This window comes from Hippopotamus amphibius, chromosome 16 (genome assembly GCF_030028045.1).
Source record: "Hippopotamus amphibius kiboko isolate mHipAmp2 chromosome 16, mHipAmp2.hap2, whole genome shotgun sequence".
NCBI classification, from domain to species: Eukaryota; Metazoa; Chordata; class Mammalia; order Artiodactyla; family Hippopotamidae; genus Hippopotamus; species Hippopotamus amphibius.
The window spans coordinates 12,805,650-12,863,237 of NC_080201.1; the positions used below are offsets into that span (position 1 = coordinate 12,805,650).

The window sequence follows — 57,588 nt, forward strand, 5'->3', positions numbered from 1 at the left end:
GGAACTAAGATTCCGCATGCCACATGGCGTGGCCAAAAAAAAATTTTTTTTTTCTTTTTTGTCAAGAGCTTTTAGTTATTGTCTGTTAAAGGATTTGCCTTACAGGAGATAGTTGGCCTTTATTGGAAGTAATTTCATATTTTAAATTTTGTAGTCTTTAAGAGGTTCCTCCATGTTGTATAAGCTTCAGGTCCCATGAAACCTGCATCTGCTCCTGCCCACAAGACTACTTCCTGGGAGCTCATGTGGTATTAGGAGAATGGTGGTGACATTGAGAATAAATTCCTAGTACATATCAATAGCATTCTGTCCACATATCAATTCCTCTAGCATTCCAAAAAGCTGATGCAGAGTGACTTCAGACCAACTTTGTTCTGGTTGTTAATACCTGGTAGAAGAGATCTTTCTTTCCCCCAAACCTGCTTTGAACTTCTGCAGCATTTTGTGGTTTTTTAGATTTGCTGAACTTCAGACAGGGACAACTCTTCATTTTGGTCCAGCTATCTCATTTTGCCATGCAAAAAAAATAAGGCCTAAAAATGGTCAGCACCACATGTAAAATATTAGCGATGACTGAGGGAGGAGAGGCAGAACCCAGGCATCCTGAAGTCCTATCCAGTCACACTATTTGGGGTACTACCATGACCATCATAGCATTTACCTTACTCTATTTTTTATTTATGTACTATACACCATTTCTCCAACTTTTCCTGAGGTCTTCAGATCTCAGCTCTAATACGAGCACCTCAGAGAGTCCTTTCTTGAACCTTTAATTGAAAGAAATTCTCCTAAGGACTTTCCATTGATGTCCCTCTGTTTTACTGCTTTTATAATATTTTCTATATGAAATTACCTTATTTATTCTTATTTATTGGTTTATGATCTACCCCACTTAGTAGAATGTAAGTTCCGTTAGGTCAAGAGTCCTCTCTGTCTTATATACCATACCCATACCGTATAGAACAGAGCCAGGATTCCACTAGCTGTTGAAAAAAATATTTGCTGACTTGGAATGGACTAGAAAATGAATGAATGACGGTACTCCTAATGGTAGAGGAAAATTAATCACTTTCCCCAGAACCTGGGGATAAGGTTTACCACAAGTGTGGACTTTCTTTGGCATCCTTAAACCTTGACAGTTTTTTCAAATTTTTCATTCAGGTGCATAGAAATAGTTACAATTATGTACTTTAAGGGAACACATTAGTTATACCTTTTGGTGGAGGCAAAAAATTAAAAAAAGACATCCATCTAAACAACTCTTTTATGAAGTGGTGCTAGGTGCAGTTTTTTCATTCTTTTTACAAATGAGCCAACAGGGGGTTGGTGTTTAAGTAAACACCCATAAAGTTGTAAACAGAAATTTCACCCCTAAAATGGAACACAGCTTCTCCTCTAACTATATAAAACTTTTGGAAGTTGGAGACAAGACTATAAATTTCTGGCTTGTGTGTTTATTCCCCTTCTCTCCTAATTAGTAAACATGGCCATTAGGTGGATCATGGATGAATATACTCTCAGGACCATTTAGAAACATTCTGTATATTTTTCACTAAGCAGCCCTTTGTGTTGTCCAAATTTTTTTGCCATGTGATATATTACCTACTAATTTTTTTTCTTCTCAAAAGTCATATTTACATAATGTTTTACAATATATGGACATGCTTATTCTACAGTAAGTTTTTAAGCACTAAATTTAATCTGATGTCATATGTACAAAATATGTATAGAAAAATATTTAACATATGTATATATGTGCATAGAAAAAACTGGAAGAAAATACACCGAAACGCTAGCAGCAGTTGTCTGGGTGGTGGGATGCTGGCGGGCGGCTCCTTTATATGGGAGCCGCATGGTAGGGACCCTGCCACATCCTGCCCTGGATTTCTCTGCGCAATCCGAGTTTTCTACCGTGAGCATGCATTTTATAAGCAAAAATTCTTTTTAAAAATCATTGAAGATATAGCAATTCCCTGGTGCTCCAGTGGTTAGGACTCAGCATTTTTACTGCCCAGGGCCCGGGTTCAATCCCTGGTTGGGAAACTAAGATTCTGCAAGCTGCTGCGTGGTGCAGCCAAAAAAAAAAAAAAAAAAAAAATCACTGAAGATAGAAATCTCTCATCTTCACCTCTGTCTTGATTACAGTGGTTATATGTGCTGACATTGGTTATGACTCCTCAAACCACACACTTAAAGTCTGTGCGTTTATTATGTCAGTTATGCCTCAATTTTAAAAGGTACCAGGACAAAACCAGTCTCTGTGGAGCAAGGCTCCTTCACATCCACTCACTTCTCCTGGGACAGAAACTCGGTTCTTCAGAGCCTTCCCCGGCCACGCCTGTTTCCCCTGTCTCCCGACTTCCAGGAAGCATCCTTGTTCTGAACAGGATTAACTCAGGAAACTGCTCTCAACACAGTATTTTCAAGTTGAAGAAAGGAAAGGAAATCAGCAGAAAAAATCGAGGTAGTATGGGATAAGTTAGCACACAAAGGAGGCGAAGCAAGGCCCTGGCACAGGGTCATGTCACCACGGCCGAAGTGGGGGCCTTGTGGCCACAGGCCAGCACAGGGCTCCAGGCACAAGGTCACAATACCTTGGGGAGAAGCAGGCCAGCCTTCTCTGTCCTCCCCGACAGGTGACTGGGGTGCAGAGATTCTGCCCCAGAGCTCTCCTGAGTTGGAAGTTCACTGGGCCCCTGGGTGGGCCTGGGGACGACCATACTGGCTGAAGTCAGGTTTTCCTTAAACAAGGTTCATGGAATGAAAGAAGAGAACAGAAAAAACCAAGGCGCTTTGGGCCACCTGCTAACAGCCAAGAGCTGAGCCTCCCAGATAACTCTGGCCCTCCTCAGGCCTCCGTGTTCATCGCCAGGGTGATAGTGGTGGTGGCGGTGGGGGGGGAGGCGCTGGAGGGACCTGGGGAAGGATAAGGCCAGCCCGGAGCCCACCCGCACTTGCTGTGTCCAGCCGCCGCGGTCAGATAACCCCTAGGCTCCTCTGCCCTGCGCTGCTGCTCTGGGTTCCCCCACTGACGCCTGGGGTGCCCTGAGCCAGGCATCTCCAGTGAGACTCAGCGGGAGCTGTGCCAGGAATCAGCCCCGCTCTGCTGCCACAGGACTTCCTTGGCCTTCCCTGTGACTCCCTGTCCCACCCAGCCTCAGCCAGGGCACCAGGGGCTGATGCCCCCACTGCCCTCCTGCCCTCCAAGCTAGGAAACTGGGCTCTGGCTGGGCCCCCCGCTGTGGTGTCCATAACAACTCCTGCCCGGATCCTGCCCCCCCATGCCAGGACCAGCCCAAGGGCCGCTTCCTGCTCACTGGCCAATGGGTTCTATGGGGTGCCTGCCAGGGAGCCCCCCAACCCTTCAACACTCCATCCCCAGCCCATGGGGGCTGAAAGGAGTTTGTTAGCAAAGGGGCAACTGTAGGTCTAGCAGGGAAGCAAATGGGCCTTGGGCTAGGAGGGCTAACCCCACAGAGGACAGAGCTGGGACTGGGGAAACATGAGGGGAAGTAAGGAAGCCAGGTCCCCTGTCAGGTGCCTGGGCTCTTTCCAGGCAGCAGCTGCTGGGGTACCAAGGCACCAAGAGGTCCTGTCACCTCCCCAGGCCTAAGCCCCAGAAGCCCAGCAACCTGCTGGTCTGCACTTTCCACCTCCTCCAAAGGAATGTGCCTCCTCCAGCAATGCATCCCCGGTATGAGGACCCAGGAGCTCCTGTTGCCCCAAGTTTTAAGCTAGAAGAGATACTAGTACCCGCAGCCCCCAAGTGTCAAGTTCAGAGAGGTTATTTAACTGGGCCAGGACACACAGCAGGAGGGGAAGATCCCTCACTCCCACCTGGGATCTAAGATCAGCATTGGGCTGTACACCCCTCTATTCCCCCCTCCCCACCAGTGTTGTGTGCCCACCCATGCCACACTTCCCAGGAACAGGGGTCACATTCTTTTCAGGGCAGGTAGGGAGCTTGGAGCTATTCCAAAATCCCTTTGAAAACAGTTGGGGACACTGAAGACCAAGGCAGGGAGGGGATTGTCCAAGATCACCCTGAGAGCAGGTGGCAGATGCAGACCAGAACCAGGGATCTGGCAAGACTTCCCGCTGCCCAGGTTACCTATTAATTTTTTAATGTAAAAATTTTTCAAAGAATCACTCAGTATTTGATGATGTGCCTATGTATTCATTGACAAGGAATGCAATTCAAGATATATTTTAAGATTAAAACAGTTCCATCTATGGAACTTCCCTGATGGTGCAGTGGTTAAGACTCTGTGCTCCCAATGCAGGGGGCCAGAGTTCCATCCCTGGTCAGGGAACTTTATCCCACATGCATGCTGCAACTAAGGAGCCTGCCTGCCATAACTAAGACCCAGCACAACCAAACAAATTATTTAAATACCCTAATTCCATCTGTATCTAAATATACATATTGAGATAAATTGAGAATTTAAACAAAGTTAATAATGACTTCTCTGGAGACAATTTTTCTTTTTTGCTTCTATGTATTGTCTAATTTTTCTGCATTGGACGTGCCATTATTTATATAACAGTGAGAATCACTCAAAATGTTTTTCTTTTTACTCCATAATATATGTATTTGTTTACAAAATAAAATTCCTTTCTCCTCATATTAACCTTGCTATAGCTCAGGAGAAGCTCCCCTAGAGGCAGGAAAAGGAAAAAAAAAGTATATATGCTAATATTGGCTTTGGTGGCAGACTTGGAGGAGGAAAATATTGAAAAGTCAATTGTTTGTGGGTGGGATGGGGGGATGGGAGACAGGTCCAAGAGGGAGGGGATATATGTATACATATAGTTGATTCACTTTTCTGTACAGCAGAAACTAACACATTTTAAAGCAACTATACCCCAATAAAAAATAAATAAAATTTTTAAAAAGCCAATTATTTGGATTATCCATGGCTTTCAATTATGTATGCTCTCCTCTGATACCAGTTCCACTCAAAACTGGCAGCTGAGTAAATGAAATTTTGGCAGTGTGAGATTTCGTTTTTCAGGGAAATGTTTGAAAAATGTTGGCTGTCAAGTGATGTGCCGACAGCTTAGTAGAAGGCAGTTTTTGCAGTGGTTTGGGATTGAAGAGATCGTATAGGTAAATTCTTTTGTATGAGCTCTTCAGCCCCACTGGAGGATATAAATGAACGGGATTGTCCTACTTCTCTTTACAGGCTCCAGGATTCTGCGGGCAGAAATTATTGGATTAGCTACCGGCCTTTGGATAAAGACATTTCCTTCACCAAAGACTGAGGGAGAAACAGCATGAGACACAGTTTTAATATTTTCATCATTTAGAAGTGGACCAAGCAATCTTCCTCTCATGACTTCCTCCCGCCACAAAGTTCAAATAAAGAGCGGTAAAACCCTTCTTCAGCCTTTCTCTTTGGGGGCTGGGCGCGAGTTGACGGACGTAGATTTCTACCAATTGTACGAGGCCTCCTCAGCGCGTGGTCACGCCTAGCCCGTTTACGAAGGATCAACCAATAAGAGCGCCGCTGTTTCGGCCAGCGGTGACCAAAGAATGAAGAAGAGAGGGTATTGGCTACCGACTGGGATTGCTGTCCAATAGGAGCAGGCCAAGCCTGCGCTCGGGCGGGCCGCTTGAGCCATTCTGCAGGTGGCTGTTGGCTGCGGTGCGGCGCGAGTTTTTCGGAGGAGAAGGTCGCTGCTGCGGTGGCCTCGCGAGTTTGGCCGCGTCCATCCGGCTTCAGGTGAGGTGGACGCTTGCCTCTGCCCAAGCCTTGGGCCTCTGGCTCCGGGAGGACTTTCCAGGCTGGGTCCCTGGGCAGGGGGCCCCGGGACGCCCCACGAGGTGGGCTGCGGGCGGGCCTGGAACCCGGCGGTCTGAGGAGGTTCGGCCGCTCCGGGCGGCCCCAGCGGTCGGGGCTGAGGCGCCCGAATCTTTGCTCTTTCAGGGTTGCTGGTGAGGGTGGGGGCGGGGAAGGCCGGAACTCCGGGGATCCGGAAGGAGCCGAGGTCACCGCGGGGCCGGAGTCAGAAGTCCAGGGCAGCTCTCCAGGGAGTCGAGCGTCAGTCAGACTCTTCGTCTGCGAACAGCTGCAGTCCCACTGAGCGCCCGCTACTTGCATCACTTTCAAGTGGAATGAAAGACCTATCGTTCTACCCAACTTTACGTCACAGCAAGACTGTGACGTAAACACATTTATTATCCCCATTTTACAGGCCAACCAGTCGAGCAGGGAAGCTCGGGAACCGTCCTAAGGTCCCACAGGTAGGACGTGACAGAGCAGGGGTTTGAACGCAGGACGCCCCCCCCCCCCCCCGACGGCACCTCTTAGTCTTTTCATTGGGAGCCATCATCCCCGCCTGCAGCGGCCATTGGGTGACATCTGAGTGACAAAGCTTGGGAAGACGGCGGAGGTCTAGGAGCGGGCTGCTCATGGCCTGGGGGGACCAGTCGACGCGCCGCTGCTCAGCCCCAGGCCTGGAGCCATGTGTGTCTCCCCACGTTGATTGGGAAGCTTTTTTGCTCCAGGACGGCGCTGTTTAGAGAACTTTCTGGCAGGATGAACATATTCTGTATCTCTCCTGTCTCTCTCTGTCTGTATTGGGTGCTGATACGTTGTTAGCTGTTGAGGGTTTTTTGGTTGGTTTTGTGTTTCGTGTTTTTAGGTGTATGGTGAGTAATTCAGTAGGTATTTAGCATCTGCTATGTACTTCTCGCTGTGTAGGATACACTGATGAATCAGGCTTGGATTCAGCTCTGGGCCTTTCACGTCTCATCAGAACTGGTTGTTATCTCATCAGAACTGGCATATGATGGGGAGAAATTTCACTTTTTAATTTTTAACTATCCTGAGAAGTGCATAGAATAAGTTTTAAAAGACCCATGCACCCACCGCCCAGATCTAACAAATCTTGGCTTTGACTTTTTGATAAAATTCTTCTTCGTCGCCTTTTTTAAAATTTTTTCTTAAAAAAAATTCTATAGTCAAAGCCTCATGTGTATCCTTGCACCCTCCTTCTCCTGAATTTGGTATTTTTCATGCCTGGGCTTGTTTTATACTGCCTTATATCTATAAATCCATACAGTAGCGTGGTTTTGCATATTTTTAAGTGTCCTAAAAATGGAGTTAATAGTGGAAGTTCGTGTGTAACCTGCTTTTTTCTATTCAATATAATTTTTGAGGAAATTTACCGTGTTGGGGTTCTTAGTTGGGAGAGAATTTATGGTTCCATCTTGACCAGAGGTTTTGCCTCACTTTCTTCTCCATTTTGAGTTCTCTCATTCTTGTACTTTAGTTAATCGAGTTTTCTGGCTTGACCTTTTAATATTATTATTATTTTTTTAACTTTTTATTTTTTTATTTTTTACAATAAACTGCATATATTTAGGGTGTACAATTTGGTATCCCAATCTCCCAATTCATTCCCCCCCCCAACCCTCCCCGCTTTCCCCACTTGGTGTCCATATGTTTGTTCTCTACATCTGTGTCTCTATTTCTGTCTTGCAAACCGGTTGATTTGTACCATTTTTCTATAGTCCACATATATGTGTTAATATACAATATTTGTTTTTCTCTTTCTGACTCACTTCACTCTGTATGACAGTCTCTAGGTCCATCCATATCTCTACAAATGTTCCAGTTTCATTGCTTTTTACAGCTGAGTAATATTCCATTGTATATAAGTACCACATCTTCTTTATCCATTCATTTGTTGATGGACATTTAGGTTGCTTCCATGTCCTGGCTATTGTAAATAGTGCTGCAATGAACATGGGAGTGCATGTGTCTTTTTGAATTATGGTGTTCTCTGGGTATATGCCCAGTAGTGGGACTGCTGGGTCATATGGTAGTTCTATTTTTAGTTTTGCAAGGAACCTCCATACTGTTCTCCATAGTGGCTGTATCAACTTACATTCCCACCAACAGTGCAGGAGAGTTCCCTTTTCTCCACACCCTCTCCAGCATTTACTGTTTGTAGATTTTCTGATGATGCCCGTTCTAACCAGTGTGAGGTGATACCTTATTGTAGTTTTGATTTGCATTTCTCTAAAAATGAGTGATGTTGAGCATCTTTTCATGTGCCTCTTGGCCATCCATATGTCTTCTTTGGAGAAATGTCTATTTAGGTCTTCTGCCCATTTTTTTTTTTTTTTTTTTTCCCCTGCCCATTTGTGGATTGGGTTGTTTGTTTTTTTGATATTGAGCTGGATAAACTGTTTATATATATTTTGGAGATTAGTCCTCTGTTGATTCGTTTGCAAATATTTTTTCCCATTCTGAGGGTTGTCTTTTCGTCTTGCTTATAGTTTCCTTTGCTGTGCAGAAGCTTTGAAGTTTCATGAGGTCCCACTTATTTATTTTTGTTTTTATTACCATTATTCTAGGGGTGGATCAGAAAAGATCCTGCTGTTATTTATGTCGAAGAGTGTTCTTCCTATGTTTTCCTCTAGGAGTTTTATAGTGTCTGGCCTTACATTTAGGTCTTTAATCCATTTGGAGTTTATTTTTGTGTATGGTGTTAGGAAGTGTTCTAATTTCATTCTTTTCCATGTAGCTGTCCAGTTTTCCCAGCACCACTTATTGAAGAGGCTGCCTTTTCTCCACTGTATATCCTTTCCTCCTTTGTCATAGATTAGTTGACTGTAGTTTATCTCTGGGCTTTCTATCCTGTTCCATTGATCTATATTTCTGTTTTTGTGCCAGTACCATACTGTCTTGATCACTGTAGCCTTGTAGTATAGCCTGAAGTCGGGAAGCCTGACTCCACCAACTCTGTCTTTCCTTCTCAAGATTGCTTTGGTTATTCGGGGTCTTTTGCATTTCCATACAAATTGTAAAATTTCTTGTTCTAGTTCTGTGCAAAATGCCATTGGTAATTTGATCGGGATTCCACTGAATCTGTAAATTGCTTTCAGTAATGTAGTAATTTTCACAATGTTGATTCTTCCAATCCAAGAACATGGTATGTCCCTCCATCTGTTTGTGTCGTCTTTGATTTCTTTCATGAGTGTCTTAGAGTTTTCTGAGTACAGGTCTTTGACCTCCTTGGTTAGGTTTATTCCTAGGTATTTTATTCTTTTTGTTGCAATGGTGAATGGGATTGTTTCCTTAATTTTTCTTTCTGATCTTTCATTGTTGGTGTATAGAAATGCAAGATTTCTGTGTGTTATTTTTGTATCCTGCAACTTTACCAGATTCATTGATTAGCTCGAGTAGTTTTCTGGTGGCATCTTTCGGATTTTCTATGTATAGTATCATGTCATCTGTGAACAGTGACAGTTTTACTTCTTCTTTTCCAATTTGGATTCCTTTGATTTCTTTTTCTTCTCTGATTGCTGTGGCAAGGACTTCCAAAACTATGTTGAATAGTAGTGGCGAGAGTGGACATCCTTGTCTTGTTCCTAATCTTAGAGGAAATGCTTCCAGTTTTTCACCATTGAGAATGATGTTTGCTGTGGGTTTGTCATATATGGCCTTTCTTATGTTGAGGTAGGTTCCCTCTATGCCCACCTTCTGGAGAGTTTTTATCATAAATGGGTGTGGAATTTTGTCAAAAGCTTTTTCTGCATCTATTGAGATGATCATGTGGTTTTTATCCTTCAGTTTGTTAGTATGATGTATCACATTGATTGATTTGCATGTATTGAAGAATCCTTGCATCCCAGGGATGAACCCCACTTGATCATGGTGTATGATCCTTTTAATGTGTTGTTGGATTCTGTTGGCTAGTATTTTGTTGAGGATTTTTGCATCTAAATTCATCAATGATATTGGTCTGTAGTTTTCTTTTTTTGTAGTATCTTTGCCTGGTTTTGGTATCAGGGTGATGGTGGCCTCATAAAAGGAGTTTGGGAGTGTTCCTTTGCAATGTTTTGGAAGAGTTTGAGAAGGATGGGTGTTAGCTCTTCTCGAAATGTTTGATAAAATTCACCTGTGAATCCATCTGGTCCTGGACTTTTGTTTGTTGGGAGATTTTTAATCACAGTTTCAATTTCATTACTTGTGATTGGTCTGTTCATATTTTCTGTCTTCCTGATTCAGTCTTGGAGGGTTATACCTTTCTAAGAATCTGTCCATTTCATCCAGGTTGTCCATTTTATTGGCATATAGTGGCTTGTAGTAATCTCTTATGGTGCTTTTTATTTCTGTGGTGTCTGTTGTAACTTCTGTTTCATTTCTAATTTTATTGATTTGAGTCCACTCCCTCTTTTTCTTGATGAGTGGTTGCTAGAGGTTTATCAATTTATCTTCTCAAAGAACCAGCTTTTAGTTTTATTGATTTTTGCTATTGTTTTCTTTGTTTCATTTATTTCTGCTCTGATCTTTATGATTTCTCTCTGTCTACTAATTTTGGGTTTTGTTTCCTCTTCTTTCTCTAGTTTCTTTAGGTGTAAGGTTAGATTGTTTACTTGGGATGTTTCTTGTTTCTTGAGGTAGGATTGTATCGCTATAAACGTCCCTCTTAGAACTGCCTTTGCTGCATCCCATAGGTTTTGGATCATTGTGTTTTCATTGTCATTTGTCTCTAGGTATTTTTCGATTTCCTCTTTGATTTCTTCAGTGATCTGTTGGGTATTTAGTAGTGTATTGTTTAGCCTCCATGTGTTTGTGTTTCTTACAGTTTTTTTCCTGTAATTGATTTCTAATCTCATAGCATTGTGGTCAGAAAAGATGCTTGATACAATTTCAATTTTCTTGAATTTACCAAGGCTTGATTTATGACCAAAATGTGATCTATCCTGGGGAATGTTCCACGTACACTTGAGAAGAATGTGTAATCTGCTGTTTTTGGATGTAATGTCCTATAGATATCTATTCATTCAAGCTGATTTATTGCGTCATTTAAAGCTTGTGTTTCCTTATTAATTTTCTGTCTGGATGATCTGTCCATTGGTGGTAAGTGGAGTGTTAAAGTCCCCCACTATGATTGTGTTACTGTCGATTTCCTCTTTCATAGTTGTTAGCATTTGTCTTATGTATTGAGGTGCTCCTATATTGAGTGCATATATATTTATAACTGTTATCTCCTCTTCTTGGATGGATCCCTTGATCTTTATGTAATGTCCTTTCTTGTCTCTTGTAACATGTTTTATTTTAAAGTCTATTTGATCTGATATGAGTATTGCTACTCCAGCTTTCTTTTGATTTCCATTTGCATGGAATATCTTTTTCCATCCCCTCACTTTCAGTCTGTATGTGTCCCTAGGTCTGAAGTGAGTCTCTTGTAGACAGCGTATATGTGGGTCTTGTTTTTGTATCCATTCAGCCAGTCTGTGTCTTTTGGTTGGTGCCTTTAGTCCGTTTACATTCAAGGTAATTCTCGAGATGTATGTTCCTGTTACGATTTTCTTAATTGTTTTGTTGTTGTTTTTGTAGGTCCTTTTCTTCGCTTCTGTTTCCTGCTTAGAGACGTTCCTTTAGCATTTGTTGTAGGGCTGGTTTGGTGGTGCTGAATTCTCTCAGCTGTTGCTTGTCTGTAAAGCTTTTGATTTCTCCATGGAATCTGAATGAGATCCTTGCTGGGTAGAGTATTCTTGGTTGTAGGTTCTTCCCTGTCATCACTTGAAATATATCATGCCACTCCCTTCTGGCTTGCAGAGTTTCTGCTGAGAAATCAGCTGTTAACCTGATGGGAGTTCCCTTGTATGTTATTTGTCGTTTTTCCCTTGTTGCTTTTAATAACTTTTCTCTGTCTTTAACTTTTGTCCATTTGACTACCATATGTCTTGGCGTGTTTCTCCTTGGGTTTCTCCTGCCTGGGACTCTCTGTGCTTCCTGGACGTGGGTAGCTGTTTCCTTTCCCATGTTAGGGAAGTTTTCAACTATAATCTCTTCCAGTATTTTCTTGGGTCCTTTGTCTCTCTCTTCTCCTTCTGGGACCCCTATAATGCGAATGTTGTTGCGTTTAACATTGCCCCAGAGGTCTCTTAGGCTGTCTTCAGTTCTTTTCATTCTTTTTTCCTTGTTCTTTTCTGCATCAGTGATGATCACCATTCTGTCTTCCAGGTCACTTATTCATCCTTCTGCCTCAGTTAATCTGCTATTGGTTCCTTCTAGTGTATTTTTCATTTCCGTTATTGTGTTGCATATCTCTGTTTGTTTGCTTTTTAATTCTCCTAGGTCTTTGGTAAACTTTTTGATCTTTGCATCCAGTCTTTTTTCAAAGTCCTGGATCATCTTCACCATCATCATTCTGAATTCTTTTTCTGGGAGGGTGCCTATCTCCTCTTCATTTAGTTGTTTTTCTGGTGTTTTATCCTGTCCCTTCATCTGGTACAAAGTCTTTTACCTTTTCATTTTCTGTGTCTTTCTGTGGCTGTGATTTTCAGTTCCACAAGACAAAATACTGCTGATACTGCTTGATTCTGCTGTCTGCCCTCTTGTGGAGGAAGCTATCTAGGAGGTTGGTGGGTGCTTCCTGATGGGAGGGACTGATGGTGGGTAGGGCTGGGTGGGTGGAGCTCAATAAGATTTTAATCCAATTTGGTGGGCATAGCTCAGTGACACTTTAATCTGCTTGTCTGATGATGGGTGGGGCTGTGTTCCCACCCTGGTGGTCGTTTGGCCTGAGGCTGCTTAGCACTGGAGCTTACAGGCTCTTTGGTGGGGCTAATGGTGGACTTTGGGAGGGCTCACACCAATGAGCACTTCTCAGAATCCCTGCTGCCAGTGCCCCTGTCTTCTCGGTGAGCCACAGCTGCCCCCCACCTCCACAGGCAACCCCCCAACACCAGCAGGTAGGTCTGGTTCAGTCTCCTATGGGGTCACTGTTCCTTCTCCCTGGGTCCTGGTGAGCACATTTTTTTGTGTGCCCTCCAAGAGTGGAGTCTCTGTTTCCCCTAGTCCTGTGGAGCTCCTGCAATCAAATCCCGCGGCTTTCAACGTCTGATTCTCTGGGGATTCCTCCTCCCGTTGCAGGACCCCCCAGGTTAGGAAGCCTGACGTGGGGCTCAGAACCCTCAGGACTTCTGCAGTATAACTGTTCTCCAGCTTGTGAGTCACCCACCCAGCCTTTATGGAATTTGATTTTAATGCGATTCCCCCCTCCTACCATCTCATTGTGGCTTCTCCTTTGTCTCTGCGTGTGGGGTGGGGTTTTTTGGAGAGTTCCAGTGTCTTTCTGTCGATGGTTTCAGCGGTTAGTTGTAATTCTGGTGCTCTTGCAAGAGGGAGTGAGCGCATGTCCTCCTACTCCGCCATCTTCTATGTTATTTTTTAACTGTCTTTTGTTTTCTGAAAGAGTTCCTCAGGTTTATGTTCCAGTCCGTCTATTAAAGTATTTATTTTGGTTGTAAATTTTCATTTCTAAGAGCTCTTGTTTTCTGATCTGATCTTTTTTCCCCTTGGCATTCTTTTAAGTTTGGATTTGTTTGTTTATTTACCTACTTATTTCTCTTCTCCAAGTTTCTTTGTCTGCTTTGGTCTCCTTCTCTCATGTTGGAGACTTTTCTTGAATGTCAGTTGTTCTTTGGCTGTTTGTTCCTTTTGAGGAGAGACAACCTCCCCCACCCCCCCCACCCCAAGAAAACTGATTGGAAGCTCTGTATGAATGACTTAACCAATGGACTTTTACTGTTAAATATATGGACAGAGACCCAGCTATTTTCTTGAGATTTCACAGCTGTCAGTATTTCCTCTTGAGCTGGTTTTGGAACGATCCTCTAATCTCCTGCCTTGAGGCATAAAGAATATATATAAATCAGAATATTGCATTCTGGATTTGTGTGGCTAGGGAGAAGGGTTGGAAGTGTCTCACACTTGTGAAAGTTTATAGACTTTCACTTAGCTCCTTGTTTTCACTGCTGGTCTTAAGTCTGTCTGGTTTAAACCTCCAATTTTCTGCAGTGTAGGGGGAGGTGTTTTTTAATGTTACTTGAGGGACAGATTAACTACTTTCACAGGCTTTCAGCCAACCCCCCTTTCCATCTCCATCTTTGAACGCTATCTTCTGTGGTATGTTGTTTCTACTCTCCCCTCAGCGGGAATTAGCTTGCTTCTCAATAGCGTGTAGTCCTACCAGTTATCGATCTGAAAAACTGATTTGTGTGTCTCATACTCTCTTTGCCTTGTGCTTGTGATTTATCGTTTTTTTTAATGCCCTTTCTTCCAGGGGCTGGGGGTTCATGTTCATGGATTTTCAGGAATAACCAGGAGAGAAAGGAACATATACTTCATTCATCGTGTTTATTGGAATTCCATCCATTTACTTTGTCTACTCCAATCTGGCCTCTACCCCATCACTTTGGGGAAACAGCTCTTTTCTAGGTTATCTGTCATCTCTGTGTTGCTAAGTCTGTGGCCATTCTTCCCCTCAGTAGCACTTGAGACACCTAACCGTTCCCTTCTTGCAACATTCTTCCAGGACACCACACTCTCCCAGGTTTTCTCCTACCTTGTAGTCTTGGTTTCTGGGTTCTCTTCCTGTAACTGTTGTCCTTTTAATGTTAATGTCTCTGATATTAGTCCTTGGCCTGCTTTTCTTCTGTCTCGATTCCTTCTTAGTTAATCTATCCCATGATTTTAAGTGGCATAACTTTGCTGAGGATTCTTGAAGCTGTCTACTCTTTTCCATCCCCACTGCTACCATTCTTGCCTCTGTGATCACTAGTTTACACTCCCACTGTAGCCTATAAACTGGTTACCTTGCCTGCACTTTTGCTCCCCTACAGTCCATTCCTAACACAGAAGAAACTCCTTACCAAGGCCCTTTAGTGAGAATGTCCTACCTCATCAACCTCATCCTGTACTGTCTGCTCTTTCTTACTGTACTCATTACACTGGGCTTCCTAGTTTCTCAGATGCACCAAACTCATGCTCAGCAGGCAGCTGTGTGTTGATTTCCTTCTGAAACTCTTTCTTGGCTCTTCATATGGCCAACTTCTTTTAATCCTTCATGTCTCGGTTTCATATTCACTTTTGAGAGGCTTTGCCTTACTATTGTGTCTTGCTTCCCACTCCCAAAACCAAATAGCACAATTTATAATTTTCACATTGCTTTGTTTATTCTCCCATTTGCTAGAATGTAAACTGTTATGCAGGGTCTTAGCCACTTATCTGTGTTTGCCTCTGTGGAGTGTCTGACTACATGACAGGTGCATAAGTATTTCTTTTTTTTTTATATCTCTTTATTGGAGTATAATTGCTTTACACTGTTGTGCCACTTTTTGCTGTACAACAAAGTGAATCAGCTGTATTTATACATATATCCCCATATCCCCTCCCTCCCACATCTCCCTCCCACCCTCCCTATCCCAGCCCTCTAAGTCATCACCCATCATCAAGTTGATCTCCCTGTATAAGTATTTCTGGAAGAATAAATGTAATGGATTAGAGACAGGAAACAAATAATGAAAGGGATATAACCCATGTTTAATGAATATTTGTTGAATGGACTAACAAATGGAATTAGGGACAGAAAATAAAAATAATGAAAAGATTGAAGTAAATAAAGGTTGCTCAGCCCTTTTGGAGAAAATAGATAAATTTCTATTTTGAGTTAGTAGTTGAGTTAATTTTGCAAGTGTAGAGGTTTTCTTTCTGTGTTTATTCTTTGCAGCTTGATGCCATGAAAGATGAATATTGCCTACTAAATTTAATATAGCATTGTATGCATTTGTTGTAGTAAATGTCCATATCCAGGTCATGACAGAACTGCAAGAGGTCTGGGAGGTTACCTTCAATAGTTCAGTTCTCTTATTTTATGGATTTGTTTTAAAGGATAGCGCTATGGTCACATGATTCATGTTTTCAGAGGGCAAACTGGAAAACTGGCTATAAGTCCTCGTTATGGAAAAAAAAAGTCAAACTAAAATCATCTCTTTAAGTTTCTCAGTTTTGTCAAGGATTGTCTTAAACAGAAATATTAAAGGATGTTTTTTAGATACTATTAGATAAAACATGTCATATATATTTTACTAATACGTTTTTAAATTGTGTTTTTTTGCCATCTTCATGTCTTTTTTAAAAATATTTATTATTTTTTGGGGGATACACCAAGTTCAGTCATCTGTTTTTATACACATATCCCCGTATTCTCTCCCTCCCTCGACTCCCCCCCACCCTCCCTCGAGTCCCCCCAATATTTATTTATTTATTTGCTTGCATTGGGTCTTAGTTGCGGCGCGCCGGCTCCTTAGTTGCGGCATGCGAACTCTTAGTTGCAGCATGCCTGTGGGATCTAGTTCCTTGACCAGGGATCAAACCCAGGCCCCCTGCATTGGGAGTGTGGAGTCTTAACCATTGTGCCACCAGGGAAGTCCCATATTTTACTAATACGTTTTACAAATATTACTTCCTTAGTGATGGCTCATGAAGCAGTGGAATATGATCTTCAGATGCAGTTAGATCATCATGCTGCACAACAGCCTGCTCCTGCTGAAGTGGTCAGCAGCCAAGGGGGACCACCCCTTTTTGAGCCTGCACCTGCTGAAGTGGTCAGCAGCCAAGGGGGACCACCCCTGCTCCAGCCCCTTCCTGATGAAGTGGTCAGCAGCCAAGGGGGACTGCCCCTGCTTCAGCCTGCTCCACAGGTGTCTATTGATCTGACAGAGGAAGGGGAGCTCTCAGGAGAAGAGACCGTGGAGAATATCAATCCAGGAATTTCAGAGGAGCGTAGGCAGGAATCTGCTGCTAACCACACTGCCCGAGTGTCTTCACTGGATTCAATGAACAGCTTCATCAGTGGGCTTCAGAGACTTCATGGCATGCTGGAATTCCTGAGACCACCTTTAGACCGCAGTGTGGGGCCAGTGAGAGCAAGGAGGAGGAGTTCTGCTTCACGGAGGGCAAGAGCTGGAGGGTCTCAGAGGACAAACACTGCCAGGTAAATATATGCATAAATAGTGGGATTAGTGGCAGATTGGGAATTATGAACTCTAGGCTCTGATCATAGCCCCAGTGCTGCCAAGAATTGGCATTGTGGCTTGGCAAGTCAGGTGACCTTTCTGGACCCCCATTACCTTATAAATCAGATAAAAATAAACGTGCTTGCCTTATTTACATCACAAAGTAATGGAGGTATAAGTTACAATGATATGTTTTGAAAACTCGGTGGTAGTTTGTTGGCAATGGTTTCTGTAGAGGCTGGCTTTTTAAAAAATCATTTGTCTCTTGTACATCAAAAAAATATTTAACTTGCAAGTCCACTCCTCTTGCCCAAGATTCATTGTTCATTGGCACTCCGCTTAGTAGTGCGGTAGATTTTGGAAGATGGGCAGGCTGGATTTAGGGAAGCCTCGTGAAAAGTAGAGTGTGAATTAATTTAGAGCTTATCTGACTAAGTGGGAAACATTCTAGCCCTCCTTACCTGGTACTGTGTTGTAGAGTTAAAAATAGTTTTCTTCCATAGGTTTTGGTTTGAATTTGGCCTCTTGAGAAGGGATTAGCTGTCAAGTCTTGATGGAGTTATTATGAAGAATAACAATTGTCTATGCCTTATCTGTTTTTTAACTTCTTCCAGCTTTATTTGAAATATTTTGTTTGACATGTGGCCTTCTGAATGTCTTCATAATATTGAAAGAGATTGAATTCAACCTTTTCATTTTAAATGTGAAGGAACTTGGACCCTGGGAGAGTGATTTGTTCAGTGTCTCATAGTGACAGCACAGAAGACATTAGAGCTGGTGTTGGAACCTGGATCTGACTGTTGTCTACAAAAGCAGATAGAGGAAGCTTCAGTCAGATTCGTTTTCTAACACTATGAAAATAATGAGATGACACTAAAAAATGGTAGCTGGGCCATATATTACCTTTGTTTTACAAATGAGGAAGAGGATGGGGTGATTTGTGGTTTGACTGGGATAACTCTGGAATTGGGATTGTGCCTTCTAATTGTCGATTTCAGTATCCTTTTCCATGGATCCTGCTGATTACTGTATCAGGGCCTGCTGTTACTGTGGCTTCAGTCTCTGTAATGCCTGGTCACTGCTGGATGTGATCCATCAAGGGTGAGAGGTGCCTAGTTCTGTGTCTGCAAGCGTTGCAAGTGCATGCTGCTCTGTTATTTTATGGTGCCATTTACTTGGATTTTGAAAACAAGGTAGGACTTCATACCTTTGTGTCATAGGTGAAGGTACCTCGTAGCGCAATTTAGGGACCCTGTTGAAATAGGGGGCTGAGAGTTGAGAGTGGTGTCCCCAGGAACTGTGAAGAGGCCTCTTACAGTAGTCCTCAGGCTTGGTTGTTCATACACTCATTGAGGGGAGGGGTGGAGATTGCTCTTGGTTGGGGACATTTTTGTTAACCAATTCACAGGAGAGTGACACTTATAAACCAGATGCCAATTTACAGGGAAAAATAGAAACACCACAGAGACCAAATTCTCTTGTTGGAGTGGTCAGCATGATTCTCCTAGAGGATACTGACACAGAAGCCAAACTCTAATCAGAAAATTGCTTAATGTGTGTAGAATCTGTGCTTAGGGACTGAGCTACAAAATTTAGATGTTAAATGATGTCAGTTAAGCTATTTGACTGACAGTCATATGTCTGTCTCCACAAAGAGAATAAACCTTAAAGGCAAGGGACTGTACAGTTCAGTGGAGAGAACATGGATTCTGGAGCCAGATAAATGTGGCATTAAAATTTTTTTCCTTTAAATACTGTGTTGTAAACAAATTCCACACTAAATTCACATAGAAGTCTGAGCTTTCCCGGGACGGATTGCGTATACCTTCTGAATGTCTCATTATGTTGTTTGGCATTTACTCACCTGACAGACTATCCCCAGACCAGGTGTTGTGAGCCTGGACCAAGCTGAGCAGCTTTTGCCTCAGACTCCACCAAGAAGCCAAAATTAGGGAAACCTGCGCCGTGGGATATTTTTCCTAACTACTCAGTCAAGGTCACAAACTCCTTTCCTATTTCTTTCTTTGAGGCTGCTTGATTCTGGCTGCCAGTGTCATCACTCATTCATCATATATTTGTAACATTCCACTATGTGAGAGACTGAACTTTTGCCTAGGAAATACATTGGTGAACAGGACAGATCAGGGTATCTGCTCTCATGGAGCTTATGGAATCTAGGACTACAGAGGGTAAGCAAGGGGCAAGAACTTACTATACTGTTATTTAATTCAGAGATGATAAGTGCAGGAAAAGAGAATTTCTTGGGTTTCAAGACTGTACTCCTAGCACTGCCTCCCAGTTGCTCTTCATAGTTCCTCTTGCATATGTCCCCACCTGCCCTTAGAAATGCCTATTTTGCTATTTAAAAGCAATATTAATGAATGATTTTAAAAACAAGTCAATCAGTTTTTTACTGGTTTCTATGCAGAATGCTATTGATATGCATGTAATAGCTGAACTTTATTATGTATTTCATTTGGTTAAATTGTTCTTAAGAAATGTTGTTCTTATGTGCTTATTCTCATAAGTAGCTATAGCTGCTGTTCATACACAGTTCCTAAAAATAAGTTTGTAAACTTGCTTAGCATTTTTTAAAAAAGGAAACCTGAGTGATATCTGTGAAAATGGCAGAGTAAGGACCTCAGAAAATTCTCTCCATAAAATCAATGAAACAACTGGCAAAATTTATCAAAATCAACTTTTTCAGGACTCTGGAAATTAATCCAGTACTGTAGCAATTCAGGAGTGATTTTTTTTTTTCCATTTAAAAAAAAATTTTTTATTTTATATTGGAGTATAGTTCATTAACAATGTTTGTTAGTTTCAGGTGTACAGCAAAGTGATTCACTTACACATATACATGTATCTATTCTTTTTAAAATTCATGTCCCATTTAGGTTATTACAGAGTATTGAGCAGAACTCCCTGTGCTATACAGTAGCGTTTTCTTCTTGACATACTATCTGCTTCTATCCCTACTAGCATGTGCTGAGAATGACTTCAGTAGGAAAGAATGACTACCTTAAGACTTCTGATTAAACTGGTATCACAACTGTTATGGATAATATGCTCCAAGCTTATGTTTTAGTCCTTTCTCTTATCACCCTATATTTCTGCATTTCTTAAATATAACCACCAGAGACCAACACAGAGCCTTTTGATTTAGCATATTTGATCTTCACATTTCTCCTATATGATAGGAGGATTTTTGAAATTTCAATAGTTGACAATAATTGCAAAGCGTTTTTAACTTATTCATTATATTTCTAGTATCTCTATCAGAAACTTCCTATATTCAGTAATTGTCTTAGAACACAACTCAAACACCCATCAAATTAAAGAAGGCTTTATGCTGTGATGATTGTCATAGTTGCATATTCAGCATAAAGGAATGAAGGAAAAAGGAGACATCTTCTGGAAAGAGATCATGGTACCAGTGATAGGAAGGATGACACATGCAGAGAGATTAATTCCACTGACATTCACGAGTGATTCTTAAAGAAAACTGGCTAAGTCTCAGTAAGAACTGTGAGCTTTGTGGCATTCTCTATTCCCATCCCCCTCTTCAGCTCCATAGTAGTCTTGAAAACTAACTGCTGACAATCACAGTGAAAAGCTAGCAGCCTGGAAGCAACTAGAGAGAGTAGAGTGGAACTGGAGGTCCTTCAAAGCCTCATCCCCAGAGGATTCTCTTTCTTAGACCTGTTTGGTGGTTTCCTGGAAGATCTCACTTGAAAGGCTATCCCTGGCTTGTCCAGTCTGAAAAGCCTAAAGCCTATTCCCCAGGATCTGCCTGAGGCAGTGGATGACCATTGGGGCAAACATTAGACTAACCAAAAAGCTTAAAAGGAAAAGCTGGGGAATGAGGTCTTCACATGGGTGTTTGAAAAGTTCTGACATATTCCTGGGAATCTAGAAGACCACATACATTCCCAGGATTATATGCAGCTGTGCCCATGCTCAGGAAAGACCTAAGAAGGCACTAAGCTCTCAACTCTGGCTGACCTTGAGGCTCTGCTAAGCAAGAAGTGAAGGCTAAGGCAGAGTTGTCATCTGCCTGGCTGATTATTGATGATGTGCCCCAACACACACATCAAGTCCCTCAGCAAAGACTGGGAGGCTAACTGATTCCAGGTGTTTAAAAAAATCTCTGTCTAGTCATGAACTGAACACTAAGCTAAACAAATAGAAACTTCAGTGGCCACACACAGTAAAGAATGCAAACATCATAGAATTACTCCAGAAAAGTCACTAAACAAGCAGTCATAACTACAAGAAATAGCAACAACCAAAAACCCTGGGCATGGGTGCAGTTTCATTTCCAGAGTTACCACATTATTTTATTTGAAATGTCCAGTTTTCAAGAAAAAATAAGATGTGTAAAAGTATAACCCAGGGACTTCCTTGGTGGTCTGGTGGCTAAGATTCCATGCTCCCGATGCAGGGGGCCTAGGTTCAAATGCTGGTCAGGGAACTAGATCCCACATGCTGCAGCAAAGATCCCACGTGCCACAACTAAGACCTGGCACAGCTAAATAAATAAATAAATATCATTAAAAAAAATATATATGTAACCCATACACAGAAAAAAAAAAGAAAAATAGAAACTGTACATGAAGCCAAGATGTTGGACTTAATAGAACAACTTTGAATGTATTTAAATAGCAGATTTAGGGGACTTCCCTGGTGGCACAGTGGATAAGACTCCATGCTCCCAATGCAGGGGGCCTGGGTTCGATCCCTGGTCAGGGAACTAGATCCCGCATGCATGCCGCAACTAAGAGTTTGCATGGCACAACTAAGAAGGCTGTGTGCCACAACTAAGGAGCTGGTGAGCCACAACTAAAAAGGAGCCCTGGAGCTGCAACTAAGGAGCCCACCAGCCACAACTAAGACCCAGTGCAACCAAATAAATAAATATTAAAAATAAAATAAATAGCAGATTAAAAAATCTAAAGCAAAGTATAAAAAGTGTATCACCAAATAGATAATTTCAGTAAAGAGATTGAAGTGTACAAAATAAATACTGGAGGACTTCCTAGGTGGCGCAGTGGATAAGAATCTGCCTGCCAATGCAGGGGACATGGGTTCAATCCCTGCCCCAGGAAGATACCACATGCCGCGGAGCAGCTAAGCCTGTGTGCCACAACTATTGAGCCCATGTGCTGCAACTACTGAAGCCCACGCACCTAGAGCCCATGCTCTGCAACAAGAAAGGCCACCGCAATGAGAAGCCCACGCACCACAACGAAGAGTAGCCCCCGCTCACCGCAGCTAGAAAAAGCCCTTGTGTAGCAACGAAGACCCAACACAGCCAATAAAATAAATAAACAAACAAACAAATAAATAAATAAATTTAGAAAAGAAAAGAAATACTGGAGTTGACACGTATACTAAATGGAAAAAAATCACTAAAGAGTTCAACAGCAGGTTTGAGCAGGCAAAAGAGAGAACTTTTGACCTTCTTTGACATTTTTAACTTGAAAAAAGGCTTAAAATAAGAGGTGAAACAATGATGACTGTAGCTAGACTTCATACCCCCAAAAGACCTTGGTCTGAGTAGCTGCAGCAGCAGAATCCCATGAGACCATATTTGATCAATAGGACCCTTTTTTTCATCTTGCCCATTCTCTTTTCAGTCCCCTAATACCAGCAGATAAATTGAGTTAGTTCTTTCTCCTTTCCTTCCCTCCCTCCCTTCCTTCCTTTCTTCTTTCTTTTAATAGCTAACTTTTCTTGTTAATATATGTGAGTCATGTCTATAAAAGGTATTGACAAAAGAAATGCCAGTAAAGTAGGATTAGCTTTTAGCAGAAGGGTCAAGCTTCAATGTGGGCTAATGGACTAATTGAGTGGAAAGAGCGTATCTAGTCCAGGCAGCATCTCCTGAATCTCTGTTACTACTTCAGTGTTCAAAGGCAGCATTTAATGGCCTGCTGATGAATTAAAATGACTAGGATTTACCTCCAGATTACTGTGGATTATTCTTGTGATGATGGTACATTGTACTGGAATTCTGTTGTCTTCCTGCATACATAGGTTGAGAACACCGTTGGATGCTTATTTTCAAGCGAGCAGGACACAGCCTCATTCGCCAACCACCTCTTATGATTCAGAGACTAGGAATCCTGTCTCTGAAGACCTGCAGGTATCAGGTAGTTCTGATTCTGACAGTGACAGCTCCGCAGAATATGAAGAGGGAGTTGTCCAGGCAGAGGAACCTGGAGCTGCTGTTTCAGAAGGTGAGTGTTTTATCCAGAATTGATTCACAAGGTCCACATCCGGAAGGCTTAGACTCCAGAAGGCTAGAAACTCTAGACTTGTGTTTTGATACTTTCCCTTTTCACCTCAAATATCATAGATTACTGCTTCATAGCACAGAGCTTTCACTGGCCATAACTATATAGAGAGGATTTGATCTGGCTTGCAATTTAATGTGATTTCTGACCCATTGAGTTGGTTACTTTATAGTGGCATTTTACATTCCCTTTCATTTTCTTAGACATTTGAGAAGGAAGTAGATTATTTAAAAGAAAAGCTTCGTAAATTCAGGACCCTGTCTAGTCTGATAATTTTTAAGTCCTAGTGTAATGTTATGTGTTGTGCAAGGGGAACTTTATTTAGCAGTAGGTGGGCAGAGACCCCTAAAGCATATGCTTACATAAAAAACTCTCTGATACCCTACACTGTGGTCTTTTCACACTAAAGGGAACCAGGGCTTGGAGAAATGGCTTTCCAGGTCTGTGATGGGAAATAAACAAGATGAGCCTAGGGCATTTTATCGTGCTAGAGAGCAAGAAAGCCGTCTGAGTCTTATAGAGTTATGTCAGTAGGCACAGGTACAGCCTTGAAAGAGATCCTAGTGGCCTAAGGTGGGACAATTTGAGCATTAATAAGAATCATGAATGTATTCTTAGATTGTAGATTGAAATACATCAAATCTATGTGAATCTATAAATTCATAATTGTGTACTTTAAAAAAAAAACTTATCACCATCATAAGTTATTAAAGCCCTAAGTTATTGCTCTGAAAACTGTTAAAGGATTAAGCATTTATCCTGCCTTTCCTATGTGAACTGTATCCAGAAAACCAAATAGTTGATGAAGAAGATCTTTTAAGTGTTTGTTTTTGAGACTTTTTTGTTTTTTAAGAGTAGTTTGTGGTTCACAACAAAACTGAGAGGGAGGTAGAGAGATCTCCTATATACTCTCCGCCCCCCCCCACCCCAACACACACACACATACATGCATTGCCTCCCCGTTATTGGCATCATTCACCAGAATGATGCATTAGTTACACACTATAATCACTCAAAGTCCTTGGTTTACCTTAGGGTTCACTCTTGCTATTGCACATTCTGTAAGTTTGGACAAATGTATAATGATATATATCCATCATTATTGTATCATATACAGTATTTTCACTGCCCTAAAGATACTCTAGGGCAGAGAATCTGCCTATTCATCCCTTCCACCCACGCCTAAGTGTGGGTCTCTATTTTTTTAATAGAGAAATTCCAGCTAATAATTGTAGCATGAATGATAGGGGGGAAAAACTATTATTTTCTGACTCCTAAGGAAATGATGTATCTAGGCAAAAATCATCAGTGACTTACAACCATTAGGTTGGAAGGTTGGTGGGATTCTTTTTAATAGAGACACCAGGCTAACATCACCAGAACCCATTGATCAATCTTAGCATTTCAAAAAGTAAAACCACCAGATTTTATGTGCCTCTTGATGTGCTGCAATCAGAAATATCCATACCACCTAACAAGTAGTGTTGCTGCCTATAAAAACCCTGAATCAACTTGAGACTGTAGATATAATAAGCAGTTTGCACAGTTTACAGGAAGGAAATAAAGGAACAAGGTAAACAATACCTCAAAAATGCAGTCATTCAAATCTAAAATGTAAGACATTCCACAGATGGAACATCTAGAAAAAGGCCTACACATATATGACAATGTAATATATTAGAAAGGGAATATCTCATATCAGTGGGGAAAAAATAGTCATAATTAATATCATTGTTAAAACTGGATAGCTAACTGGAAAGCAAAGTTGTATTCATTCCTCATACTATAAACCAGGATATAAGAGGTCAGAGATCTAGTGTGAAAAATGAAACCATTTAGTATTAGAAAAATACATGAGTGATAAAATCTAGGAGCAAGGAGTGCTTCAAAACCTAGAAGAAATATAAGAAAATTGCATAAAATTAAAAAAAAATTATGACAGTAAGCCAGCATAGATACTTTGTTTCTGCTTGTGTAAAATGTCCAGAAAAGATAAATCTATAGAGACAAAGTAGATTAGTGGTTGACTAAGGGTTGCTGGTACAAATGGGAAATTATTCTAAATTGGCATGAGGGATCTTTTTGGGGTGATAGAAATGTTTTAAAATTGCATTGTGGTAAAGGTTGTACAACTCCATAAATTTACTGTAAATAAAAGTTTAAAAATATCATGAGGAAGCAGTCAGTCAAATCTAGGATGTAGGACATTTTACAGAACCAGTGACCAGATTTCTCCAACAAATCAGTGACAAAACAGGGAGACTTTAATTTAGAACATCTCTTAATCAGATGTCCCTGGTGGCGCAGTGGTTAAGAATCCACCTGCCAATGCAGGGGACACGGGTCAATGCCTGGCCCAGGAAGATCCCACATGCCATGGAGCAGCTAAGCCTGTACACTACAATTACTGAGCCTGCGCCCTAGAGTCTGCAGGCCACAACTACTGAGCCCGCACGCGCCTAGAGCCTGTGCTCTGCAACAAGAGAAGCCACCACAATGAGAAGCCTGCACACCAAAATGAAGAGTAGCCCCTGCTGTCCAGAACTAGAGGAAGCCTGCACACAGCAACAAAGACCCAGTGCAGCCAAAAAATAAATAAATTTATTAAAAAAAAAAAAAAAGGAATTGGTTGATGGGTACCTGTGGGTTAGTTATACTATTCTGTCTATATTTAAAAATGAATTCATTGGGATTTCCTTTGGGGTCCAGTGGTTGGGACTCCAGACTTCCACTTTTGGGGGTGCGGGTTCAGTCCCTGGGCAGGGAATGTGGGTCCTGCGTGCCACACGGCCAAAAACGAAAAAAAAAATTCATTGATGCTACTTGGGGAGGTTGTCATTCCCTTTACAGCAACACTAGCAATTAGAAATGGAAAGCTGTGGTGAGTTAAGCTCTCCTGCTAGCCTCATACCTGACTTACATGTTCTTTTATGTATTATTTATCCCATCATTTCTGGAAACGACTTGGCAGAGCAACTAGGAGGTACCTCAGCAGAGCACGAAGTTACATGTATCGGTGGAGGAGAGACTCTCCCCAGACAGGTAATATGGATATCCTTTTAAATGAGAGGTTTAGATTTACATTTAAAAAGGAGGCTGCAGACTAAAACAGAAAGCTCACAAACTTTATAGGCATGGGGTCCAGATGTAGATCCTATCCAGGTTACTCATTATTTGTGTGACTGCTTATCCTTAGGTTTAAAAGCATGGGGTAGGGAAAGATATGAGGAGAACTTGTCCTGCCTACGTAACAAGGTTAAGTATCAATTAAAATAGTAGATATGAGTGCAGTTTACAAACTGTCTGGCAGAATGATTGCTATGAGATAAACAGTTTTTATTTTTAAAAATAACATATCACTTTCCTTAATATGAGATGTATTTATATCAGCTGTGGACCCTGCCAGTTTCAAAACATTGATTCACTTTTTGCATGTTTCTGTTTTTATTTATTCTCTAGAAAAATTACTTTCATGTGAATTTATTTATGTGTATACATGTTTTTTCTTTTTATTGAAATATAATTGACATATAATACTATGTTAGTTTCAGATGTACTACAAAGTAACTTTGACATTTGCATACATTGTGAAGTGATCACCACGATATATTTGGTAACCATCTGTCCCCATACAAAGTTATGACAGTATTATTGACCACATTCCTCATGCTATATATTACGTCCCCATGGTTTATTATTTTATAACTGGAGGTTATAAAATCACCTATTTTGCCGTACCCCCCCTCCCCTTCTCTCTGGCGCTCACCCATTTGTTCTCTGTGTCTGTTAGTCTGGTTTTTTGTTTTGCTTTATTTTTCAGATTCCACATTTAAGTGAGATCATATGGTATTTGTCCATATTCCATATTGTCTCCCATAGTGGCTATACCAATTTACATTCCCACCAACAGTGCACTGAGTGTCCTTGCCAACACTTGTTATTTGTTGTTTTTTTGATGATGGCTATTCTGGCAGGTATAAGACGGTGTATCTTTGTGGTTTTAATTTGCATTTCCCTGATAATTAGTGATGTTGAGCATCTTTTTTTTTTTTATGTGTCTGTTGGCCATCTCTTTGGGAAAGTGTCTATTTGTGTCTTCTGTCCATTTTTTAATCAGGTTGTTTTTTTGCTATGAGTTGTATGAGCTCTTTGTTTATTTTGGATATAACCTCTTATCAGATATATCTTTTGCTAGTATCTTCTCCCATTTGATAGGCTGCCTGTTCATTTTATTGATGGTTTCCTTTGCTGTGCAAGAGGTTTAGTTTGATGTCCAGTTTTTGCTTGCTTCCCTTGCCTGAGGAGACATATTCAAAAAAGTGTTGCTAGGACCAATGGATGTGAAAGAGCTTACTGCCTATGTTTTCTTCTAGAAGTTTTATGGTTTCAGGTCTTATATTTAAATCTTTGATTTATTTTGAGGTTACTTTTGTATATGATGTGAGAAAGTCCACATCATATACATAGTCCAGTTTGATTCTTTTGTGTGTAGCTGTCCAGATTTCCCAACACTATTAAAAAGACTGTCTTTTCCCCATTGTCTATTCTTGCCTTATTTGTCATAAATTAATTGCCCATATAAGTGTAGGTTTATTTCTGGGCTCTCTGTTCTATTCCATTGATCTGTATGTCTGCTTATGTGACAGTACTATACTGTCTTGTTTTGATTACTGTAGCTTTGTAGTTTTGATTACTGTAGCTTTGAACTCAAGGAGTGTGATGTTTCTAGCTTTGTTGTTGTTCTTTTTTTTTTCTTTAATAAATTTATTTATTTACTGGCTGCATTGGGTCTTTGTTGCTGTGCGTGGGCTTTCTCTAGTTGCAGCAAGTGGGGGCTACTCTTCATTGCGGTGCACAGGCTTCTCATTGCAGTGGCTTCTCTTGTTGTGGAGCACGGGCTTCTAGGCATGCAGGCTTCAGTAGTTGTGGCTCACAGGCTCTAGAGTGCAGCCTCAGTAGTTGTGGTGCACAGGCTTAGTTGCTCCGTGGCATGTGGGTTCCTCCCGGACCAGGTGTCTCCTGCATTGGCAGGCAGATTCTTAATCACCATACCACCAGGGAAGTCCTGTTTTTCTTTCTTGAGATTGCTTTGGCTATTTGGAGTCTTTTGTCTTTCATGCAAATTTTAGAATTATTTATTCTAGTTCTGCGAAAAATGCTATTCATGTTTTGTGTTTTTTTTTGCTATTCATGTTTTGACAGGGATTGCATTGAATATGTAGATTGCCTTGGTGGGGGGAAGGAGATTATTTTACCAATATTAATTCTTCCAATCCATAAGCATAGTATATCTTTCCATTTGTATTGTTTTCAATTTCTCTCATCAGTGTCTTAGTTCTCAGAGTACAGGTCTTTTACCTCTTCGGTTAGATTTATTTCTAGGTATCTTGTTCTTTTTTGATGCAGTTTGTAAATGGGATTATTTTCTTAATTTCTCTTTCTGTTAGTTCATTATTAGTGTGTAGAAATGCAACAGATTTCTGTAGATGAACTTTGTATCCTTTAACTTTACTGAATTCATTTAAATGCTCTTTTTTAAAATTTACACAAGAGGGATTATATAATATCCTGTTCTGAGACTGGTTCCTTTTCCTCCTGACTTGTTGCATCTTGGAGAGCTTTTTATTGTCGTTACATACAATTGAATCTCATTCTTATTGGTAGTAATAGCTGCATAGTGTTTTCACATAGGAATACATTTTTAGTTAACTCTTCCCTTGCCATGTACACTATGGTTGTTCCCTTTTTCTTTCTTTCTTTGTTGTTGTTGCTGCTTCCTAATAAGATCATGCTGCACTGAGCATCTTTGTACTACTGTCTTGGCAAATATTTGTGATTGTATTTATGGGGTATATTTCTAGCAGAGAGATTGCTATGTCAAAGGAATGATGTATATAGTTTTAGTTTTAATAAGTAATGCTAAGTTGCCCTCTTGAAAATGTGTGTCAGTTTCTACTTACAGCAACAGTATGTAAGCATGCCCATTTCTCCCTCACCTTCAGTGCTTGATGTCATCAGACATCAATTTATGCCATCTAATAGATAAAAAAATTAAAAATGCAGTCTCTTATTTTAATTTTCATTTCTTTAATTATAAGTGAACACTTATTGACCATTTGTATTTTTGTGTGAGCTGTTTATAGCCTTCCTTTTTTTCCTTGTATTTTTTTTTCTTTATTCACATGAGCCTGGTATTTTATAGCCATTTGAATTGATTATGAACCTAATTTCAGATGTATAACAAACTTAATATTCCCTGTTATTTAACTGGGTCACTTCTAGGTTTGTTTTGTTTTAATATCTTTGCAAATATAGCTCCTCTTCATCATTTGAATAAAAGAAAAGCAAGAGTTTCATAAGCTCAGAGGGTAATAATATTTTCATGGCTTGTATTACTTTTGACCAGATTGCATTCTGGAAAGAATGGGAAGTGATTCACAGGTGTTGGGGTTTTTCTTTTGCATTTTCAATTGGGTTTGTATCATTTTTGAGTGATTTTTGTTAATTTGATAGTTACACATCTTCTTCAAGACTGACTTTGCATTTTCTCTAATTTGAATGTATTCTGGTTTCCATCTGGCAGTCTCCCCAGAAGTCTGACTCTCTTCTAACTTCTGCTTCTGTGGATGAGGAAGAAGGGGACACTTGCACAATATGTTTGGAACAGTGGACCAATGCTGGGGATCACCGGCTCTCGGCATTGCGCTGTGGGCACCTCTTTGGGTATAAGTGTATTTCTAAGTGGCTCAAAGGACAGGCACGAAAATGCCCCCAGGTAAAGACCATAGTTAAGAACTGTGCATGTGGACAGGCAACATGTTAAGTCAGGAGGATTCCTGGAACCACACTAATTGTGTCCTATTGGACTCCTTAGTGCAACAAGAAAGCCAAGCAGAGTGATATCGTTGTCCTTTATGCCCGAACCCTGAGAGCTTTGGACACTAGTGAACAAGAACTCATGAAAAGGTAGGTGGCCAGAGTTTGCCTAGCTGGAATATTCCCTTTTGGTTGTTTATAGGCACATCTGGAAAAGGTATGAGTCACTCTTAGTGTGGTTCTGAGGCTTTCCTTGGCCTGTGACTGGGGATCTCTGGGGATTGTTGGCGATCTGTCTGACATTGTGATTTATGATACATCTCTGATCATCTGAAGCATGGTTTGCTCTCCATATAGCATTAAAAATGATGGTCTGGAATAACAAATTATTGTGACTTCACCTAGCTCAATGAATGTAGACTTTTGCTCGAACCCTTGAGGAAAAAATAGTATAGAATCCCAGAAGACGAAGTTGATGCACAGGAAAACAGAGCTGAGAAGTAGTGGATGAAAATCTCCTTTCTTGAAAGAGAGGGATGAAAGAAGAGCAACAGTTGTAGACTGTGCCACTTGTTCCTTTTGTGTGCTCGGCACCTCTCAGTCCTCTGTTTTCAGGGCCTGGGTGATGTTTGCTGATTGGAACAGATAGCTCTGCAGGAGCACTTAGGCATTCCCTGAACTTGGAGTCAGTTCTAAGACTTAAGTCTTTGGTAATATGACTTGAGGAGGCCAAGACCATGGTGTATTAAGCCCTCCTGAAATCAAAAGTCATAGAGAAACCTTTAGCCATTCAGTAATACACCTAGGCTGGGCAAGCAGACCCAAGCAGAAAGATAGCTTGGATTTTTTGTAGCCTGTCCAGATTCTTCCCTAAGTATTACATTTACTGCCTGCCTCTGCTGCTAAATACTGTGAACACTGAATCAGGGAATCCTGTCTTACTCTTCGTAGCCAATTCATGGCCAGCTAGAGCACACTCCAAGTCTCAATCTCCTTGTCATTAGAATAGAGTTAATGATACTTTTTTAAAAACTGAGGATTTTTGCTTCTTGTGTCCCTAAGCCCTCCTGCAACAGTACTCTACAAAGAAGTCTCATAACTGAAGTTTTGTACTTGCAGAACAATGCAAGAAATTATCAGGATTTTGGAAGCCCATGTACAACTGCTAATAACACTACTTATAAAATTATGCTTTAAGAACATTAAAGATTTAAAAATATCTGCACTGGACTTCCTTGGTGATCCATTGGTTAAGACTTTGCACTTCCACTGCAGGGGGGCACATGTTCAATCCCTGGTCTGGTAACTAAGATCCCATATGTCGTACAGCGTGGCCAGAAGCAAAAAAAAAAAACCTGCATTGAGAGACTACAGGGATGTGCGTTCACTCGTGCGTTTGATAAAAAATATACATAGACAAATATTTAGAGAGGCCCTTGGCAATATGCTTCAGAAGTCTAAAAGTAATTCTTTCCTGGTGGTGCAGCGATTGGGAGTCTGCCTGCCAATGCAGGGGACACAGGTTCGATCCCTGGGCCTGGAGGATCCCACAAGCCGCAGAGCAGCTAAGCCCGCGAGCCACAATTACTGGGCCCACGTGCTGCAACTACTGAAGCCCGTGTGCGTAGAGACCGTGGTCCACAAGAGAAGCCACCGCAGTGAGAAGCCCGCGCACTGCAACGAGGAGTAGCCACCAGTTGCCACAACTAGAGAAAGCCCATGCAGATCAATGAAGACCCAACACAGCCAAAAATCACAGTCAATCAATCTTAAAAAATAAAAATAAATAAAAGTAATTCTGCCTCAGGCATTTATTCTAAAGAAATAATTAAGGATATGTACAAAGATGTGCTTAATCAGATTTTTCATTTAGTTAATAATCCAACCTAAGAAGATTAATTGGTTGAGTAAATGCTGGCATATCCATGTGATGGAACACAATACATTCATTAAAACTGATCTTGAAGAGCACATAATATATTGTGTGAAAGCATGTTGTTAGTGTGATTATATTTTTGCGAACTGGAAAAAAAAATACAGGTAGTCACTGAGAAGTAGAATTACATATGGTATTAATTTTACTCTTTATTTGCTTTTTTTATTCACTCCAACAAATATTTGTAGTATGTTAAAATGGCAGGTGTGTGGAGGGGGAAATTTTGTTGAAAAGGCAAAACCTATAGGTGTGGCTGGTAATGCATGATTGTATTTAAAAAATATGCTGATTACTAGAATGAATCAGTGTACTCCCTAGCGTCTTGAGAAAAATTTCAAAATGCTGATAAAATACAGGGACTAATAGAATGAATACTCAACTTTATCAGATCTTAACATTTTGCCATATTTGTTTTGGGCCTTTTAAAAAGAAATATATCCTTAGAGATACAGTAGAGGCTTCCTTGTACACTAAGTTCTCCTTAATTCCATCTCTTTCTGCAGAGGATATGTGGCTTTCTAAATCACATATAGTGTGATTTAGAAAGTTTTTGCACTTTATGCAAATATTATTGGATTATAATTTTTCTTCTGTAGCTTAATTTTTGCTTAATACTCTGAGGCACATATCCTAGTTGATATATGTAGCTCTAGTTGATTTCTATATAATGTTCTAGAGTATATAGTATAGTATTCTGTAGTATTCTATTTCAGTATTCTATTATTTTTTATTTTATTTATTTATTTATTTATTATTTTGGGGGGGGTACACCAAGTTCAATCATCTGTTTTTATACACATATCCCCGTATTCCCTCCCTCCCTCAACTCCCCCCCCACCCTCCCTTGAGTCCCTCCCACCCTCCCCGCCCCAGTCCTCTAAGGCATCTTCCATCCTCGAGTTGAACTCCCTTTGTTATACAACAACTTCCCACTGGCTATCTACTTTACAGTTGGTAGTATATATATGTCTGTGCTACTCTCTCGCTTCATCTCAGCTTCCCCTTCACCACCCCGCTCCCTCCCAAACCTCGAGTTCTCCAGTCCTTTCTCTGCACCTGCGTTCTTGTTCTTGTCACTGAGTTCATCAGTACCATTTTTAGATTCCGTATATGTGAGTTAGCATACAATATTTGTCTTTCTCTTTCTGACTTACTTCACTCTGTATGACAGACTGTAGGTCTATCCACCTCATTACATTTAGCTCCATCTCATCCCTTTTTATAGCTGAGTAATATTCCATTGTATATATATGCCACATCTTCTTTATCCATTCGTTTGTTGATGGGCATTTAGGTTGCTTCCATGTCCTGGCTATTGTAAATAGTGCTGCAGTAAACATTATGGTACATGTTTCTTTTGGGATTATGGTTTTCTTTGGGTATATGCCCAGGAGTGGGATTACTGGATCATATGGTAGTTCTATTTGTAGTTTTTTAAGGAACCTCCAAATTGTTTTCCAAAGTATTCTATATTAATATTCTATTTTAGAATTTACCTATACGTATTTCATATTGATGGACAGGTGGTTTCCAGTTTTTGTTAATATAAGCCATGCTGCAAAGAGATAGGTGAGAGTTTTAGGTCTAGAGGTGGATTTGCTTTATCATAGGGTACATGTAATTTCAGCTTTACGAGGTATTGTCAAATTGCTCTTCCAAGAGGCTGTTCGAATTTATACCAGCAGCAGTGTAAGAGATTTCATTTTTTTCATACCTTCACCTACTTTATATTATCAGACTTAATTTTTGCCAGTTTCATGGAGTGAGGTAGTATTTAATTTGCTTTTCCTCAATTGTAGTTGAACATACTTTGCTATAAGTTGTGTTCAAATGTTTTGTTCATTTATATTGAGCAAAATATATTGTTTGTTTATTACTGACTTATAGTTTGTTTTCCTTATACTAACTTTTTTGGTTGTGTATGTTGCAAATGTCATCTTCTGGTTTCTGGTTTATTTAACTTGCTTTTGGTATCTTTTGTTGAGCACAAGTTTTTAATTTTAACGTAGTCATTTATCAATCTCATTTTGTGTTTTTTTGTCTCTACTATGTTACAATTATGGAGACATAATATCTTCTTTTAAATGTCTTTAAAAGTTTTAGTTTTTACACTAGTTTTTAATCTATCTAAAATCTAATTTTATGGATAACCACAATTGTATTAATTATTTAAAAATATGTTCTTTGTATATAAATTTCCATTGCTACCTCTATCCTAAATCAAGTTTCTGTATTATGAGTGGACTGCTCTGTTGTTCCAGGGTCTGTTTGTTAATTCTTGCACCAGTACATCAATTTAGTCTTTCTAGCCATGAACATTATATAATATCTTTTCATTTATTCATGGTTTCCTTGTGTCTTTTTTCAGTTTATTTTTTTATTTTTTTTTTAATTTTAAGAACTTGTATTGAGATACAGTTAACAGAAAATAAACAGCATATATTTAGAGTGCACAATTTCGTATCCCAATCTCCCAATTCATTCCCCCCCCAACCCTCCCCGCTTTCCCCACTTGGTGTCCATGTGTTTGTTCTCTACATCTGTGTCTCTATTTCTGCCTTGCATTTCCTCTTTCATAGTTGTTAGCATTTGTCTTATGTATTGAGGTGCTCCTATATTGGGTGCATATATATTTATAACTGTTATCTCCTCTTCTTGGATGGATCCCTTGATCTTTATGTAATGTCCTTTCTTGTCTCTTGTAACATGTTTTATTTTAAAGTCTATTTGATCTGATATGAGTATTGCTACTCCAGCTTTCTTTTGATTTCCATTTGCATGGAATATCTTTTTCCATCCCCTCACTTTCAGTCTGTATGTGTCCCTAGGTCTGAAGTGAGTCTCTTGTAAACAGCATATATATGGGTCTTGTTTTTGTATCCATTCAGCCAGTCTGTGTCTTTTGGTTGGTGCCTTTAGTCCGTTTACATTCAAGGTAATTCTCGAGATGTATGTTCCTATTACGATTTTCTTAATTGTTTTGTTGTTGTTTTTGTAGGTCCTTTTCTTCGCTTCTGTTTCCTGCTTAGAGACGTTCCTTTAGCATTTGTTGTAGGGCTGGTTTGGTGGTGCTGAATTCTCTCAGCTGTTGCTTGTCTGTAAAGCTTTTGATTTCTCCATGGAATCTGAATGAGATCCTTGCTGGGTAGAGTATTCTTGGTTGTAGGTTCTTCCCTGTCATCACTTGAAATATATCATGCCACTCCCTTCTGGCTTGCAGAGTTTCTGCTGAGAAATCAGCTGTTAACCTGATGGGAGTTCCCTTGTATGTTGTTTGTCGTTTTTCCCTTGTTGCTTTTAATAACTTTTCTCTGTCTTTAATTTTTGTCCATTTGACTACCATATGTCTTGGCGTGTTTCTCCTTGGGTTTCTCCTGCCTGGGACTCTCTGCGCTTCCTGGACGTGGGTAGCTGTTTCCTTTCCCATGTTAGGGAAGTTTTCAACTATAATCTCTTCCAGTATTTTCTTGGGTCCTTTGTCTCTCTCTTCTCCTTCTGGGACCCCTATAATGCGAATGTTGTTGCGTTTAACATTGCCCCAGAGGTCTCTTAGGCTGTCTTCAGTTCTTTTCATTCTTTTTTCCTTGTTCTTTTCTGCATCAGTGATGATCACCATTCTGTCTTCCAGGTCACTTATTCATCCTTCTGCCTCAGTTAATCTGCTATTGGTTCCTTCTAGTGTATTTTTCATTTCCGTTATTGTGTTGCATATCTCTGTTTGTTTGCTTTTTAATTCTCCTAGGTCTTTGGTAAACTTTTTGATCTTTGCATCCAGTCTTTTTTCAAAGTCCTGGATCATCTTCACCATCATCATTCTGAATTCTTTTTCTGGGAGGGTGCCTATCTCCTCTTCATTTAGTTGTTTTTCTGGTGTTTTATCCTGTCCCTTCATCTGGTACAAAGTCTTTTACCTTTTCATTTTCTGTGTCTTTCTGTGGCTGTGATTTTCAGTTCCACAAGACAAAATACTGCTGATACTGCTTGATTCTGCTGTCTGCCCTCTTGTGGAGGAAGCTATCTAGGAGGTTGGTGGGTGCTTCCTGATGGGAGGGACTGATGGTGGGTAGGGCTGGGTGGGTGGAGCTCAATAAGATTTTAATCCAGTTTGGTGGGCATAGCTCAGTGACACTTTAATCTGCTTGTCTGATGATGGGTGGGGCTGTGTTCCCACCCTGGTGGTCGTTTGGCCTGAGGCTGCTTAGCACTGGAGCTTACAGGCTCTTTGGTGGGGCTAATGGTGGACTCTGGGAGGGTTCATGCCAATGAGCACTTCCCAGAACCCCTGCTTCCAGTGCCGCTGTCTCCTTGGTGAACCACAGCTGCCCCGCACCGTTGCAGGCAACCCTCCAACACCAGCAGGTAGGTCTGGTTCAGTCTCCTATGGGGTCACTGTTCCTTCCCCCTGGGTCCTGGTGAGCACACTTTTTTGTGTGCCCTCCAAGAGTGGAGTCTCTGTTTCCCCCAGTCCTGTGGAGGTCCTGCAATCAAATCCCGCTGGCTTTCAAAGTCTGATTCTCTGGGAATTCCTCCTCCCGTTGCTGAACTCCCAGGTTGGGAAGCCTGACGTGGGGCTCAGAACCCTCACTGTAGTGGGTGGACTTCTGCAGTATAACTGTTCTCCAGCTTGTGAGTCACCCACCCAGCCTTTATGGAATTTGATTTTAACGCGATTGCGTCCTTCCTACCCTCTCATTGCGGCTTCTCCTTTGTCTCTGGATGTGAGGTGTCTTTTTTGGTGAGTTACAGTGTTTTTCTGTGGATGATTGTTCAGCAGTTAGTTGTAATTCTGGTGCTCTTGCAAGAGGGAGTGAGCGCACGTCCTCCTATTCTGCCATTTTAATCCTTCCTTGTGTCTTTTATAACTGTATTTTGCTTCTTAAAGGCCTTAACTTGATTCCTAGGTTGCTGTTGTTAGAATGCTATTTCGAATGAATTTTTTTCTGTTAAAGTTAGTAATCAGTTATCTGGTGTTTGAGGAATGCTGTTGATTTAATTTTCTTGACCTTGACTACAGCAACCTTGCTGAACTCTAATAGTTTGTGGGTTTTCTTGAATTTTCCATGAAGATAAGTAAGAGCCACTTTATCTCTTCCTTTCCAGTTTTCGTCTTTTTTTCTCTTCTATCTCATTGGAGTGGATATTGCTTTTTTTGCATTTCATTCAAATTTATGATTTTTATTCCTGGTAAATGTGTTGTTTCGTTGCACATTGTTCCACTTTAAAGCCTATTCATCCTTTTTAACTCTAATTGGGTTTTTTTTAACATTTGCCTGCTGTATACTTTCTATCTTTTTAACTTCAGCCTCTTTTTATAGTGTTATTTAATTTGAATATCTGATGAACAACCAGTAGCTTATTTTCTTTTTATCCAGTAGATAACCTTGGTCTTTTAACAGGTCATTTTACTCTTTTATAATTTGGCTCTAACTCAAGCAGTGAGCTTGGCTCTTAATCCAGAGCCAAATTCCTGGTCATCACTGCCTACTTCAACACTGAGATCCACCCCAGTAGGCTCATGAGCTCAGCCCTGCATGCTGCTTCTCTGTAGTGTTCTGGGCTTGAGAGGTTTTCTCTTGTTATATTTTATTCACTATCATGACATATTTACAGTAAAGTGTGTATATCATAGCATGAATTTACTGTGCCATCTTGATGAGAAGTCTTGTGGCCTTTCTAATCTCCACCTGTTGCTGGCTTTCCCCTCTAGTTCCTTACAAAAGGAGCAGATGCTAAGGAAGAAAGCTGAGTTAGAATCGGCACAGTGCCGGCTCCGGCTTCAAGTCCTCACTAATGAGTGCACTAAGCTTCAGAGTCATGTTCAGGTGAGTTTATGTTTTCTAATCCAAAGAACTTTTGGAATAGGAATTAAGAAGGCACCTAAATATTATTTAGTTTCATCTCAGATATGAATAGGATATACCAAGTTTTTTAGGAAGTAAACATGATCAACTCTTTATTTCTCATTAGGGCTTATATACATGCTTTATGATGAATTCTACTGCAGTCTGAATTTTTAAAAAATGAACAGCCACCTGATAATTCAAAATTTAAGTCATTTCACTTCCTTGAATCTACCAATGAAATGAAAATTTCAGACAAAATAACCATTAAGGACTTTTAGTCCTTTATGATTCTGTGCTCTCCTTATTTCAGCTGCTTGTTGAAATATTGTGAAAACTGCAGCAGTTCTTTAGGATTCATGTTAACATTTTCATGTAAAGGATAAGAAATATCCTTGTATTAGATCAAGGAATTGTGTATGAGGGGAGTACCAAATGCAAAAGCTTCACATTTACAAAATCTTTTTCATTTTAGGACTTGCAAAAACTTATTGCACAGCCTCAGGGTCAGATTTCACAGCAGCCCGGGGGTTCCCAAGCACGTGTCCTAAGGTGCCTGCCCTCCAGCCAGAGCCAACACAAGTACCATTTCCAGAAGACATTCACAGTGTCTCAAACAGGAAACTGCCGAGTCATGACATACTGTGATGCTCTGAGCTGCCTGGTAGTATCACAACCTTCTCCTCAGGCCTCCTTGCTTCCAGGTAAATAGTCTAGACCCTCAGTTTTTTATGTTCATTATTGGACTCTATTTCTTTCCTCCCTTTTTGGGGAATCTAGGACTCACTAGTAGGTAAACACTGTCCACTCCCACCAAATCACTTTTTCTTAGTCACTTTCCTGTTAATACAGATACTTTAGGGTACTGCACAGATGCCTGTACTGTCGACAGCATTCTGTAAATTTGTTCACCAAAAGGGTAGAGATACTGAACCGTGGTAAAGTGAGAGAATATGTACTTAGAAATGTGGGTTGCCAGGAATAAGGACATCATTCCCTGTATGTCCCACTAAAGTACAGATTCATTTTAGGCTAGATATATTTGAAAAAACACTGCCCTAAGCTCTAATTCAAGTTAAAACAAGATTTAAATGCTTATTTTCAGTAGTGTTCAAATTAACAACTTCCAGGTGAAAGGATTTGGAAACATTATTATTTTATTAATATCATCCTGCTTTTCTCTTTTTTGTGTGTTTTTGAAGGTTAATTTTAGGTTGTCTTAATATTGAAAACCAAATCTCACATGCCCTATGTTATAGATGTTTTTTCCTACTGTCTTCAGCATATGATTTCTGCCAATTGTCAGGTCCCTTTGCTTCAGCCTGATTTCCTGCCTCCCCACTTAGAAGTTCCATTCAAATGCTTTAAAACTATGTCTCCCACACTTAGATATATACTGGATTGGTAGTGGAATCCCTAGATTATCAGATATTTCTCTATTCACTAATATTAACTATGAATTGAGAGGCTATTAGGAGGCTTCAATTGAGGGGAAAGTAAAAGGATTGTTTATAATGTCCTGTATCCCATTCAGTTTTTTTTAAATTAATTTTTAAATTTAATTTTATTTTTATTTATTTATTTTTGGCTGCACCATGCAACTTGTGGGATCTTGGTTCCCTGACAAGGGATCGAACCCTGGCCCCTGGCCCCTGGCCCCTGGCAGTGAGAACGCCAAGTCCTAACCACTGGACCACCAGGGAATTCCTCCATTCAAATTTTTTTTTTTTTTTTAATTTTTTAAGAAAATTTTATTGGTGTATAGTTGATTTACAATGTTGTGTTAGTCTCAGGTGTACAGCAAAGTGAATCAGTTATATATATATCCACTCTTTTTTAGATTATTTTCCAATATAGCCCATTACAGAGTATTGAGTAGAGTTCACTGTGCTATACAGTAGGCCTTTTTTAGTTATCTATTTTATATACAGTTTTAATAAAAAGATTTATCAAATAAAACTTTCCCCATTAATTTGAAAAATACTTATTTCTTCCAGTTGTTTCCCCAAATTGGGTGGGATCTGTTCCTTTATTTCTTAATGTGTCTATTCCATCCTGCACAGCTAGCTCTTACTGATAGACTGATGATGCTAATTTCCTCGTTTCCTTTAATGATTAGCTAGGCAAATACTCATGTTTCCTTGTTGATTTAAAGCATGTAGTTTCCTTGTTGATTTAAAGCATGTAGTTTCCGTGTTCGTTTCTCTGGCTCTCCTAATTCTGTTTCAGGAGAAAACACAGTAAACTTTCTCTCATTTGGTTCCCTAGTGAAGCAGAAGTGTGATTCAGCTATCTTGAATCTAGGATTTGACAAATTTTGTTAGTGTGTAACTCAGGTAAAATAGATACTTGGTAAAAATAAATGTATTATCATAACCTGTTAAGAGAACAAAGGAACAAATAAATTTAAAAGGATGAGTTTTTGGCTTTCTTTTTCCCTCTTGGAATGATATACATTGATTAGGATAGTTGATGTCATCTATTTTCATTCTATTTCAGAAAAATGTAACATATCTTGACCACCTGACACAGAAGTTACTTATCCCCATTCTTTACTGTTCCTGATCTCTTCTACATCTTGAGTATCTGTGGTTCAGGTAGAATAGTCTCTCTTTCTCTCCTTTCAACAGCCTTATTATTAAAGTATAATTGATGTACAATAAACTGCACATAGTTAACGTGGTATACCATTTGGTGAGTGTTGATATATGTACACATTCCTGAAACCATCGCCATAGTTAAGATAATGGACATATTTATCACCCTGCAAGTTTGCTCAGGCCCTTTTGTAATCCATCATCCACCTGTCCCTCCCCACCCCCAGGCAACCACTTCTGTCATGATAGATTATTTTATATTTTCTAGAATTTTACATAAGTGGAACCATACATTGTTACTCTTTTTTGGTCTGGGTGAGATTATCTATAGTATTGTGTCTATCAGTAGTTCATTTTTTTTTATTGCTGGGTAGTATTCCATTGCATGTATGTACAATTGTTTATCTATTGATAGACATTTGAGATGGAATGTACTTTTTAAAATAAATTACTACCCCAGGGAATTTTTATTTTCTTTGTTTAACTAGTCTTTTCCCGGAGACTGACATCCCAAGAAAGGCGAATAAAAGAGCTGCTTGAAATGGTAGTTTGCTCTGCCCTAAATTGACTTTCAGTGATCTGTTTCACTCTCGTATCTTTGGCAGGGTTTGGAGTTAAGATGTTGAGTACTGCCAACATGAAGAGCAGTCAGTATATTCCCATGCATGGCAAACAGATACGTGGACTGGCTTTCAGCAGTCGGTCCAAAGGCTTACTTCTCTCTGCTTCCCTGGACAACACTATTAAACTGACCAGGTGAGTGCTTTGTGGGGAAGATGGGCCCTGGGTTGTCTGGTGTTGAATAGTATGGAAATTAGTATCTTTGTTATGATGACCTTGACTTTTGGGGGGTGGGTGGGATGGGAGCTGTCCAAGGCATTGTCTTCTCAGATCCAGGGTCTTTGAATTTAAAATGTATTGCTTTAAAAAGGGGACACAGCTGGTTACCACACAGAATGTGTGGTGTTCCATTTCTTTAAAATTATATGTTACAAAATATATCTTAAGTTATGCAGATGAGAGTAACACCCTAGAGTTGGTAGAATGACAGTATGGAGGGAGCCTTGGTACTGACACCGCTGAGTCACCATACTAGCTTGGGACTGCTTATTTCTTGTCTGTACCCGGATCCTTCTGCCTAACAGAAATGCTCACCAGGAACTCACTGTCTTGGGTGCCATGATGACTGCTCTCATTAGTAACCCTCAGTTACTACATTTTATCTTGCACGTGCTCTGCAAGTACCCTGAACCAGATCTGAGTGTGCTCCATGCCTTTATCTTTTAGAAATTAGAAAATAGTTCTAACCGACACACCTATGGCCACCTAATCTATGACAAAGGAGGCAAGAATATACAGTGGAGAAAAGACAGGCTCTTCAATAAGTGGTGCTGGGAAAACTGGACAGCTACATGTAATAGAATGAAATTAGAACACTCCCTAACACCATATACAAAAACTCAAAGTGGATTAAAGACCTAAATATAAGGTCAGACACTTTAAAACTTTTAGAGGAAAACATAGGCAGAACACTCTGACATAAATCACAGCAAGATTTTTTGACCCATCTCCTAGAGTAATGAGTAAAAACAAAAATAAATGGGGCCTAATTAAACTTAAAAGCTTTTGCACAGCAAAGGAAACTATAAACAAGATGAAAAGACAGCCCTTAGAATGGGAGAAAATATTTGCAAACAAAGCAACTGACAAAGGATTAATCTCCAAAATATACAAAGAGCTCATGCAGCTCAATATCAAAAAAGCGAGCAACACAATCAAACAATGGGCAGAAGACCTAAATAGGCATTTCTCCAAAGAAGACATACAGATGGCCAACAAACATGAAAAGATGCTCAACATCACTAATTATTAGAGAAATGCAAATCAAAACTATGATGAGGTATCACCTCACACCCGTCAAAATGGCCATTATCAAAAAATCTACAAGCAGTAAATGCTGGAGAGGGTATGGAGAAAAGGGAACCCTCATGCATTGTTGGTGGAAATGTAAATTGATACAGCCACTGTGGAGAACAGTATGGAGGTTTCTTAAAACACTAAAAGTAGAACTACCATATGACCCAGCAATCCCACTACTGGGCATATATACCCAGAGAAAAATGTAATTCAAAAAGACATGGATCCCAATGTTCATTGCAGCACTATTTACAATAGCCAGGACGTGGATGCAACCTAAATGTCCATCAACAGAGGAATGGATAAAGAAGATGTGGTACATATATACAATGGAATATTACTCAGCCATTAAAAGGAACGAAATTGGGTCATTTGTAGAGGTGTAGATGGACCTAGAGACTGTCATGCAGAGTGAATTAAGTCAGAAAGAGACAAATACCGTATATTAATGTATATATGTGGAATCTAGAAAAATGGTATAGATGATCTCATATGCAAAGCAGAAATTGAGACACAGACTTAGAGAACAAATGTATGGATACCAAGGGGGAAAGGGGGAGGGTGGGAGGAATTGGGAGATTGGGATTGACATATATACACTATTAATACTATGTATAAAATAGATAACTAATAAGAACCTACTGTATAGCACAGGGAACTCTACTTAGTGCTCTTTGGTGACCTAAATGGGAAGGAAGTCCAGAAAAGAGGGGATATATGTATACGTATGGCTGATTCATTTTGCTGTACAGTAGAAACTAACACAGGATTGTAAAACAACTATACTCCAGTAAAAATTAATTTGAAAAAAAAGTAGTTTTGATTAAATATCTGTTAGTTTTCTTCCTGTTTAATTTCTGCAGCTAAATCTAAGGGACATCATGATACCTGGTCTTAGGTCTGATATACTTTCTGACTTTTCAAGAATGCTTCAGCTTAATTTTACCCCAAAACTCAATGTACCGTTATGTTTTAAATGTATCTATATGCTATGACTTATTTTAGTAGTGTTGAAAAATAGGGGGAAAAAGAGAGGTTAAATACCAGTGTTATTAATGACTACCTCTGGATGATTGGATTATAATTTATTTTTATTTGTCTTGTATGTATTTTCTGATTTTTTGATATTAAATATTGATAAGCTTTGTAATAGGTAGCTATGGAGAAGGTCATAGGGGTAGAGTAGAGAATGTACTGTTTATCTGTCCCTTTAACTTATTCTTTTACTTCCTTACAGCTCAGGAGGAAAACCTGTGTCCTCCAAAACAAATATTTTGGAATTAAAAGGAGTTAATCTAGGCAGTCTCTAGTGGAAACTGGGAATCCAAATAGTTTTGGTGTGGGGATGTGTTCATAAAGGATCATCATTTAAATGATAATCTTTACATCTTTGTTCTGTATTTGATTTTTGTAATGTGTAATTGTAAAAATCTTTTGTAACTCCACAGCCTGGAGACAAATACCGTGGTCCAGACTTACGATGCTGGACGTCCTGTCTGGACCTGCTGCTGGTGCCTTGATGAAAACAATTATTTCTATGCTGGACTGGTCAACGGTTCAATTCTGGTGTATGACCTTCGGAACACAAGCTCTCCTATCCAGGAATTAGTGCCTCAGAAAGCTAGGTAGGGAGCCAACTGTAGGTAACAGCTCTCTCTTGGAGGATTATTGTATTAATCTGCTCTTTTGAGAGTGTTTCACAGTTGATCAGAATTCCTAACAGAGGGCAGTTCTCTGAGTCCACTGATGTTTTCTTACTTCAGAATCAGAAAGATCCTTAGAGTTTGTATTAATGATAGTTCACATGGTAGAAAGTTCTGGTACCAAATATAACCAGATTCACCCAAAATGCCAGAATGAAATCAGATCTGTGTTGAGAACCCAGCTCCACCTTTTATAAGCTTTGTGACCTTGGTCACGTTTCTTGGCCTGTTGTGAGCCTCATCTGTAAAATATGGTTAGCATAGTCTTACTTTCATAGACACGTGCCTAACACACAGGAAGAGATCAGTAAAGAGCAGCCCAATAAAAAGTGATGTAAAACTTCCCTAATTCACAGTTGAATCAACTTGGTCTAAGGATACCATATTACCATGATTTATCCATTTATAATCCAGTTATAGAGTTGGGAGGTTTGTGAAGTCGGCCCAAGTTCTGAGGATGGGTAGCCACCAGTACCACTTTGTCTCTTCAGAATGTATTAAAAGGGAGGCAGAGGAATCTAAACATAAAGATATCACTATAGTAATAATTATTTACTGAAACCTAGGCTCAACACTGTGGGGTTTTCTTTTCACTTGGGTGAAGTGGAATCATGATTCATTGATGTGCTTCATGGGCCTGAAGGTGACTGATATAAATTTATACAAACTCCAGGCAAACAAGGTAACTGTCATTGTAGAGGGATCCACATAGAGTAGATAATAAAATACAGCATATAGCAAGGAAAGAATACATATTATTCGCTTTTGTTTTACTTCGCTTAGGTTAGCTTCATTTTGACAAGGAAATAAAATAAAGCAGGCAAAGTGACCACTTTGGCAGCTTCAGCAGAAATGAGTTCATAGGAACATAGTCTGTAGGCTAATATTTCTGAGAGAACTCTTAGCATGCAGTCTGGGTCACATGATTGCAGAAGATATTTAGAAAATCTCTAAAGAGATAGTCCTGTTTCCGAATTAAAATGTAGTTGCTTTAGGCTCTTGTGTTTTGTTGTTGTTTGCTTTTGTTTGTTTTTGTTTTTTGGCCATGCCGCATGGCTTGTGGGATCTTAGTTTCCTGACCAGCAGTTGAACCCAGGCCCACCACAGTGAAAGCACAGAGTCCTAACCACTGGACCTCCAGGGAATTCCCTAGGTTGTATTTTAATTGAGGAGTTCAGTCAAGTACAACTTGGAAGCTTTAGTCTATTAGATGTATAAGCTGAATTTCCTTCCTGACTTTTCTTTTGTGTGTGGCTAACCCCATTTCCAGAAGCTTCACACCAGTCAGATCTTGTGTTTGTGGTCTTGGCTGTTAAATGTCCTAGTCCATTTTCTCCCCCATTGTTTTTAGAGCGTGTGGTGTCTCCTCTGAAACTGAATGCGTAATATTATATGTATGTCCTTTTGTTTCTACAGAGTGGGTTGGTAATTTTTATCAGATATCAGAGGATAAGAGACCTACATAAGTTTTTTAACCTCTTTTATAGAGTTAGGAATGTCCTCGAGGGCTGCTGGTAGTGGGGTCTGGAGCAGTCCAAGTATCAGAAGGTGAGGTGTGGTTTCCTTTCTTTCTCTTCAGATGCCCACTGGTATCCCTGTCATACATACCCAGAGCTGCCTCGGCTGCATTTCCGTATGGTGGGGTGTTGGCTGGAACCTTGGAGAATGCTTCCTTTTGGGAGCTGAAAATGGGCTTTACTCATTGGCCTCATGTGCTGCCCATGGAGCCTGGGGGCTACATAGACTTTCAGACAGAGAGCAGCACCCGGCACTGTCTTGTGACCTGCAGGCCTGGTGAGTGTTGTTGGGGTGTCCTCCTGGGACCTGTGGTTTGTTTGGGGGCAGATTGGTAAAGGGGAGAAAAGGAGAGCTTGCCCTAGCCTTCAGGTGGTACTGGTAAGCCCCTCACAGACTAACAGCTCTTGCTACTACAGTGAGGATGGTGGCCCCAGGTTCTTCTGTAGAGCCTGCCTCCCTGTTCCTCACTTGTGTGAACTGGGACATATTTGGCCAGGTACTCCTTGGAAGTGAATTAGCCACTTTAGGAGCCCCTATGACCTAACACAGTAGTGGAATGAGGAGACCTGCTCTTGAGGCCACTGAGCTACCCTTAGATCAGTTTCATGTCTTCTACTTGCCCCTCATTTCACTTAAAAGCAAGGCCCAGATAAGGGCAGTCATGTAGACTCTAGACTATTAGCTTTTCTTCCTTATTTGGGGCCAACAAAGGTAAGTGAGAGTAGATTAACAACCAAGATGGCCCTAGCCAGCTGAACTTCTCATGGCCTCCAGAACCAGGACTGCAACTCTTGACTACCAACTATGCTTAAATTCATAGGTTTTTTTCTAGCTGAAAGGTATGAATCTAAATTCCTGGTGAGCTATATTGCTGGTCAGGCAGATCTTTTGTCAGAGATAGTCATTAAAGTGCCCATTCTTCTGCTAATTGTGGATTGACCTAATCATTTTAAGTTTTATTTGAGCTGAGAAGCTGCCTCAGCAGACTCTTCTTTCCCTTTTGGTTCCTAGTCATCTCCTAGGTCTTCTGTCTTCAAGGATTTGCTATGACATGTAGAAAGCTTGGGGATCCCATTTTGTTTTCTAGCTTTTGTTTGCCTCCCAGCAGAACCACTTATATATGTTTCCCCTTCTGTAGTAATAATACGCTTTCACTTTATATGTACAGTTCCAGGCATTAAGGGGGGCCTCACTGGGGGAAGGAAAAAACCTTGTAGTCGGAACCCTTAAGGAAGGAAAAAACCCAAACAGAGGTCTGGCCAGATATAGTGATTTTCCTAAAAAGGCTAGCTCATTCTTAGAATTGTTTCCCTCATAGACAAAAACCTATAGTAGGTTACTTGCTTCATCCTAGCCTAGGGTTCTGAATTTCATTTGTGATGTATTATTTTGTTCTTGTTATGTTTGCCCTGTAGCTATTCTTGATGGTTTGATAGAATTGTGCCCTTTCCACTTAACTAAGTTGTAACCAAGTTCAAGTACTTGATTAATTTCTTTGGACCATCGCCATGGATCAATACCGATTTCTCTGTCTCATAGATAAAAATCACAACACCTTACGAAGTGTGCTTATGGAGATGTCCTATAAGTTGGATGATGCTGGAGAGCCAATCTGCTCCTGCCATTCTGTACAGACATTCCTTGGGGGACCCACTTGCAAACTACTGACCAAAAGTGCCATTTTCCAAAATCCGGAGAATGATGGCAGCATCCTGGTGTGTACGGGGGATGAAGCATCAAATTCTGCCCTGGTGAGTAGTCTGTCAGTTTTTTATACTGACTTTAATTGCACATATCTTTATGTGTGTATATGTGTGGTTGCTTAGTTTATTTTTTACACAAGTCACACTTTATTGATACATACTAATCTATAGTTTGCTCTTTCCCATTTCACTTCCTGTTTTGGATATCTTTCCATACCAATATCTGTAGATTGACCTCATTCTTTTTATGTGAGCTATAGCGTCTCATGGGCCATATTGTGAACCTTCCAAAAAAAAAAAAGGCACTACTGAAACTTCTGTAAAATAATTGATTAGGCATCAGCTTCATCAATTCAGGATGAAACTAACAGATGAAAGGTTGATGGGGAATTTTACAGTGGAGGGGTTAGCCTCTCACCAGCTGAATACATTGATCAACTTTTGCATCACTATAAGTGGGTTAACCAGAAATAATTTGCCTCTTGATGTAAGGCAAAATGAAGCACATGATATCTTCTGTGTGGTGTCCTCGAACCCATAGAGCAGCACTGTCCAGTTAAGTCACACTGGTCATGTGAGCACTTGAAATGTGGTTAATATGAATGAAGAACTGAATTGTTAAATTTTTATGTAATTTAATTTAAATGTAAAGAGGCTTATGTGGCATACTGTATAGCACAGGAAACTACTTAATGCACTGTGGTGACCTAGATGGGAAGGAAATCCAGAAAAGAGGGGATATATATGTATGTATCGCTGATTCATCTTGCTGTACTATAGAAACTAACACAAAACAACTATATGCTAATAAAAATTAATTAAAAAAAAAAAAGCCTTATGTGGCTCATGGCCACCATATCAGATAGTGCCACTGTAGAGTTTAATGCTGTCATTTACTGGAATTGCAGTGGGTAGAGGAACAAGTTGAGTAATAGCACAGAAAGCAAACAGACTGATCTAGGTTATGGACATTCTGTAGGACAGGGACAACCAATCCTGCTTCTACAAGTCAGTGGCAGAAGGGAGAACAAGTGGGGAGGTTGGATCTGCCCTAGATTGAAAGAGGTTTGGGACTTCCATGGCTGTCCAGTGGTTAAGACTCTGTGCTTCCACTGCAGGAGGCTTGGGTTCGATCCCTGGACAGGGAATTAAGATCCTGAATGGTGTTTGGCGTGGTCAAAAAAATAAAAAGAAGCTTATTAAAATTTATGACTACCAAGTATAATGTGGACTTTACATGGATCCTGATTCAAACAAACCAAATGTAAAAGGAGACTATCAGAAAATTTTTATTATGTACTAGGTATTAGAGACTACTATGAAATTATTGCTCATTTTGTTAGGCTTAGTGACATTGAGGTGTAAGAAAATGTCTTTTTTTAGGGATGTATACTTAGGTATATAAGGGTAAAATGACATGATGTCAGCAAAGAAAAAAATAAAATCAATAAATCAGGTATGGGACTTCCCTGGTGGCACAGTGGTTAAGAATCCACCTGCCAGTGCAGGGGACATGGTTCAGTCCCTGGTCCGGGAAGATCCCACATGCCACAACTACTGAAACCCGCACGCCTAGAACCTGTGTTCCACAACAATAGAAGCCACTGCGAGAAGCCCGCGCACTGCAAGGAAGAGTAGCCCCCGTTTGCCTCAACTAAAGAAGCCAGCGTGCACCAGTGAAGACTCAATGCAGCCAATAAATAAATTCATAAATAAATTCATTAAAAATAATCAATAAAGCAGGTATGGTAAAAGCTTAATAATCTGGGTGATGAATGGCTCATTGTACTATTCTACTTTTTACTTAATTTTTTTTCATAATAAAAAAATTTTTTAAAGGAGAAGAAAGCACCATTTAGAATATAGGTTCCATGAGGTCAGACATGGACTTTTTGTCTTGTTGACCCTTCTTTCCCTAAAAGAGTTCTTGGCACATAGATTGAAGGGGTGAATACCAGGCTTGGTTTTCAGATCCACTCACAGGTAGACTAATTGCTGATTATAGTAGATGAGGCCATACATGACCTATGTCAGGTGTGCTGGCTTTGTGCAACCTTGTGAAGGTTAGGGACAGTCTGTTTTGCTTCCCAGGCAATGCTGTCTCTGCAGTGCTTTCAAAGTTGATGATAAAGAATGCAAGTCCCCAGCTGAACTGAAGGACTCCTGACTTTTATTTCTGCTTTTCTTTTTTAGCTGTGGGATGCTGGCAGTGGCTCATTGCTGCAGGATCTACAGGCTGATCAGCCTGTCTTGGACATCTGCCCATTTCAGGTGAACCATAACAGCTACTTGGCTACCTTAACAGAGAAGGTGGTCCACATCCATAGGTGGGAATGACCATGATCTTGAAACTTGTCAAGCATGCTGCTGGTTAATGTTAAATGTTGTTTGCTAGCACCTAGCAGCCCTGAGCAAGATCTCTGCTTATTGTCTGTGGCCTAGAACATTTGGGATCGTGGTTCCGTTGGGTTAGTATGATTCTAGGACTCCAGGTCAGCAAAACACTACAGACTGTATTTTCAGTGTCAATCAAAAGAGTCAGTGACTGATACTCCATTAACATCCATTTCTTGGGTTAAAAGCCTTCATGAATCTTTGCTAGGAATCAATATTTTTGGTCAGACTTTCTGCTGAACCTCGGAGGATATCCTGCCAGCAGTCATTTAGGATATGAGTGTGCACCAAGCATTTCCTGAGGATGTGACATCCCAACAGAGTGGTCTTGTTGCTTGAGCTTTATGACTTGGGAATGCTTATGTTCCTGAAGGGACTAACCATCTTCTTGATGCTGCTTGGGTGCAGCCTGGATGCAAAAGAGTCTTCAGTTGAACACAAGAGGGCACTGTGGAATCTTGCAAAGGATTTGATCTATTTCTGACCTTGTGGGCTGATAACCTTTTAGTAACTTGGTCTCATCCCCACGGAAGTGTGTGGTAGAGCACATCTGGTCTGCTTTGTGGCAGAAACAGTTATGTTCAAGTATGCAGTGCTGGGATATTGGTAAACCCACTGCTGATGGTGGCTGATGAGCTACAGACCCTTTCCTAATGCCAAGTGTAAAGAGCTCATGACGTTGTGTGGGAGTCAAGGAAAGAGAGCAGCTGTTTGAGCAGTAGGGAAGACTCCCCTTTTTTTCTAGCCAGCTTAGGATCTCAGGATTGGTTTCCTATAAGCCAGTGCTTTGAAGGCCACTCTGTCCCTCTCACTAGGAAAAGGTGAGCCATATGTCAAACAGCTCTTACTTGAGTCTCCTACTATGAGAGATCAGGAGCCAGGGGCTAACCAAGAGAGGCTTACAAAAGAGAAGCTACTCAGACTGGTGCTGAAAGCAAGAGAAGGACTTGTCTCTTCCATTTTGAAAGAGTTTCTCTCTGAATAGTCAACCCCTTGGAGTGAGGAGCCATTCTTTAGCATGTTTAGCATTCTCAGGTTAAAGCCTTCCCCCCAGGTGAAACTGACGTTTGATTCCAAGTTCCTCTGATTTGTCTCCCTTCCTAACTTTTAAAAAAAGTGTTTTTAGTAAAATAGTTATTCTCAGGAAGATAATAGTGGTTGGAGGCCTTGTGGATTGTAGGGAGATGCCCACCAGCTTTCATTTCAGCCCCGATTGTCCAACTTTGGGAGCTGCACTTTTCTCCAATAGAGGGCTCAGTTTATATCTATTTGCTTTGCCAAAGGCTACTCTGCTAAACTATTGTCCACAACAGAACATGTCTCAAGGTGTGCTCCCTGTTTTTGGGAACAGGATGGCTAACAGAGTGTGATTTTCTTAAATAATTGTAGAAATTTTATCATTTTTATTTTAAAACAGTTCTGACCTGTCAACTCCTAAGCTGTTTCCAGCATTTCTCACCAGCAAGGGGTTATTGCAGTAGATTTCCCCAGAGTTCCATGTTCTAGCTGTGCTTTTTAAAGAGTGGCCTTCTTCTATTTAAGGACATCTTTCAAAAAGCCAGTTTCCAGAGCCTGGGAAAGAGCCTCCTTTTCTAGAGGAGGTGTTCCTTTTGATATGTTGATGATTAAGAATGGCTGCCTAGGCCTAGAGCTTCAGTGGTAGGAAAGGATTTGAATTAAAAAGTAGAACTCATCTGGTTTCAGCAGATGATAATAGAGAGGATGCAAGTGGTCAGTCCCTGGCTGCCTTTGTCTTTGGCAGGGGCAGAACCTGGGACAGGGTTAAGATTTCACTAATGTTGAGTACACTCAGCTGATGCCAGTTAATTCCCCCCACGCATAGGAACCAAGGGACTTGTATTACTAGGGAAGTTGGAAGAATCTCGTGTGTTACCAATCCTTGCATTCCAAATTTAGATGTTTTAGAAACAAATTCTTATGACTATGACTTATTTCTCCAAAGGAAAAAACTGCCCCTGCCCTCTCTTCCCTCTGCCTGGCAGGAGAGATTACATCTGTAGATCCAGACACTGCCCCACCATGTTCCCTCACCCCTGTCTCTAAGGTTGTTTTCCCATTTGAGGGTTTGGAATTAAGCAGACTCAAAAATATTTTCTTGTATATATCCTTGTACCTGCTTTGAAAACCGGACAATGGGGTCTCTGTTCATGTTTTATGTTTTAATGTTTGTGTTTTACATTTTAATGTTAATATGAAAATAAAGCATTTACCATGTGTACCAGCTCCTGATGTCTTTTGTCTCTCTCTCTTTCTCTCTCTCTCTCTCTTTTTTTTTTTTGGCTGCTTTGGGTCTTTAGTTGCGGCATACAGGATCTTTTGTTGTGGTGCGCAGGCTCTTCGTTACCATGTGGGCTTCTCTCTAGTTGTGGAGTGCAGGCTTCTCTCTAGTTGTGGCGCTCAGGCTCTCTAATTGTGGTGCACTGAGCTCCAGAGCGTGTGGGCTCAGTAGCTGTGGCTCTCGAGAGTAGTTGCCCCTGGCATGTGGGATCTTCATTCCCTGACAAGGGATCCAACTGGCATCCCCTGCATTGCAAGAAGGATTCTTAACCATTGGACCGCCAGGCAAGTCCCTCTTTTGTCTCTGACTGCTAGACACAAGAACATGTCTGCCTTTTGGGAGAAGGGTATAATCCCAGTCTGGTAGATTTCTTCATTTCATGTAGTACTAGGTCTGAATTACACAGAGTGGTCCCTGGATCTGAAAATAAACATCTTATTTAAATTGATGAAGTAGTTTAGGCTGTAGCTGGCAATACTCTTTTCCTGTTGCTAATGGGAAGTTCTGTGTTTGCCTCTTAAGAACTCCCCTACACTGGTCATTTGTCTTTTTATTCTCAGATCCAAGGGCCTAAAACCTGCAAACTACATTTCCCAGACTCTCTTTGCCTGATGGCTTCCTGTTAGTTTCTTTGAATCCAGAAGACCGTACTAGGGAGGAAGAAAGGACACCCTTTTCTTTCTCTTAGTCTTTGGCAGCACTTCTGACAGTGTCAGCAGCATTGGGCAAGTTTGGGCTCCTGGGTTTCTGCTCAGTACTACTCTGGCTACTTGCCTCAGTTTCTTCGTTCTGTTTAGTTCAAGAATTTCTTTCACTGTAAACTATGGTGTTCTGGGGTTAGACTAGAAAGGCTAAAGATGTTTCCAGCTGAACAGCAAATGGAGTATACTAGATTGCAGGAGGACTAAGTCCACAGGTATAAATAAGCTTAACATTGTCATGGAGCCTGGTGCTCCATCAGAAAAGGTATAAAAAGTCCTGGGTAAGGAAGTAAACCCCAAATTACTAAGAAACGTAACACTGTTTTCTCTTCCATAGTAATCTTCCCTTTGTTTCCTATCTCAGTGATTGGCTGTCAGTTAAATTTCTGAAAATAAACGTTTGTGTGTCCTTGTCCTTTAATCAGTCAATTTGTTTGTTGGTAACAATCTCTTTTGATTATTTATCCCTTTATAGTTTACAAAGCCCCTCCTGAATATATTAATTTGTAAACAATGTTGTGGAATAAGTATTGTTATTCCAAAGGGGAAGAAATGGGTTAAAAATCCAGTTCAAGAGAAAATACATGTAGGTGGCATTTAATTAAATTTTACATATCCTAGTCTAATGCGACTGCTGTCCTAGCTCAGTAGTCATTGTGTTTTGTTTTGTTTCCTGAAAATTAAAAAATAATCAGAATAGTTCATTTTAGATTTATAGTAATAGCTTACATTTACTGAGTATGTGCCTAATGCTGTGGTATACCTTTTACATGAAAGGAACTCTGAGAGAAGTAAAAGAATTTACCCAGGTGTGGTGGCCATGAACATGAGCCTCTCAGATCTCCAATCAAGGAGGGCATAGTTGACTGCTGTTCCAGCCCCTGAGCTCTGAAATCCACTACTGAATCACTTCCCAAGGGTTGCTCCCAGCCAGCGACTGAGGATGGCAGGGACACTAAGGCAGGCCCATTTCCGGGAGACACTGAGTGCCTGACAGGCACTTTAGCTTGAGGACTCTCCAATAGCGTTGGCTAAACTTTCTTAGAATTGAACTTCAGTCTAAGTTGTTTCCACCCAACCGTCCTGTCTTCCTCTCTATCTCTACTTCACTCAGGGTGAGATCTGTGTGTTTGACTGATCTAATTGCCTCATGTAAGTGGAATTATGCAGTATTTGCCTTTTTGTGACTGGCTTATTTCATTTAGTATAATATCTTCAAAGTTCATCCATGTTGTAATGTGTCAGAATTTCTTCCCTTTTTAAGACAATGATATTCCATTGCATGCGTGTACCACATTTTGCTTATCCACTCATCTGTAGGTGGACACTTGGGTTGCTTCCACATTTTAGCTATTGTGAATAATGTTACTTGTGAACATGGGCGTACAATTATCTCTTTGAGACCATGCTTTCAATTCTTTTGGGTATATACCCAGAAGTGGAATTGTTGAATCATATGGTAATTCTGTTCTTAATTATTTGAGGAACTGCCATACTGTTTTTCCACAACAGCTGTACCATTTTTACCTTCCCACCAATAGTGCATAAGAGTTTCAGTTTCTCCATATCCTCTCCAACTCTTGTTATTTTCTCTTTTTTGTTTTTGGGGTTTGTTTGTTTGACAGTAACCATCTGAATGGTGTGAGGTGGTATCTCGTAGTTTTGATTTGTATTTATGTAATGATTAGTGATGTTGAGCATCTTTTCATGTGCTTATTGTCTATTTGTATATCTTCTTTAGAGAAATGTTTATTCAAGTCCCTCGCCCACTTTTAAATTGGGTTGTTTGGTTTTTTGTTGATGCCTAATCCCCTTTGGTTTTCTGCTTCCTGATAGACTTAGATAACACAGGTAGTGCCAGGAGTGTTCCAGGAAATGTGGTAAGATGGGGATGATTGAGGCCAGGAATAAAAAAGACCAGGTGGAAATGCTTAACTTCCAGAAGCCTACCATTATTACCAGCGAGATTGAAGAGCTGTCCAAGGAGTCTTGACCAGCAGAGAGTTGGGGAGAGAGTTAATAAAAGATAGCATCCGTAGGGGCAAAACAGACACAGCCAATGAGGGTGCTTTTTAACATCTGTAACCAAAAAAGTCCACAAAAAAGGAAGGGCAGGAGGCTAAAGGTGGTCATCCTCATAGTTCATGCTCCTTTGCTCAGTTTCTAGATGTGAGTCAATTTTCAGATCCAGAACCCATTGATGAATACTTATTGGGAGCATGGGAACAAAGACCCTACAACACCATGCCAATTATATGGTTCCTTCAGTCTTTCCCCAAAGAGATTCTTGGCCATTTACTTGGGTAACTATACACTGACAAAAGGGAAATAACCAAATATTTGAGGACCATTGGACATTTGGTCTGAGTTGCCATTGATAGACGAAAAGCACCATCATAGGCCCCTGGCCCCTGGGAACCTGGTACTATAAATGGAGTCTTGGCTAGAGTATGGCTCACAGTGGCCCCACTGGTTATGTGGACCCATCCAGTGATCATTTCCCTAATCCCAAATATATAACAGGAAATGATCTAGAATAATCTAGACCTAAAAAGACTAGATCATTGTGAAAATGATCTAAAAATGTGGTGTTTCTGGCCTGTAGGGTAAGAATTACCATGACAGGAAAGGTCAAATATAAACCTTAGAAACTGCTTTCCGATCACTGGGCAAGATAATTAAGCAATGTTGGGAATTCCGCTGCAGTCCAGCGGTTAGGACTCAGCACTTTCACTGCCGTGGTCTGGGTTCAGCCTCTGGTTGGGGAACTAGGATCTACAAGCCGAAAAAGAAAAAGCAATGTCTTACTGGGGACGGAGACACTGAAAAACAGTGGAGAGTGAAAAATATTCTGGTGAGTGGAGCTGATCTTTCCACTTTGTATGGAATGAGAAGTGGTTTAAGGTGAGAATATAAACAGATTCCTGGGCAGGGTCCAACAGCCTGGTCTGGGATAAAGGCATGTGGTTGGACTGTGTGGAGAAGGCACAGTGTGTAAAGACTTTTTATTACAGGACAGTGGACACTGGGAAGCCTCCACCACGGAAGAGGCATTGAACCAAGTAGGCAAAATGACTTGACCAACTGACAGCCATCCTTCAGCCACTGTAGACTTGATATGCTGGCCCCATGGAGTGGCCGTGGTGGCAGAGATGGAGGCTACATATGGGCCCAAAGTCTGTCTGGGAGAATGGACTGCCACTTACCAAGGCTGCCTCTGAATGTCCAACCTGTCAGCAACAGAGACCAACACCCAGTCTCTGATATGCCCTGTTCCTGGAGATCAAGTAGCTACTTGGTGGCAAGTCCGCTACAATGGGCCTCTTCCTCTTTAAAAGGCCAACAATTCTTCCTTACAGGGATAGCTACCTATTCTGGGTATGGATTTAACTTTTTGGCTCTCAGAGCCTCTGCCAGCAGAATGCCAGATTGAGGCACAGATTGCTGCACAACATAGCATCTGACCCAGGGGACCCATTGTACAGTGAAGGGATTGCAGAAGTGGATCCATGACCATGGGGTCTGTTGGTCTTGTCATATACTGTCTCATCCAGAAACAGCCAGCTAATAGAATACTGATAATGACCTTCTAAAGACAGGTGAAACACTAGCTAAGAAGCAACACTGAGAGAATAGGGTGTCACTCTTCAGGGTGCAGTGTTAAGAGACCTCTATTGGTGCTGTTTCCCCAATAGGAGGAATACATGGGTCCAGGAACCAACATGAGGAAACAGGAGTGGCTCCACTTACTGTCACTCCCAGTGACCTGAGTGATTTTGTACTTCCCATCCCAGCAACCTGGGCTCCACATGGTTGAAGGTCCGGGGTTCCTACAGGGGTGCACTTTGCCAGAGGACACAGCAAGAACTATAAATTAACGGCGGCTGCCAGAGCACTTAAGGACCTTGTGCCCAGGGACCAGTAGGTGAGAAGAGGAATCAACATGTTGGCAGTGGTAACTAACCCTGATCAGCAGGTGGAAGTAGGGCTGCTTGTACATGATGTGAGCAAAGGGAAATATCCAAGTGATCCACTTGGATGCCTTCTGGTGCCTCCATTGCCTCTGTAACTGTGGACAGACATATGCAACAATAGCACACCAGGATGAGAAGGTTTCTATGTCCACTACGAATACCACCCCTGGAATGAAGGCATGGATCACATCACCAGGTAAGTCACCAAGACTTGTGAGGTACTAGCTGAGGGTAAAGGAAATTCAGAATGAAAAAAAAAGGGGATGAATACCACTTGCCGCCCTGAGATCACCAGCAATGATGGACCTTAGTTTATCTCACTAACCTCCCTCTTCTGAGTTTTTCCCTCTGAAAGAGATCCGTGGAACCTGTAGAGTAGCTGCTCATCAAATTTGTGTAGAGAAATAAATCTGTGGAGCACAAGGGGTAGAATATGATGGTCAGGAAAATTTGCCTCTCAGATCTCCAATTATGGGGACTGTAATTGACCAATGGTCCTAGCTACAGTGCTCTGAAATCCATCATTGGGTTCACTCTGAGGCCACACCACCCCCAAGGGTTCTTCCAGCCAGTGACTGAGCCTGGCAAGAGATGCTAAAGCAGGCCCATTCCTGTGAGGCTTTAATCCTAATAAATTTCTTCCACAGCTAATCCTGTCTGGAGATTGTTTCTCATAGAATTTGTCATAACCCACCAGGAGGCAAATGGTGGATTAGATAATGAAACCCACACAGTCTAGGCCGGTTCTTCTAACTACAGTGCTATCCCCAAGGCAGGAAGTACATAGGAGGTGCTCAGAAAAGAATTGCTGAATTATAAATGAATAAATCTAAAAATGGCATGTTGAAAGAGGGTTAGTTTTCCTAGGGAGGCTTCAAAAACATTGAGACTTTTGAGCTGAGCATTAAAGGATAAGAAAAAAAAATTTGGAAGAAAGTGTTAGAACTTTATGGGTCAATATCACATCTACATGATCTTGAAATTTTGGGTATGGCAAATGTCAGGAGGTGCTTGAGGAAAGAGAGACCACCAATGCAATCCTGCACTAGAGCAGTAGTTGCCA

General features: G+C 40.7%; 1 protein-coding gene across 2 annotated transcripts; it reads left to right on the plus strand.

The window, feature by feature from the left end:
• Positions 1-5,624: 5,624 nt before the first annotated feature.
• On the plus strand, positions 5,625-51,789 carry RFWD3 (ring finger and WD repeat domain 3). 2 transcript variants are annotated; one of them, XM_057712896.1, is made up of 13 exons: positions 5,625-5,726; positions 16,284-16,806; positions 22,868-23,070; positions 26,099-26,169; positions 29,711-29,902; positions 30,002-30,093; positions 37,587-37,701; positions 38,195-38,423; positions 40,922-41,072; positions 43,682-43,858; positions 45,516-45,730; positions 46,994-47,205; positions 49,351-51,789. In XM_057712896.1, the coding sequence occupies exons 2-13, from the start codon at positions 16,286-16,288 to the stop codon at positions 49,492-49,494; spliced, it is 2,322 nt and encodes a 773-aa protein (XP_057568879.1). In that variant the 5' UTR covers positions 5,625-5,726; positions 16,284-16,285; the 3' UTR covers positions 49,495-51,789. The 2 variants fall into 2 exon arrangements, with proteins under 2 accessions (XP_057568879.1, XP_057568878.1); XM_057712895.1 differs by lacking the exon at positions 5,625-5,726 and adding an exon at positions 6,172-6,247.
• The last annotated feature ends 5,799 nt before the right edge of the window (positions 51,790-57,588 follow it).

Excerpts from the sequence above, each read along its gene's own strand:
- RFWD3 (XM_057712896.1), top strand. The coding sequence starts at position 16,286 with ATGGCTCATGAAGCAGTGGAATATGATCTTCAGATGCAGTTAGATCAT. Across the intron at positions 37,702-38,194 it reads AGCTTCAGAGTCATGTTCAG|GACTTGCAAAAACTTATTGC; the intron begins GTGAGTTTATGT and ends TTTTCATTTTAG. Across the intron at positions 47,206-49,350 it reads AAGCATCAAATTCTGCCCTG|CTGTGGGATGCTGGCAGTGG; the intron begins GTGAGTAGTCTG and ends TTTCTTTTTTAG.